Below are 53,259 nucleotides of genomic sequence, written 5' to 3'. Positions count from 1 at the left end.
ACAAAAGACTTCAGCTTTTTACAAAGTTTTTATTCATTTACAGCTCGTCTCTATTCTTGACGCCTAGAGGGCTAACAGCCTACTAAGCCCATTTCTTTCTAAAGGCTAGTAGCCTTATCAAAAGACCTTATATTTAAAGGCTACAAGTCCTTGTCAAATATTTGGCCTCAAAAAAACTTTTTCTACTCCTGTACTTTTATTTGACAACAAACTTTTATCGTTGTCTGACATTCTTAACTTTCTAGTGACTCTTTAAAAGATGTAATGGTGACTCTACGTATCATTTTGAGAAAAAGGTTTTAAATGTGATTAATTACTATACTTGTTTTTTAATATTCTGGACTACATTTTAAAAACTTTAATATTGTTTGTTTTGTAAAAGTTGTGTCATACGAGAATAAAGTTTTTTTGCATCTCATGTGCTTGAATCCCTTGCTGGTCTCAGGATTCTAACGGTTATAGAATCCTTCGCTTATTCGGGATTGAAAATCAACACTCGCAGCAAAAAACAACTTTGCTTTCTTGGTGCACAAATAACCATAAGTAGTTCCAACGTTCTAGGAAGATTGACGCCCTAGAAATGTAGTGCTAAGTACGCATACTCAGAATAAGTTGGATGCTCCTCGGAAAAACTATTTAAAGTGACTAAACTCAATAGCTAAATATCAAACAAAGACTGCGAAGACAGTCTGCACAATTGCGAATTTTCAGGAACTTTGGACACGTAAGGAACCGCAAAACTAATACTACAGAGCGATTGCTGATACAGGTCAGAGTTGAAGGCAGGATCACTAAGTCGACCACCCGATGAATACCAATCAGATCTGTCACCAAGATCCCTTTATTGGGTGGGTACCTCAAGTTTTCTAGGATGGTCCATATTATATTTTTTATCGATAGTTGACTTATAATGTAGCTCACTCTTGTAGATAGATTTTATTTGACTATCCGTTTTTTTGTAAAAATAAAAAAACAGCAAATAAAAAACAATATCTATTTACAGGAGTGAGCTACATTATAAGTCTACTATCGATAAAAATAGTAAGTATATATGGACCATCCCAGAAAACTTAAAGTATCTACCCAATTCGCTCGCGTACTGCCAATAGAGACCGGTGGAGAAAGGATAGCGCAGACAGCGGCGACCGCTGCAGTGATGGGCTCTTGACCACGACCATCTGACAAGAGTACTTAGAAGAAGTTCTTTAGTTATAAAGGCTACAGCTGCAGTATACTCGTATCCGTGAACATGTTAGCATTTCTTCTATATTATTTTAATTTTTATTTGAATCCGAATCAATATGGTAGCCAAAAATAGAAGCACAAAATCTAAAACTCCTCAATTAGGCGCGTGACTTGAGTGACGAGCGCAAACGTAAGTAATTATCTGATTCATGCATCCGGTCACATAATTACCTGTATTCATGCATAGATACATAATATTTATTTATTTATTTAGTTCAGAGTAAAGCAAAAGAGTATGATTTTATTGATCACCTAATAAATGCATTTTCGGCGACCTAATAAATAATATTTGTTCCTAAAATAGTAGATCAAAGTAACAAAATGGATAAAAACCTTAACCTGGTAATTTCAGTCTTAATATCTGATTTGGCTTTAATGATTTAATGGGTAAGTACAGATATAGTGAATAAGGAAAACACTAGCTTCAGTAAACTTAAGTAAGCTAGTTGAGAAAGCAAGCTGAATACGAACTTTTCCGACAAAATACGATGAAAAAACATAATTCAATAGAGCTGTACTAGATCTGTACCGATATTCTTTCTGAGTTATGGAAACTTCTGAGCCTAAAAAATTTTTTGGGGTATCAGGATAGCAAGCTAGTATTTCTGAATAGGTTCAGAGTTGCTCAGCGGAGTTTCTTTACGGCCTCAAATCAGAAATGAAGAGATACGTAGAAAAACAATGGTTATGATATAGCCAAGCGCAAAAGCTCTGGGGCCGTTGGGACCGAAAAGTTTCTAAATGGAGACCTCGGATTGGTAAGCGTAGGACGTTTACAACCGAAGCAACTGGAGGTCTATGGGGATTGGGGAGGCCTAATGTCCAACAAGTTAAAATAGACTTACTCGTAAACATGTAAAGCTTGCTAAGCTGTCATAGGTTTCCTTTTCAATTCATTATTATATACTACGCCATTGTGACTTTTTTAGATTTTTCAAGACGACGATTTATTTTTTATAATAATTATAATGGCCAAATTGTTGCAGGAATACAGTACCCTAAAAATAGCCTCGTGTATCCCAGGCATTTTGTCGGGATCAACTTTCATAGCATTCTTTTATTAAGAATTATTTTAAAAATCATGCAATGCTTGTCTTGAATAGTCTCTGCCTTCTTAGCTTTTAGTAGTATCGGAAAATATAATATTTTGAAGACAATATTTTAGTGCCTGTTGGTGCGAATTAATAAAAAAGTCTAAAATTATACAGTGGCATGAAAATTAAGAGGACTTTACATCTTACCATCAGTGGGTGTGTTGAATCTGTAGCAAAATAACACTCTAGTTTGTTTGTAGTTAGTCTATAAAAAAAAAATAAAGTTTAGTCTATGCCGAACACTGCTGCTGTTTCATTAGGTTATGTGCCGGGCGCAGTTTTAATTCGAGTTTTTGTTGAAAATAACAGTGATAAAAATGACTTCTGTTCTCGCGAGTATTCCTAAATTGAAAGGAAGAGAAAATTATGAAGATTGGGCGTTTGCGGTAGAAAATTTTATGATTTTGGAGGGAATGGAACAATGCATCGTCAAGGAGGGCGATAGCAATGACAGCAAAGCCAAAGCGAAAATAATATTGACCATCGATCCCAGTTTATTTGTGCACATTAAAGAAGAAAAAACCACAATGGGATTGTGGACAAAATTGAAGAAGCTATATGACAATAATGGCTTCACACGGCGCATCGGATTGCTTCGCAACCTCATATCTATCCGTCGAGATAATTGTGAATCGATGTCTCAATATGTGACCACATTATTAGAAACGAGTCAAAGATTGAATAGCACAGGATTCAAGATCAGTGACGAGTGGGTTGGCTCTTTGTTGCTGGCTGGATTGCCTGAAAAATTTGAACCGATGATCATGGCGGTCGAACATTCAGGCATTGAATTAACAGCCGACGCCATTAAATCCAAATTGTTAAATATGGAAGATGAAAGTTCCGGTTCCGGTTCTACACATAACGCATTCGCAACAAAAGGTTGGCAACAGAAAAAGAAAAATTCACAAATGTCAACGTCAAACGTCAAACCAACTGTCAGGTGTTATAAATGTAAACAGATAGGACATTTTATGAATAAATGTGAACATGCTCCGAAAAAGAAGGAATCAAACGCATTTAGTGCAGTATTTCTCAGCGGAAACTTCAAACAAACAGATTGGTATGTTGACAGCGGAGCGAGCTGCCACTTGACTTCCAAAAAGGACTGGTTGTTGAGCGAAACGAAACAACATCAAGTGGACGAGATTGTGATAGCTGATAAATCCAGAATTCCCGTCGAAGGCTGCGGAAATGTTCAAATAACTACACTTGTTGAAGATACTGAGTATGAGATTCCAGTTACGGGAGTGTTGTATGTGCCAAACTTGGCAACAAACTTACTATCTGTTAGTCAATTAATGCAAAAAGGTAACAAAGTGACATTTGAAGACAATCACTGTTATATTTACAACCGGAAAAGTGAACTCGTGGCCACTGCAGATTTAGTTGGAGGTGTCTACAAACTAAGAATCAAACAAGTTGATTGTTTGTTGACTTCAGCCTCGGGAGTGGTGTTTGGCCATATTAACAGCAAAGACCTTAATGTGATGAGGGATGGCGCTGTTAATGGTATATCATTTACAGACAAAGCTCAGGTCAGTAAACAAATTGCATTGTGTGCTGTGAGGGCAAACAGGCCAGGTTACCATTCACTCATACTGGTAACAGGGGCAAGGAGCTACTTGATATAGTTCATGCAGATATTTGTGGACCGATGGAGGCTAAATCGATTGCAGGAAAGACATACTTCTTGCTCTTCGTAGATGATTTTAGCAGGATGGCATTTGTTTATTTCTTGAAAGCCAAATCTGAAGCATTTTCCCATTTTAAATCTTTTAAAATATTAGCGGAAATCAGACAGGCAGGAAGCTAAAAGTACTTAGAACAGATAATGGAATGGAATTCTGCAGTAAGGAATTTGAGTTGTACTTACAGCATTCAGGAATTATTCATCAAAAAACTTGTGCATACACACCAGAACAGAACGGTCTTTGTGAAAGGCTTAACCGCTCATTGGTAGAAAAAGCCAGATGTTTGTTATATGATGGACAACTGCCAAAACGTTTTGGGCAGAGGCAGTAAACACTGCAGCCTATCTGAGAAACAGGTCAGTAGCATCAGGATTAGACAACAAAACACCTTTTGAGATCTGGACAGGTGTGAAACCTGACGTCAGCCATTTAAAGATATTTGGCAGCAAGGCAATGGTGCACGTCCCTAAAGAGAAAAGGCTGAAATGGGATAAAAAGGCCATACAATGTATTCTTGTTGGCTACTCGGACAATGTAAAGGGGTACCGTGTGTACAATCCCAACAATAACAGTGTAACAATTGCAAGAGATATTGTTGTGATTGAGGAGGGGATTGAACAGAAACAAGATATAATATATGTTGAAATTAAAGACAATATGAGTGACTTGAGTAATTTTTTCCCTATGAAAGAAGAGAACAAATTAAATCAAAATACCCAAGAAGTGGGGGATCTGAATAGATCAGCAAATCAGGAGCAGAATGTAGAAGTTCCATGTACAGCAGGACAAAGTACAAGCTCTGATGAAGAGGAGTTTCGGGATTCTTCGGATTTGACTGTTGCTGAGCCAGTGCTGAAGACTGAGCCAGGGACAGACATGGAGCCAGGGATAGAGATTGATCCAGGGACGGAGACTGAACCTGTGCTGGATGGCGAGTCTGCATCAGGGCCTGCAGGTGTTCCGAACCAGGTATCAAAACGTATCCGCAAGAAACCCGATAGATATGGTTTTAGCAATGTTTGTGTAACAAGTGAATCAAATGTCAGTGAAATATCTCTTGAAGAAGCGTTGAATGGACCTGAAAGTGAACAGTGGAAACAAGCCATGCAAAGTGAACTTAAATCTTTCGAGGACAATAGCGCTGGGACTTAGTTGATGCTCCATCCACTGGTACAATTGTTCAAAGTAAGTGGTTTTTAAAAAGAAATTAGATAGTGAGAACAAAGTCAGATACCGAGCCAGGTTAGTAGCTAAAGGCTTCACTCAGAGGCCTGGTATTGACTTTGATGAAACATTCTCTCCTGTTCTTAGACATTCTACACTACGATTGTTATTCGCATTGGCAGTTCAGCTCAAGTTAGATATTTGTCACTTAGATGTTAATACTGCATTCTTAAATGGATTCCTTAATGAAACTGTTTACATGACAAAACCACCAGGTTTTCAGTGTAGTAATAATGCAGTAAACAAGGTTTTGCAGTTGAAACGTGCTATTTATGGCTTGAAACAGTCATCAAGAGCATGGTATCAACGAGTCGATGAATTGTTGCAATCTTTGGGATATAAAAAATCACAACTAGAACCGTGTTTATTTACAAAGATAAACAAAGATGTAAAAATCATAATAGCACTGTATGTGGATGATTTCTTTGTTTTTTCGAATAATGAAGAGGAAACTATTAAATTAAAGAATAGTTTGTCATTAAAGTTTAAACTTAAAGACTTAGGTTGTATTAAAAATTGCTTGGGAATGAGAGTAATTGTTAATAAAAAGGAGGGTTCTATTACTATAGATCAGGAGTCTATATAAAAAACTATTGTTAAAATTCAATATTCCAGAATGTAAATTTGCTGATACACCAATTGAGTCTAAAATTAATTTGTCAAAAAGTGAGATATGTGATAGTAGATTACCCTATCAGCAACTAATCGGTTGTCTTATGTACTTAGCTGTGCTCACAAGACCTGATATAGTTTTTTCTGTAAATTATTTGAGCCAGTTTAACAACTGCTTCAATGATGAACACTGGGCCTATGCTAAGAGAGTTTTGAAGTATTTAAAGAAGACAAAATCATTTTGTTTAAAGTTTTGTGCAAATGGAAATAGTCAGCTTGAAGCATTTGTAGATGCAGACTGGGCAGTAACACCATTGACCGCAGATCTTATACTGGATATTTTTTTAAGCTGTCAAATTGTGCTATCTCATGGGAGACCAAGAAACAGACTACTGTAGCTTTATCCAGCACAGAAGCCGAGTATATGGGCATATCGGAATGTTGCAAAGAGGCTGTGTACCTAAGAAATCTAGTGTTTGAAATTACTAATCAGTTGTACTCAATACCGATCTATAATGACAACCAGTCAGCCCATAAACTCTCTGCTAATCCTTGTACTGTCAAAAGGTCTAAACACATAGACGTACGATATCATTTCTGTAGAGAGAAAGTGGCAAATGGAATTGTCAAAATTAAATATTTGCCTACTTCAGAAATGCCCGCAGACTTATTAACTAAGGGACTGTGTAAAAATAAACACAACAATTTTTAAAGATGTTTGGTTTATTTGATAGGAACTAGGTATTACAGTATTATTTTGTTAAGTGGGGGTGTTGAATCTGTAAAAAAATAACACTCTAGTTTGTTTGTAGTTAGTCTATGCGAAAAAAAAAAAAAGTTTAGTCTATGCCGTGGCATGAAAATTAAGAGGCTTTGCTTTAACCATCAGTGGGTGAATGCGAGCAGATTGGATTAATTTAATAATGTAGGTAAATACATTATATATTGATTCCAGTGTTACTTTGCCGAGATCCATAACAATAAACTTCTTTGCTCCTCCGCAACTTAGGTAAGTAACAAAAAAAGAAACAAACAAGTAATAAGTGGAAGCGGCGGAACAAAATAAAAGACTAATAGTTCTTCGAAGTCTTGCAAAAGTAGGTACCTTTTGCATGCTCTTACCTCTTTGTTTCTTACACGTACTTTATAATAAAGCTTCGACTTGCGACTAAAAGAGTAATACTTGTTACCCTAAAACCTGAGCAGGAAAATCTCGGCCCGATACCGAGGCAAGCGCACCCACAGTGACGGCATAAAAGTCACAAGACAATCCAGATTAATCTATCAATAAATTATTTACCGCTATCAATGTCAAAAATAATTTTTATCTTACCGACATTCTATTTTTGGACGCCACGGTGAAGCAAATTGAACTAAAGTGGACTCTTATCATAATAATTGCATTATTTTGTTGTGAAAGGCAATAAAATATCACAAAGGAAGTGGGTGATCAGATAGGCAGATATTATTGAGCTTAAACTGATAACGCGTTCGTATAAATACTGTCAGCGATTGTCGATTGTCACAGATTGAAAAGCAATCGCTTCAAGTAACTACCTTCAATAGTACCTGCTGCGAGCAACCCAATCGCGATTTGTAAATCCTGACGATTTATCGTTTTACGACTATTTGAACTCACCGCATCTACATCTTCTAAACATATCATGTAAGTATTCTCTATGTCCAAGTTTACTAAAGGAAATTTAAAGTTCTGTATCTAACGAACGACTCTATTTGGGATTCTAACTATAACGTGATTTCTGATCCTTAAATTTTTGACCTAGATACCATTAATGAATTGATACTCTAACCAATCTGAAACCATTTTTCTTTGCTTAAAATATTTGTTACCAGAAAACAGAAAACTTCTGCTCGTAGTATTTCAAACCCTCGAAGATTCTAAATCAATTGACTAACCATACAATTTGCTTCCAGAATGCAACGCAACGGTTTCAACCCCTGCTTCGGCGGCGTGGCGTACAACGGCGCTTACAACCCTGCTGCTCGTCCGTCCCCCCACTTTGGAGGCGGCAGGCCTGTCCAATACGGCCCGTGCTTCGGAGCCCCTGCCCCTCAGCCGACGTTCCAGCCTAACTCTTGCTTCCTACCCGCATCAGCACTCCGCCGACCAATGCCGCAGCCCAACCCATGCATCGCGGCACCCATGCCTCACCCATACGACCCTTGCTTCCATTAAAATAATATAAGAAGAAACTCTTGAATCTCGATTGTTTATGGCCAGCCTTCGATTGGTTATTCTTTATGTTTTTTAATGTTTTAAATCTAAAGCAACACTCGTAATAATTATTTTGTAAGACTAGGCTTTTCTAAAATAATATATTTAATTTAATTAATATCTAACTTATTGTTTTCTTTGAATGATATTGCCAGTACACAGCCAACACTCACAAATTAAAACAACACGTTTAAATAATTACCTACAATCATTCTATTGAACAAATTCAAATTAAATCTTTATAATATTGTTGACACTAAGATATTATGAAGTGTACTTTTTTGTAATCACATGATTTTTTCTGATACAATAATCATAAATCAAACTAAAATTAAATTTCTCGCTCCGCGTTAAAAACCGCATTGTCTATCAAAAAAGAAAGATATTTTCTACGGGATGTAGACTGCTCTGATTGCCATTTATAAGCCTCCGATATTTCGACGCAACTAAATACTTCTTGCGCATAAATGATAAATAAAGCAAAGCATACCATTGAAGGCTTTCACACTTATCACTTATCTGAATACACATCACATCACATCATTGGCATTAAGTACGTGCACTCGAAACGTCATTTTTCTCTCTTCTCCTATTTATGTTTCTTCTGTGTTTTTGTTGTGATGTAGTGTGTTTTTGTTGTCAATAAATGTTGTGAGTTTGAGTTTGGATTGGCTGGGCGTGGCGTCAGATATTTCCGTGGTAGAGCCGAAGCAAAGATCGTTTACATCTTTCATAAATTCTGTATGTCTTGTGGTTCTATTTTATTCTAATTTACAAAATAGTACAATATTTACAAAATAGGGCAAGCCGGTGGGAATAGAGTTCTACGAGTATGTAGGTACGCTTCGCCACTGATACATACGACATGACGACCGGATGGCCAAGTAGTTAGAGAAGAGAAAAAGGGTTCGATTCCCGGCCGGGGCAGATATTTGTATGAATAATATGAATGTTTGTTCTCAGGTCTTGGATGTTTAGTGTGTATTTATCTATATAAGTATGCTTATCCGTTGCCTAGTACCCATAGTACAAGCTTTGCTTAGTTTGGGACTAGGTCAATTGGTTTCAAAGTGTCCCATGATATTTATTTATTTATTTATATACACTACATCCTCATGGTCGAAATTTTTGTGTTGTTGAATTTCAGCGCACCTTAGAGCTGTGTATCTTAATACGGTGTTGTTTCCAAAGCAATACAATTTTGAGCTATGCTTATTATTAATTATATTTAGCTGCTTGATATTTATTTGAGTATAGGCGCTGTGTCGTGTTATATAATAGTTGTCGTTGATCATTTAAAAATGTTTTTAAATAAGTCAAAGCTCATCGTGTTGTTCACAACAATACTGACATCGTCTTTTACAATAAAATACAAATATTTTTTTCATCACACTTGCTCGTAAACAGTGTCGTAACATGCAGGCTACCTTGGTTGCAACCCCCCAAATAAAACCCTCGACCTTAATGTGCTTGTCATGAAACCCGTGGTCGGTAAATGAGTCATTGCCCGTACTAATTTTTTTGACATGAAGCCCAAGGTCGGTAAAGTAGTCAATGCTCGGTACTGATACTGCTGCAGGACCACACGCACACACTCGTCGGGCACATGCCAAAAAAAAAAAATACTAGTCTTTCTTTTACAAATATACAATTTTACTCGCAAATGTGATGAAAAACATTGTATGTCGCATGGGCGGTACTAGAATTCCGAACATCGACTCATTAAAGCCCTCAGTCTTCGACTTCGGGCTTCTAATAGACTCTCGTCCGTAATTCCTTATTTACCGCCTTTAAGACACAATGTACTATTACTGCACATCACAAATCAGTACAATAATTTACTCGAATCCGCGCTAATTAAAAACTTTTTAACAAAAAAAATTAAACCGCCGAAAATACTGAAAAGCATAAAATAATAAAGTTAAATACTTATGTATATGTAAGTAGAGTACCAGTTTGAAGTCGGTGCCTCAGCACTAGTCAGGAGGAGTGGACCTATAGACGTCTACCAGATGGGCTTCTATCACTCCTCCTGGCGCGTGCCGAGGCAACGACTTCAAACTGGTACCTAGGTATACTTTACTAACATAACCTAAGTATTTAACTTTATTATTTTTTTCTTTTCAAAAGTTTTTATTTTATACTTTTTTCCCACCCTTGGGGTATTTTTTTATTAATTTATATAATACCAATTTCAAGGTATACCTATCTAATAAAAAAGGAATTATGAAAATCGGGATACTCTGTAAAAAGTTATGCCTGGTCATACAGTACAATCAGTGACTGAACAATCAATCATCTCCTGTTTCCCTACTCTTAGGGTAAGAATATTTTTTCCAAATTTTAATGGGATCACCCTCGGGGTATACGCTTTCTAATAAAAAAAGAATTATCAAAATTGGGCTACTATGTTAAAAGTCATACATAAAAAAATATACGCGTCAACTTGAGAACCTCCTCCATTTTTTTTCGTCGGTTGAAAACTCATAAATTCGGCAATTTGTGAATTGGAGTCGAACACGCAGCTTTTCATTAGAGGTCTAGTGAATACTTTCACTGTTGTATAAAGAAAACACAGTACCTATGGTTAAAAAAAGCCATCAGAAAAAAACTTTATGTATGTGAAATATTAATAATTATTAAAGACTTCAAATGTGTCACATGAGTAGGTAGTTATTTAAAAATGAATGAAATGACATGACACATTGAAACTACATAACAATTTTAAGGCCGCCATCAAGGGGATTAATAATAATAACAATTTAATTTGGTTCTAATCTTGGAATGCTGTTTTGGAATAATAGCATTAATTGTTTGTACTACTTACTAATATTACTAATTCTGTGAACTGAATGGCAACGTAAGCAAAGATAAATATAAAAAAATACTAATTGGTAAATAATAACTAAAAGATCAACGATTTCATTTTATTGATAAAATTGAAGTGCCTAGAAAAAACCACCAAGCCAGCCAAGGTGATCAAACATATCAAAACATTAACTCTAATGCCTTGGCAATAGCACTTTGACTGCTCCGAAATATCTGATGGTGACTGTACGTACTGTTTCCTCACCTAAGAAAAAACTGAACCAAAAAAATAATACAATACAATATAATTACTCTTTATTGTACACCAGAAATAGTAAGCGATACAGAAAACAGGTACACAGAGAAGATTACAAGGTAAGCAATAGGCGGCCTTATCGCTAAGAGCGATCTCTTCCAGGCAACTTTTTTACAGAAAGAAGGAAGGACTAGTTCACAGCAGGTGCTGCATTAACAGTAGATCAGAAGATTTTTTAAAGATAATTTTTATCTTTAAAAAATCTATTGAAATCTATTCAGCGATTGTGCTCAGAACATTATCGTACATTCTCGTACTTACAGGTCGATTCACAAGAGCTGGCACGAATTGATTGAATGAATGAAAGAGTATCTGTGTTACCTATTTGAATACACTTCACACAAATATAAAAATGTCGTGCATCTCTCATTTTCCAACAGAAATGTCTACGAGTAAGTGACATTACTTTAGTTCATTTCATTCGTACCTCTTGTGAATCGATCTGTACCTAAGCACTGACTTTCTGAACAACACCTCGAAATAACAAGCGCCTGAAAGTCAAGCCATTCGACAAATACAAAGGAGATTAATCCGCTTTGCTCGTGAATATTTTGAGTGTTCTATTGCAATATTGTAAAAACATGTGTAAATGTACGTTCCTGATATGCGCAAAATGAACGAGACTGGCACATGTCCTTAACTCTACATTATATTAGATGTTAGGAATGGTGAAGAAAGAAAAGAGTCAAGCAAGTAACGTTATTCAAAATGTTTCCAAAATTACATAATATTCTTAACATTTCCAATATAAGTCAAAGAATACAAAAATAATAGCAAATTGTTGTTAAGAAAATTCATATAATTTATCACACAGGCGTCATACATAAGCATTTACAGTCAAAGTAGCGCCTTAATTTACTGAAGAGTATAAAATAAATCGTCCGCTTCGTTTATTTCTGCCCATTCGATATTCCTTTACAGGGCACCATTTTTTAAATCCCATTAGTGTAAATACGAGGGTCAAACTGAAAGTTCTTAGAAAATCAAAAACTGAGCAAACTAGCAAGTTTTTAGTTTTATTATATCTTTTCAAAATAGTGTCCATTCACATCAATACACCGCTGCATCCGATGGAACTACTCAGAAAAGCACTTAGCCCACTCGTCCTTAGGGGTCTCTTCGACGGCCTTTTGAAACGCACCCACTGCTTCCTCGGTGTTCATAAAAAGTTTTCCTCGAAGTTTTTCTTTTATTTTCGGGAATAAATAAAAATCGCAAAGTGCGAGGTCAGGGCTATGCGGCGGGTGACCCAGTAATTCTACGTCTGATGTCACTAAATAGTCGATCGTTCGCCTGGCGGTGTGCGACGAGGCGTTGTCGTGGTGAAGAAGGATCCTACTTCGAGGTCGTTTCTCCCGAACTTTTTTCAATACAAGTGGCAAACAATTGTTAGTGTACCACTCTGCAGTAACTGTTTTTTGATCCTCTAAAACAATTGTCGCATAGTGACCTGTCCTTCCGAAGAACGAGGCCACCATCTTTTTTCCCACGCTTCGACCTCTCTTCTCTTTAGTTGGCAACTCCTCGAAACGAAACACCCATTGAGCAGACTGTCTCTTGGTTTCTGGATCATAACAGTAAATCCAGCTTTCGTCACCCGTAAGTATGTCGAAAACAGCATTTGAGTCACCTCCGTTAAATATTTGAATCATTTCACGGCACCAATCAACCCGACGGAGTTTTTGGGCCTCGGTCAAATTATGAGGTATCCACCTCGCACAAAGCTTCCTGACCGCTAAATGTTCATGGAGGATTTTATGCACTTGACTCATACCGATGCCTAAGCTTGTCCGAATCTGCTGATACGTCACTCTTTTGTAAGTCTCTATCATACGCCGCACAACACTAATGTTATTTTCAGTCGTCGCCGTAGAAGGCCGTCCCTCACGCAGATCATCGGTGAGATTAGTGCGACCACGTTTAAACTCATTAAACCAGTTGTAAATGGTCGCACTAGATGGGGCTTCATTATGAAAGGTCAATCAAAGTCTATCATAGCTTTCTTGTTGACTTAAATGACATCGAAAAAACCACAGAGTACTACTTTACATATACTGAAAATAAAAATCATTGCACGAAAATCATCTCGCGTTAAATTCATGTTGACGTGACACAGACAATTTTCAATTTGCCGCCAAATCGTAAAACAAATGACAAATGAATGAAATACATACTCAAAAATATTGGCAAAGAGTTCCATTTTCAAAATTTAAACTTACTTTTTTATTATATTGTTTACAAGTGGCCAGTTCTAAAAACTTTCAGTGTCGCCCTCGTATTATTTTTCTCAAACATGACATGAAATATTGACGTTGTGACACAAATAATAGGCCGAGAAGTATCGCGATGCAGGCGCTGCGGCTCGCCTGCCTGCCCGCGGTCACTCTAGCGGCCTGCAAAGAGATTTCATACAACTTTGCAGGCCGCTGGCCGGCAATGCGACCGTCTTTTGGACGAAATAGATAATAAGATTAATACCAATTGAACTTCTAATCATTAGCTGTTTATAGAGACCGGACCACAAAGAAAGATAACTTTAATGAATATATCGAATATCCTTCAGATTATCTATCAAATGTCTTCTGGCCTTTATGATTGGCGTTTGCCATACAATATTTGGGCTTTTTAGGGTTCCGGAGTCAAAATGGCAAAAACGGAACCCTTATAGTTTCGCCATGTCCGTCTGTCTGTCTGTCTCTCCGTCCGGGGCTTTGAATGCTTTAAATTTTTTTAGGGTACCTCCCCCTCCCATAGACGTAGTGTGGGTGTTTTTTTTCTCATCCAACCCTATAGTGTGGGGTATCGTTGGATTGGTCTTTTGAAACCAATAGGGGTTTGTTAAGACGATTTTTCGATTAAGTGATTTGTTTGCGAAATATTCAACTTAAAAGTACAAGTTTTCATTAAAATCGAGCGCCATCCTCCCCCTCTAAAATCTAAACCGGTCGGTGGAAAAAATTGGAAATATTCAGGATGGTAGTAAGTATATCAAACTTTCAAGGAACACTATAGCGGATAAGTTTGGTTGAGAATTATTAGTAGTTTAAGTGTAAATAGCAGCCTAAAGTATAAAATATTCCTTAGACTATGGAAGATTCCGTATTATATACGAAATCCTTAGAAAAATATTACTTAATTTTTTCGTAATGGCTACGGAACCCTATTTCGGGTGTATCTGACACGCTCTTAGCCGGTTTTTTTTTAACTGATAATGTCAAATACAATAGATAGGAACTGTGTGATGACACTAAATGTAACGTTGGGAATTATTTCAGATCGATCTAATCATTTGGGAATCCCGTGTAAGGTAAGTTTGTTGCGTGACTTTTCTCGCTGTTCTTAGCTTACTATATAGACACATACATGTAAGTCGACAGTAAGTTATTATTGAAAAGGTTTATAGATTTTTTATTGGTAGCTTTAGAATGGACAGTTCAAGATCATTTTACCAGTAGATTGAACAGAATTTTTGTTTTCTCTAGTTCCATTCTCAAATAAAAGCAGGAATGCAAGCTTAGGTGCTGACTTGTCTCTCCAGTAGGTAACTCAAATGTAAAACTTAAATCTGCTTACAGAGTCGATTACAAATAAGAATAATTCCGAAAACAAAATACGTTTGTATCTGGGTAGCCCAGGTAGTAAGTAAATACGTACGAGCACACATCGAACCATTCGGTGCGGATAATCCGGATAGTCCCAAGCCCTCACCCAAGCCTAAGAACTGTCTCAGCTCTTATTTACTTTCTGTTCTACATACCTATCGTTTTTTTGGTCCTTCTTCGTGGCTAGAATAAATCAAATGTTATGATAGAGTCAAATTGCCCCAAAGTAAGCTACAAACAGACAGCTACGGCAGACAATTTTAACGTATGATTTGTCAAATACAACGTAAATATCTTCGATCGTTCAAACCACTTGAAATTTAGGAAAACCCCATACAAAAAGAAGAGCTTCATGAGATAACTTCCGTTGAAACGGAGTTATCTGTAATCTCATGTTTGTATAAATAGTGATCATGGTCAAGACGACAGCATAACATGTCCAACTACTGGAGCAACAGTATTATTAACAGTGTTGTAACAGTATTAGTAGTATTACAAGAAAAGGATTAATTATAAACTACAGGTAGGTGGATACATTCTTGTGGAATTATAAATGTATCATGTGTAATTTTAAAATAGTGACTTAAGTAAGTACACTTTTGATTAAGACTAACATCACCCAGGCGCTAACGACCTTTTGTATCATTATTTGGTTAAACAATTCCACCATAATCAGTAATTAATCAAGTCATCATGAACTCTTTTTAGTAATAACTTGTAATTATTTTACTTGTTTATTGCTATTATATATTCTGAAAGTATAACGAAATGTTAAAAAATACTAAAATTCTAACCCACATAGAAACAAGATTCAAATATGTAGATTGATTCAATGTGTAATATGACGAAGTTCTGCGTCATAAAGTACAATAAAAGATTGTTGCATAACCCATGTTTTTTTGTGAAAAAATAATATACTAGTATTACGAGTATAAAGTTTTTTTTACATATGAAATCCCGACAAGCCTTGTAAACTATGGATTGTTCAGGGATTTAATCAGTTTTTTTTGTCCTTAGATATGTCAGGATTTTCGGGATCTGGTGATAAGAAGGAGGACAAACCTTACCGCCCACCTCCTTATGAGAGGCCCCATGCACCCAGTGATGGCAGCAAGGAACGCCCCCGATGAAACAACAACCCAAAAGTCTTCCAACCTGTCTAATAAGACACGGTTTAAGACCACTTATGCTACCTACTCCAACAGTAGCTAGTCTAAAACGTGACAGTATGTAAATAACTTTTTTGATGATTAAGTACTCAATGGTTATATTTATTTTGATTGTAAGTGTTGTATAAGAATCTCTAATAAAATGTTTTAATTATAAATTATTTTTTTCTGACAGCCTTACCTAGTAAAAGTTATAGTATTTAAGTACGGCCACTTGTGGTATATAGTATTGCTTAACACCAAACCACTTACGAGTACACTATTATCTATTCTGTGACCAGACGAAACTTTAATCCGGCGATTAGGTATGTAGTTAATTATAAATTATAAAGTAGTATTTTAATTTGTACTTATAAATAACTGAACTAAAATTATGCTATACGTGATGACATTCATGACGGTTCCCAAAATCATTGCGTAGTTCACGTGGAACAAGTTACCAGCTGTAAATTGTAGACTGTTTGTGCTGACGAGTTGCTTGAATGTTTCAAGTATGTTCTTTCTTGGCAAATCTGGAATAAATATAAATTAATAATTATAATATAAATTATATGTATGTTATTATTTGTTTGTTGGGAAAGAGGCGCGATTTTATGTATGTAGTATGTATGTATGTGTCGTATTTAAGGTATTTATAGTATGGGCCGTGTTGCCTGAAATGATGGGTTTTATTATTATAAAGTTTTTGCACTAGTTATATCTTAATTGGTCTTTACTTGCAGCTCGCTTGCGTAAACCTGAGGTCTGACAGTCAAATTTAAATTCCGAGATTTTACTAAATTCTGATGTGAATTCTGAATTGGTCTGCGCGAACATAAAATGGTGAACACCCGTGCAAAATTTCAATTCTCTAGAATTACGTAGCGGCTGAGTTTTCGGAATTTTATAGGTACGCGTGTGAACCGATCCTAACGAAATTTCGGAATAAAATGTATTAATCCACCCACATTTATCGTAGGTATTAATAGTATATTATTCCAAGTAAACTAAAGTTGCTTCGCCACTTCTTATGAGAACTGAAAAATATGTTGTCTTATCGAATGTCCGAAAAGAGGGAAGACTGGCTGGCCGTCCGCGATCTGTACGAGAAAATTGGTATAATATCTTAGTATTGTCCTGTCACGCACAGCTTATTGTCACGAGATTCCACCGGTTCTGACAGCTTTTATGCGTCATCCAGGACAAAATCAAATATTCATACCGCATTTAAAGTCAATCAAATGCTTCATAATGAGTATTTCAGTCCACTCCACTTCTTTCTTTAACTTGTCGTCCACGAAGCAGCAAAGAGCGAACCAAGTAAAAGGCAACACACTTCGCGTTATTACCATCCAGGGATTTTTCGTCTGTAACAAATAAATTGGCGATAAGATAAAGTTTCCTATGCAATGCAATCAATCAATTTCAACGATGCAAACCATCTGGGTTTTTTCTTACCTCTTCAGAACTTACGAGCGTAGCACCGATTACTGCACTTGAGAACATCGTCCATATTGAAAACAGTATCTGAAATTTATCAATTTTAAGCATTTTACCCGACTGCGAAGAAGGAGGGTTATGTGTTTGACGCGTATGTATGTATTTAATAAATCGTCTTACCGTGCAGTAGGCACAATATTTATTTGAGTACATAATAAATCAGAAACAACTGCAATTTCCACGTAAGTACTATAACAAACTTGTGTCCAGAATCAAAATCAACGAAAAACACGTGAGGGACTCCCTAAACTTTGATTTACTCGTGGTTTTGGTCGTTACACTACTCGGCCGCAAAATTGATGATATTATAGTCTCGTTATTTAAATTGGGGACGCATTTATCTGCTGATCGACGAAATGTCAAAACATAATGTTATTCTCTCTATCCTCATAAATATACATATAAAAATATAACCACTAACCACTTGGCCATCTGGTCGTCAACATCACATTGTCACATCTTTATTCTATATTCTAAAATACCTAAATACTTAAACAAGCAACCTTTAGAACACTAAGGGCCTGTTTCACCACTTGTCGACTAACTTTAAGTGTCAGATAAAAGTAATGCCATCTTTTTTTATTCGGACAAAACAAACAGAGACGGCATCACTGATATCCGTCATTTAAAGTTAGTCGAAAATGGTGAAACAGACCCTAATTTACAGTTCTCCACCTTCATGAGTTTTGGGACTTGACTTTCATAAACTTTGCATAATAACGTGAGGCTAAAATTTTCACCATAGTTATCAATTTCTATAAAATTAATATCCAAATTGAGAAAGTATTTCAGTCTGCTGAATTTCCTTGAAGAATGCCCAACTCTAATTAAATCTTGGTTTAATGTCGCATGTAAACCATTTGCGTTCAATAATTTATGGTTCAAAAGTCTCAGCACGGCCAAAATAAGAAGCAAATGAACTACTAGGTGTAAAATGGACAAATAACATGGGACTTTTATGAGTAGTGCAAACTGTGGTGATTCAGGCACGTAAAGTTCCATTAAAATTGAATTAACAAGGGTAGCTGTTGGCAAGAACAACCAGGCATATGACTTCAGCGCTATCATTTTCTGGTTAAAATCACTTAATTTGACTTGTTTAAAAATATTATTCATTATTTCATATAATTTCACATATATTTTTTCTCCGTTAAGGTTCAGCAGTATTATTATAATGTTGAATATCAAATCATTTGTATCAGATATTTGCTGTAAATTTCTTTTAATATTAAAATCAGTTGTCACGTTTATTGTTATGAAGTCTAAGGCAATTAATGATGCAATAACAGCAATGGACCATAATTTATTCCAGTAGTTAATCTTATTAGTCTCACCATAAAGGAAGAGAAAGGGCTTTTTTAAACCGAATACACAACTGAACCAGTTAAATACTCGAAAGTAATGATAAAACATTATTTATGTAATATTTTACAAGCAGATGACGAAAAGCTATTATACAAGTGTCATGGAATCTAAAGTAAATTCTAGGAAAGAAACATTATTGGATTGTGTAGAAGTTAAATTATAATTTGTAGGTCTGTTATTATTTTCAAATCATAGATTAATCAGTGAAGTGTCGATGAAGTTCAGGGGTATTATTAAAAATTTAATTAGACCCTTCCAAGGGATTTTAGGTTTTAATACAGCAAGTTCATTTATGTATGCATTTTATTTTTTAGATGTTGCGTGCTAAAAATATATTTGTAAAGATCTGGTTAACCATTTTATTTTTTTACCAAAATCAGCTTCAACAATCATTGTGAAAAAAACTATACCTACTAGAAAGTACTTTGTTAGTAAGTAGGTATGTTATCTTATCATTGCCGAAGTTTCAAAAGATATAACACATGATACAGATAAATAACTGTAGATAATAACAGGAGCTCATATTGGTTCCAACTTCAGTGCTGTGCTTTGTTTTGTATTTGTTGACTCCTGTAAACAAGATGTCTCACAGTAAGTACCTACTCTTCTCACTAGTTCTCACTATTTAACTCGTGAGATAATATAAGTAAGTATTATGATAGTTGTTGGTATCTATTTCGTCACAAATTCGTTAAAAAAATTAGTTTCAACGTGCTTTAACTTAATTCCGGTTATCTGTTTTCGTTGCAATCACGTTCGTGACAAATATTTTGTCAAAAATCAAGACTATTCGGTACAACATTGCGAATTTTGGCAAAATAGGATTTTCAGGCCTTATATTTAATATTAGTAATATCAACATATTAATAAAATTTAGTGAATGATTCCGGTATTTGAGTTTTGATTCCGTTTAGTCTCAAATCTAAAAAAGCCCCGACGTGTAAGTGTGTACTATGTCTGCTTGCAATATTTTTGTTACTACTTAATTACAATATTGTGCCATTTAATTCTGGGTGCTCTGATTATTTTTTTACAAGACTTAACTTGCCATTTTAGTAAGCATGTTTATACAGTGAAGGAAACTAAATCGCGTACCACGAAGGGATCTTTGTGCTACTGAAGTCATTTACATTCCATACATCTATAAAAAAAATCATAGCTAAATTGATTATGAAAAGGTCCCTGGTACGCAATTCAGTTTCCTTGACTGTAGATCAAGATTTGCCTCACATAGACATGTATAACATTCTTCTAAGGAGTTATATTTGGCCATTTGGCTCGCTTCCAGTGGTCAGATGGACTTGAAATGTTCGGATAACAATTTAAGTAAGGTCAGCTTGCTTGTACTTAGTTTGTACTTAGATATAGATATTGAAACATTTTTACAATAACTTATTTAAGTATTTAATTAACAGGATACCTAGTAAAATCAAAGGAATGCTACATTGTTTGTGTCAACCAATCATGAACGGTAACCAATGAGTCATCAAGGATTAAACTAATAACAGATGAGTTGTCGATCACATATTTTATTTCATTGTTTGCGATAAATGAGTACTTAATGGATTAAAACTGGGATTTGCCACTATTTCCAATTCCATTTCAATAGCTTAAGTTTAAGCTTAATGCATCAGCTTAAGCTTAATGCATCAGCGAATCATAAAATGGTCTATTGATAATGTTTAACAGAATTTATAACTTAGTCATTAGCGTGACGGCGACTATGATGACGATATTAAATAATTTATCTAAGTTTAATCTTAAAATTTACATTTTTAGTTTTAATGTTCACTGACTACTGAAACTGAACCAACACCTTTTAGTTTGCTGCTTTCAAGTAGGTAAAGTGTTGTTTTTTTTAAACAGATTGTTTCAAATTCACTTAAGAATTGCAATGGCCGTATTTCGACTTTTACTCGTTAAAAACTGAATAGATTCAAGCGTTACTTTGCGGAAGTCCATTCTATTTTTTTACTTGCTGGTTCAGATCCGGCTCGAAGGACTATATAGGTACTTAAGACATTTAGTTCGTGTGTATTACATAAGATGTCACTGTCACGTCAAGTAGCATTCCTAAATCGCGGTGTCGTATGGTCGTTTCAGAAAGTATAATTAACAATTAAATAAATAGTAAATCTGGTAATAAAATCCACAACCACCACAAAGACCATAACGCACGAGCTGAGCAGAGCGAGCAAAGCGAGCGTGCCGCGGCAGCGGCCGGCTAAGTGCCAGAACCGATATGGCGGCGTTTCATGATATGCCTAGGAATTTCATGATCTGCCTAAACGTCACTAGGCAAATCATTAAACGTTGAGATTTTAACGATATGGCAGATGTCCCTTAGCCAATTCATGAAATGGCGCCATTTCACGATATGCCTAGGTATTTATGCTTAGTGCTTAGGAGTGGTTTGGCGGATTTTATGATCGGCCGCCGACATATATAGGTACTGTAACGAAGTTAGTTCTTCTGTCACAACCGAGGTCTCTCCTACAATGACCATAATAGGTATATGTACGTAGTGCTATAACTCCTAATACCAAATATAACATTATAACAGTGCCCGCACTTATTCTAATTCCAGATCCATGGGGCCCACCTCCCCCGTACCAGCCCGGGTACCCCCCGCACCCCCACCACCCCCCACCGGCGCCCGGCGCGTACACATATGTTCCAGCCCCAGTGATGCTACCGGTGTACCCTCCGGCGCCGCAGCCAAGTTACGTACCCCAGCCAAGCTATGTACCGCAGCCAGCTCCGGCACCAGTCAATTATGGTACGTACTTGGACTTTTTAATGCATAATAAAAAGTATAGTACCGTCCATAAATTAAGAAACACTAATAGGCCTTATAAATGGGCTCAGAGATGCTCAGCGAGCTATGGAGAGAGCTATGCTTGGGGTTTCTCTATCGGATCGAATCAGAGATTAGGACATACGTAAAAAATGAGGATCATCGACATAACTAAGTGAGTTAATTCGTTGAAGTGGTAATGAGCAGCAAGTGAGCAGCCCATATAGCACACGGAGAACTGTGAAGCAGACTCAGAGGGGCAAGTCAAGAAACTGCAAAAATATGAACTGCGCCGCACTCGTCGATCGTTTAGTGTGGATTCATCAACGGCGATTGATGGTTTTTACACACAATTATTTAAGTATTTTTTAAGTTAATGAATCACTCTATTGATTGATTCCTAAAATACTACGTAATTTAACTAATCACCACCATTCTTTTATACTTCAGATCCAATAGAATGGGTGCCAGCAACAGGGTTATCGGCCCAATCGCTCGCACACCGAGCATTTGTAGCCGGCAAAGAGGGCTGGGACGGCAGCCCTCTCTGCGTCATCAGGGCCCACCACAGCGGCGAGTTCATACCAGGCAAGCTGGCCATCAAACACCGCTCGGCGTACGTCCCGCATGCTGGCAAAGAAGTACCGGTGCATAACTTTGAGGTGAGTACAAATATTGGCTACTATTCTTAAGCTACTTACGAGTATACGTAATCTTGGACTGTTCAAAGTTGCGAACACGTTCAAGGTTTTTTTTTTTTTTAATGTGTACGTTATCCCGTGTTTAATTTATTTTGAAAGCTCTTGGTTTGAAAACTATTGTTTTCTCGATTTGAATTAAAGCTAATCTTGGGCCGTTTTTAACTTTAAATTAACCTAGTCCCAAACTAAGCAAAGTTTGTGTGTACAATGGGTCATATAGACAATGGATAAACATACATACTTTACTTACATATAAGTAAACTTAAAATATTTACATAGGATAAGATAAAAACTAAAACCTAAAACTAAAACAAATTCCTTAGAGTAGCCAAATAAACTTAGATCAAATAAATGTTTTGTTTTTACTTATTCTATCACAGGGTCTCATATTTTATTGAAATCTATGTTCAGTTGTTCGAAAATATTTTAAGGTTTTATATAAAGGAAAGCTTACTGTGGAAATACCATGTCACTACTTTTGCCCGCGACTTCGTACGACAGTGTACAGACATAAAATTTATGAAATAGAAAAGAAATTCCATAAATACCGCCCCCCGCGAAGTTACGACTGAATTCAATTATCTATCCTCAGCTTTTATGTGTTCCCGAACACTTGGTCCATTGGGTGTCTGCTAGCAACGGTGAAGTGCCTCCAGGCGCCATCATAGCCGGCAACTCACATAGTGCCGAGCCCCTCTACATATGCCGAGTTAGGCACTTGAAGTCCATCACTCCTGGAAAGGTAAGCCGTAACCTGACAAATAAATCCTGAAAATCATGTCAATTCCAAAGTTTGCGATGGGTAGATTATGATTTCAACGATGATACATTCGTTTCATACCATAGTGAACCAACAGCGATGAACAAGTTGGGGTACTCCCCAACTTGAGCGAAAACTACAAAAGAAGTCGGAAAAAAGTCCCTGTCTACACAATACGAGTCATTTTACTAGCTCAAGGTCAGGGGTCCTGGGTTTCCTGAATAGATATGCAATGTCCTTCTTCATCGTGCTACCATCAATAATGAGTAGACGTGTGCGACGCATTTATTACGAGAGAAAGAGGGACAACATGATACCCAGGAGTCGGTTCGCGAGAAGTAAGTATATCCGAAGTGACTCACCACAGAATCAAAAGAGTCATTAGGACGAATCGGCACTTCAGTACCTCGCTACCGAACCGAGCCGGATCGGGCATAGACAAACTATTAATCGCTCGAAAGAACCGGAGTCAATAAAAAGGAGTCGGAGTCAATAAGCGGATTCGGTACCGATACCGGAGCTGGATTTAGTGAATCAAATCCCTTGTCGGAGTCGAGATTACAAGTGTGCGTGAGCTATAAATTTCTCTAATGGTTTTAACAGTCGTTTTAGATGGACGTGCTATGTATGCTTTATGTATTTTTGTATGAAAATATTTAAACTTTGTTCCTGAATGATCCTGAACTGAACGTGTAATATAGACATCAAATCTTGAAAATGTATAGCATTAATTTATTTGATTTCAGGTCCATCCCAGCCACGGATGTGCATACATATCCTTCGGAGGCAGCGAGCATAGATATAAGCAATATGAAGTCCTTTGCAAACTCAATACCTCCACTTGGCGATAGAAAACATCAAAAATATTTAGTAAAATAATCCAGTTTCCAATATTTGAGAATATTTTTTATAACGCATAAAATAAATTATATCCGTGGGCCGATTAAAAAAAATATAATATTTGAACTTTATCCCCGATAGATAAATAAACACAATAATTTGTTTTTTAATAATTCCTTTAATATTTATGTAATCGCTCACATGAATCGTAATTTTTTTAGTTAAACTAAATTAAAATTCCAAGTTTTAAGAAATTACATAATGGGTCACCGTGGTGGTGGAGAGGAGATCGTACAAAATTTCATATCTCTCTCTACACACAGAGGTTAAGATTTTGGATAGGTACTAAAGAATAAAGTGTTGAAATCAGTAAAGGTCACCGATCATCAGATCAAACTTTTACATACATAAATCTGAACACTCCTATATATCTACTCTATAAAATCTATCTTTAAAATATAAATAAAAGCGGGAAACTTGAGAACCAACAGAGACCAATCAGACTATTTTTTTTTATCTAGCATATAGTTCGAAGAAGGTTTCATGGAGTGAAAAATTAGAAAAAAAAATCAGGAATACCCTGAGTTTTCGTTTTCTCATAACAACAAGAAGCATACAAGAATTTTTCAATATCTGCTGAGATTGCAAGGAAAAAGACATGGGATCAGGGTTAAAAGGTGGTGCGGCAACCCCAACTCATCTCGTCTCACCTTTATCATGTTATTTTCGAAATTATTTTGGGAAAACGTTTGATTAATTGATTATTTTATACTAGCTAATATCAATGATGATAATGATCCAGAGAGATTTACTTCAAATATAAAAAATATGCCTATTTGTTACTAGTACTTATTACTTACGTTCACCATTACTGCCATTTTTTTAAATTAAATGATTTCTCGAACACAGGTAAATTTTTGTGTGTTTGCGTAAAAAAATCAAATCAACTTAGGCCCCTCTTCCACACTGAGCACATTGGGCACGTGCCCAGGGCCCCGCGATGGATTGGGGCCCCCTAGTTCCCACTCCATTACCAAACGATAACCGATAGCTACTCAACTCTTGCTCAAGCTTACCGAATGCAACATGTTGTGCCCAGGGCCTCTAGTCTAATAGGTGAAAGACAGCCCTGAATCATCTATCATCATCATTACCTATCATCATCATTGGTATTAGCTAGAAAGTTAATATACCTAAAATAATCTGCTCATTCTTTACCCCACGGGAATTACGAGAAGAACCTGATAACAGTTTTTAGCAGTTATGATTAAATAATTGCATGCCAAATTTTAACTCTAACTAGTAGTACCAGGATTGCCTAAATCTTTTAAACGACAACCAGTAATGACAAGTGGGTATGGCACGGTTGTGTACTTACTCACTCGTACACTCACACCTCTTTTACTCCCCAGGTTACCAAACGAAAATAGTCACTCCATGCCAATGGTAAGTACAGTTTTTGTTATTGCACTGGGCATACCGAGGTCCACTGTTAGAGACATAGGCATAGAAGAGTCCATGGTAAGCCAATGAGCTCAATCTTCAGCTTTCGTTCTTCAGTTCCGGCCTTACAAATTATCATATGACAATATCGTCTTAATATACCTATCTCTTAATCTCGTGTTTTCGACCTTAATGTAAATTTAGGTATGTGAAAATAAATATTCTTGGCAATGGGTTCTAAATCAAAGTAGCTTTTTCGAAACAGGGTAAAAACTGCATGGAATGAATTAGTAGGGCGCGTATTAAAAATATTTTATTAACGTAAAATCTTTTTCCGACACTTTCATCAACATCGTAGGCAACAGGTTCATTCATAGGTAATCATAATATTTTGAAGGCCCTAGTACAACAGCAAAAATGGATAAATCATGCTCAAATCCCCTTCTAAGACGCTGAAGGGAGCAGACACTTAATTTCCATTATATATTTTAGTATATTAACGACATCATATTATATTCGTGCCCGTACGCAATGCTTAAACATAAACGCAGGATTAACGACGCGAGCAAAATATTTATCCAGCTCTTATGCGTAAGATTTATCTGTAAGAGAGGAGTGGTATTCCACTGGCGGTTTCTATCGTTTACTTTATGTAAGTAGACGTCTTGTCTAGTGATTTGCAGAAAGATCAAGGCCTAAAATGCGGCAACAACATCTTAACTCATTTTTATATATTTAATTAATTATCAGGTAGATGTACTAGGGCAACAGAAGTTGGTCTATAAGTAGTTCTATCTTCCCATTGGGCTGGGTTGGTTGTCTACAACCATCACGCCGCCGCCGCCGTCGTCCATCATTTGTGGTGGCCCTCCCATGTCGTGCATTGGCGGTCCATTCACAACGTTGACGCCGCCACCGTCGTCTCCACAACAACTACTGCAGCCACCCATGTTGGTCTAAGAAAGAGTTTTTGAATTAAATTCATGGCAATAAATGAAACGTAATGGTACGGTCAACGACATAAATAAGTGATCACTTTTGTACCTTGTCACTTTAACGTCTTGTTTGAAAAGCCATACAATATTTTGTGTAACGACTGAAAGCGACAAGGTACAGAAATAATCAGTTATTTATGACGTTGACTGTACCAGAGAGTTGTATTAACGTTAATTTAACCTTAATTTGACCCCCAATGGTTTTAAAAGACCTATACAACGATACCCCACACTATAGGGTTAGCCGAGAAAAAAAAACACCCCCACCCTACGTCTATGGGAGGTAACCTAAAAAAAATTTTTTACTTTTTTTTATTGTACCATTTTGTCGGCGTGACTGATAATGTATATTCATTCCAAATTACAACTTTCTAGTACTTATTAACATTCTCTGAGCTTACCCGCGGACAGACAGACAGACAGACGGACAAACATGGCGAAACTATAAGGGTTCCTATTTGAATACAGAACTCTAAAAAGCAAGCCTTAAAATATGACCAATATAGTGTGCACTGCCAAATTAAGGGTAAGTGAGGTATACACTGGGTTATAATATACCTACGTTAAGTCCTCGATCGATTTATTATATTAAACCGATACATAAAACTTATTGATTAGCTTTATGCAAATTCGGTGCCTATTTTGATTTCTTTTATCCAAATCTATAGCTTATCAGCTTATCAGTTAGTATGTTCAAAGATAAGTCATAATCGGGAATTCGGGATACATACGTGTATACGATAGTATCAATGGAATTTTGTAATAAATAATATTCTTCTTTCTAGTTTGAAATAAACACATAACTTAGTTTAAATACTAGAATACCTGTGTATGTTAAAATGTAACTACATCCTTAACGCAGATAAACTTAGTACAGTCGAGTTCATAAACTTCTGAACAAAAATTTGATCAAAAATATCTGAACACGACTCTATTGTCAACGGCGTAGAAGCGTGTTCAGATATTTTTTGATAAATTTTTCCTCACAAATTTATGAACTCGACTGTACGAGTAAACAAGCATTTTCAAGTCTAAATAGAATAGAACAGGTAAAAAATGTACTTACGTATTGGTTCCTTGAGTGACAGCAATTTACTAAAATAGCTAGCTATTGTATTTAAATTCTAGCCCAATTGATGCCAGTTATGTACCGATAAGATATACTCACACTTATGTAAACGGCCAGCGGTATCGCAATTTATCGATAAAACACTTGCAGTATCATGACACATAGTTTTGTAGACGATGATACCTTAAGTTTTCAGGGAAATAATTCGTATTGAGCCCCTATCAATGTTAATGACTATTTAGCTTGAATTGAGTCATAAAAAGAATACCTACATGACCATATTTGGCATGTGTTCCAACCAGAGATCGTAATTTTTGAGGCATGTCATAGTGACTTTACATCTCACTTATCGACTTCCGATATTCAATATCGATATATCGATACACAACATGCTCAAAAAGATTAAAAGTAGAGGTCAACAATAGACGGTTTTATCTTTACAGAACGATCCCTTCCTATTAACTTTTGAGCAGTCGAAAATGTGAAATAGTTCATATTTAAAGTCTGTTGTACTCGTAGTGCTAATAAGTGTTCCATTGGTCTCTTTATAAAAGATATTAAGATTATTATTTAACGATAATAATCGTGTGAATTCGATATCATTTAGGTAGAGTCGATAAGTGAGAAGTCACTATGACAGATCAAAAATGCCGTGAAAATTCCGATCTCTGGTTCGCCAACATTATCACGTCACAGTTTAATTCTTGTGGTCGTCCAATAACACTTTAGGAAATAATCCACCACACCTCTTAGGCGTGGCAACATGGAAATGGTCTATCTGTGATTTCATTTGAGTGTTGCGTTATTAAAGTAGAGTTAACACGTGGTAGAAAAACCAAGCACACAACAAGCAAAGGAATATCAGGTAATTTGATTGGTAACACAACTTTGCAGAAGCCAAGTGTTTTCCTAAGTCTTTTATAATATCTTATACTCGTACGTTTAAATGAGCAATTCTTGTATATCTATTTATTTATTTTAAGGATCTCCGAAATGGCTCTAAAGATTTCGATGAAATTTGTTACGTATGTAGAGGTTTTCAGGGATAAACAATCGATCTAGCCTGGTCTTATCTCTTGAAAAATGCTTGTTTTCGAGTTTTAGTCCAAGTGAAGCTCGGTCGCCCAGGTACTACTTACCTAAACAAGCCACACTCGTTTTTAAACCATATCGGGGATCTTGGAAACGGCTCTAACGAATTCAACGAAATTAATAATTAATTTATAAATAAATAATAGATAAATATATGCAGGGGCCTCATATATATTTATTCGGTACTATGCCTGTAAACTTTGGGTTAAAAACTGCTCTTTTCGACCTTCTATGTAAGCCGATTGCAGGTAGTTAGGACTGAGACAAAGGAGTAGGTACGCCTTCTTTTAGAAATTTTTAACCTACTTCAAAAAAAGGAGGAGGTTATATGTTCCAATGTTTGTATTTTTTTATTACTTACTCGATGCTTTACCCACGCTTTTAAAAGAGAACAAGCAAAGTTTACTACAATGTTTTGTTTTAAATTAAAACTAAACAGTATATTTTAGGACAACGATCGTCGTTTTTATTCGAAAACTTATAAAAGTGGCTCTAATTGTTTTACAATAAATTCATAATATAATATGTACATTAATTCAAATTCCATACATAAATAAACAAAATGTAATTTTTTCGTAACATTTAAAGTTACTTCAGTATGTTTTTTTCACAGCACAGCACAGTAAACAGTAGAATAATTATATACTCTACAAAAGAACTTATATCACACAAGTTTCTTATTCCGTAACTTATTAGCCTATTTTTGTATTTATTGTTTCTATCTCCAACCGCCAGGGCCACCCGGGCCTCCTGGGCCACCCGGGCCACCTGGGCCACCAGGCCCAGGGCCATGATGTGGGGGTCCGTGGTGCGGAGGGCCGTGGTGAGGGGGGCCACCAGGACCACCGGGACCACCTGGACCACCGGGAGGTCCACAGCAGCACGACAGACACAGTCCCATCCTGAAATGGAATGATGACTTATTAGATGGAGAATGCTTTGGAGAATGTTAAACTGATTTAATGTTATATTCTACTATATAATATATATTTTTTATATACTGGACTTGGGCTTTTAGTGTTGCATATATAATCCTACTAATATTATAAATGCGAAAGTTTGTGAGTGAGTGAGTATGTTTGTTACTCCTTCACGCTAAAACGGCTGGACGGATTTGGATGAAAATTGGTATGAAGATAGTTGGACATCTGGAATAAAATATAAGCTACTTTTTTCCCGATATTCCCACGGGATAGGTATAAAATCTCGAAATAAGAACCACTGAGCTTAGAGTAATGAAATTTGGGATGGTTGTTTTTAATGCAACGTCAATGAAAACCACGATAACTTTCAGGAATTCCCACGGGAATTTTGTAAAATTCCACAAAACAATTAAACCGCGCTGTATCTAATTATTAACACGAGCGAAGTGATCAATATTCAAACTAAATAACTTGCATGCTTGCTTGCATGATTGCTTGCATACTTGAATACAGCCCTAAATGTATGCTTGAATGCATGCTTGCTTGCACTATTTTTTTCACATTTGAGACCATGCTTGCCTGATTTTTGGTTTGCATGCTTGCTTATATGCTTGCTTGCATGTTTGCTTACATGCCTGCTTGCATGCATGCTTGCTTAAATGCTCACTTGCATGCTTGCGTGCATGCTTGAATAGAGCCTTGAATGCAGCTTGAATACAGCCTTGAATGCATGCTTGCTTGCATGCTTGCTTGCAAGTTTGCTTAGATGCTTACTTGCATGCTTGCTTTCATTCTGGCTTGCATGTTTGCCTATATGCTTGCTTGCATGCTTGCTTACATGCTCACTTGCGTGCTTGCTTGAATGCTTGCTTGCAAGATTGCTTAGATGCTTGATTGCTTGCTTGCATGCTTGCTTACATGCTCACTTGCATGCTTGCTTACATGCTCACTTGCATGCTTGCTTGATTGCTTGCTTCTTTGAAATGTTTATGGTTCACGCGAGCGAAGCATGCTCACTTGCAAGCTTGCTTAGATGTTTGCTTGCATGCTTGCTTACGTGCTTGCCTACGTGCTTGCTTGCGTGCTTGATTGCGTGCTTGCTTGCGTGCTTGCTTAATTTCTTGCTTCTTTGAACTGGATTCAGGATAATCATCCGGCAGAAAAGAGGCTCATGCGCTGGATAGATCAGATCCGTGACAACATGAATATAAACGTCCTCATAGCCATACACGATGCCAAAGATCATGTCAAAATGGAGAGCCACTGTCCGGAGCATGGTTCGAGGAGGTCACGACCGTCAGCAGTGAGGAATACGACACCAGCGGACGATGGAGTTCGTTAGTTAAGAAAAGGTTAAGAACCTAACTCTAAACATGTTATACTTGATAGTGTAGTCTTCAGAGACTTTATAATTAATGTTAATAATAATGGACCTGTGATTGAGAATTGAGAACCGACGAAAGTCCTTGATTATATCAATCAAGTACCGCGATTAGATAATTATGTAATTTTCTAAAGAGCTTTGATATTCAAACTATGCGGTAACATCATAAGTACGTAATGATATTTAACTATGAAATTTATTGAAAAAGTACCTAGATGCATATTTTTTTTTAACTTTACTGGTTATTTGGTGAAGTAGCTAAGCTTAATGACTTGGTAGAGTAAGTCATAACATAGTAAAATATTCTTATTAATTATCATCATATCATCATCTATACTCCGTTTAATTTAAGGTTTGAATTAACGGTCAAACTTTAATGCACGTTTCTCGATATTTCGAACACAAATGGACTAAAAATACCTACATGTGCATTTATTAGCGTTATTTAATATGGTTTTTTTTTTTTTTTATTCTACTGGATGGCAAACGAGCAAGTGAGTCTCCAGGTGGTAAGAGATCACCACCGCCCATAAACATCTGCAACACCAGGGGTATTGTAGATGCGTTGCCAACCTAGAGGCCTAAGATGGGATACCTCAAGTGCCAGTAATTTCACCGGCTATCTTACTCTCCACGCCGAAACACAACAGTGCAAGCACTGCTGCTTCACGGCAGGATTAGCGAGCAAGATGGTGGTAGCAATCCGGGCGGACCTTGCACAAGGTCCTTCCACCTGCAAAGGTGGACCTGGCACCTGGTTTTATTATAGAAGTTCACACAATTTTAAACAGTTTCGTTGTTTCATTTAAAGAAGTGTGCAAATTAAATGTTAAAATAAATTGAGTATAAGTCTAAATACATACATCCCATCGAACATGGGATAGCAAATTGCCCATCCCATATCCGATTCAATTGCCGCTGGGAAATAAAACAAGTGAATAAACATTTAAATACATTCGTGTTCTAAGGATGATGGGAATGAGGGATGTCCGTATGTCCGTTAAATATAAAATATTTGAAGCAAACAAATATACAAAGTGAAGGAAGAAGATTTTTTAGAAAAATGTAGTCTAAATTGTAATTAAACTTGACTTACTTTTGGGCTATGTTATTCCAGTAGTACAGCAAAATAAGGACACGTTACAGCAGATGCCTGTGCGGGTGCGAAGTGATAAAAGTCGGGTGTAAGTAGTTCACAGCTCGATAACGTATCGTGATATGGTTTTTACACCGATGATTTATCCGAATTTCATGCTGTAAAGCAGGGGTCGCCAAACTACGGCCCGCGGGCCAAGTCCGGCCCGCGAGCCCCTCTAATCCGGCCCGCGGAAAAAAAAGCGTTATGCGTTACTCGTATCTAGCTACCCTCTAAAGACTAAGGGGCTGTTTCACCATCCATTGATTAGTCTTAACTGACGGTTTCATGTGATGCTGTCTCCGTCTATTCCATCAAAACAAATAGAGACGGCATCACATTTAACCGTCGGTTAAGACTAATCAATGGATGGTGAAACATCCCCTAAGTCTACTTAACTAATGTATTACCCCCATGACCAGCCAAAGTCTTGGCCCGCACGAATTTACATTAAGTGCAGTTTGGCCCTTGAGTCAAAAAGTTTGAAGACCCCTGCTCTAAAGGATATGTTTTTATTGCTCAGCTCAGGCTTAGGACTCCGAATGAGTCATGATATCGAGACACAAAATTATCAGTAAAGACGCTTTATGTATGTACCTACGTAGCTTCTACGTCATTATTTATCTAAACTGATGTAATCATTATTATATTACTAAGTAGTGTAAGGAATTAATTATTTGTTAATTCATATATTTCGAGATTTTCACGACAACTGTAATAATAATAAATGATTATTTATTTAATTCGAGTAACTTAATAACTCATGCGCAATTGTATTAGTAAGAACTTATTAGCCGAGTGTTAGTTACAAATAATGAATTTTCTTTCTTAATTTCTACACCAGGGCCGGATTTTCGGAGAGCTCTGGAGGCCTTGGGGCATTAGGCTATCGGTTCTGCAATCTTTTATCTCTATTTTCGTCTAACGGATTTTGAAAAAAATAATAATTTGAATAAAAGTTATGGCCAGAAAACCAGTTTTATGGCCTAAAATTGTTCAACTTTGATGCCAAATATCTCGAAGACAATGAACTTTGACGTAAATATGGGATACTATATTGCTTAAAGCCGTTGTTGTTAATATAATAAGCTACAAAAAACATTAGAAAACTAAGGAATTCAGATCGAAGGTCATTGGGGCATGGGATCCCTTTAAATGGGCTGCAACACTATAAAAAAAGTTTTGGCGGAAAATTGACAAGTGTCATTGTCTTTTTTTTTAATTGACTGGACTTGGGCTTTAGCCATTTTGCAAGTACCTAAGTGCCATTGTCATTTCAAAAGATTCGTTTAGAAACGTGATACGTGATTTTTTATTTTTGCAGTCCGTTATATCTAGGTACATGTTTTATAGCATATCGAAAATACAAACTGAGACATTATACACAGAAAAACCAGAAAAAGAGACCAGCACTGGGAATCGAACCAAGGTCCTCAGCAATCCGTGCTGCGTGCTATAAGCCCTACACCACTGCTGGACAGAAATCTACATATCTCAGGTTGCTTATTTCTACTATGCTACTTAAGCAGCAGCACTAGCGACATCTATGTATCGTTGACAGACGTCACACTCTTTCGGAACTAACCGCTCACCCAGACAAGAGATGTCGCTACTAAGCAATCAAATTATGATTGGTTTTTTGGAGTCTTTTTGTATTTTTTATTTCAACTCCAAATTTGTTACTTCTACGGGTACCTATCCTGTGAAACCATATCGAAAATACAAACTGAGACATGGGTACACAGAAAACCAAACCAGAAAGAGAGACCAGCACTGGGAATCGAACCCAGGTCCTCAGCAATCCGTGCTGCGTGCTATAACCCCTACACCACTGCTGGACAGGAATCCAGACACGAATTTTTCCTATGCATACATATCTCAGATTGCTTATTTCTACTATGCTACTTAGGCAGCAGCACTAGCGACATCTATGTTTCGTCGACAGACGTCACACTCTTTCGGAACTAACCGCTCACCCAGACAAGAAATGTCGCTACTAAGCAATCAAATTATGATTGGTTTTTTATTTATTTTAAAGCAATTTTTTTTTTATTATTTTAACGTTTTAAAAATTCATGTTTGAATGAAATAAACACTTTTATACTTAGATGGTAGTTATAATTTGCGTCTGGTACAATTTTAGTTGTCTTACGAATAAAACATTGATTTCTAGGAGTTTTTATTTATTTTAGTGCATGTTTGAGAAAAGCACTATACAAGCCTCGGCGTGAAAGAACATGCCAGCCTCGTATACCTATCCATTACTATCTCTATACATTATTTATCGTCTATACATTATTTGACCTGCAAGCCTTTCTTTCCCGGCCTCTGCAGTAATTAACTATTATTGGTTTGTTTACAAACAATCAAAGTAAACAAAATTAGTCACTGAGTAAACTTTCAATAATAAGAACTAAGTTATAAATTTCGCATTGTATATATGTATGTATGTTTTGAATGCAATACTCTAGCGGTGGTAATAGAGAACTTATGAATAGAACTTAGATCAATAGTCAATAGTCAAGTCAATAGTCAAGCAGATGCGGCCAGAGAGAAATATAGATGGATAGGGATGCGAGGCCGGCAACCCCATGTTCCGGCCGAGGCTTGTATAGTGCTTTTCTCGAATATGACATGAAAAAAAAAACAAGCTGGCGGGACGCTAGTCTGGTTGCTCTGTTGCGTGCGTGCGTGTCGCGCTGGCTGCTGGCGGGCGGCGGGCGGTGGTGCTGGGTGTGGGCGTGCACCGTGTCGCAGAGCGCGCGTTGAAACAAAAGACGGTCGCATTACCGGCCAGCGGCCTGCAAAGTTGTATGAAATCTCTTTGCAGGCCGCTAGTGTGACCGCGCGCACGCAGCTGAGCCGCAGCGCCTGCAGCGCGATACTTCTCGGCCTATTATTTGTAACACAACGTCAATATTTCATGTCATGTTTGAGAAAAATATAGCTACGTACCTACTTTTGTTCCTTACCTTGTCGGTTAAACATCGTATACGATTGACCAATAATTTTATGTGATAACGAAAAAAAATGATGATGATGTGATGAAACTAACGCGATACATTTTAAACTTCACATTTAGCTACAAGAGATCTCGAATTCAACAAAATGCATATTTTAAACCTATTTCAAGTAAAAATATACTGGTGTTTTTTTATTATTATTGTCGCTTATGCCTACCAATAACATTTAAAATTTCACTTCGATGAAAGAGGAAGGGCAAAAATTATTACAAGAAATTGTTTATTCTTATAATTTAATAAGTATTCCTTAAATTTAAGATAAACGACCCTGATATTACGATATACAGAATTTATACATAGGCGATTACTTTAGTTTAGTTACAGGTACCAAACATTTAAGTAAAATAAAAACTCTACATTTCCCTTTCTCAAAACACATATCATAATTATAACGTCCATATACTTATAAGGTAGAATCGAGCTGTTTCCCACAACTCTACGACTTATTGCGCCTATTTTGCGTGATTATGCAGTGAAACCATTTCAAAATAAATAGGTAGGTATCGTGATTTGAATAATTAAAATAAAGAAAATTTTCTCCAATATGCTTGGAAATGTCCGCCAAACTGTCGCAAACATGAAGTTCTTCCTTATAGCTTATAGACTGCCACAAACTAAAAAAAAAATTGTATAAAATTCCATTACCATGCAGGTTTTTTACTTTTTAAATGCACGTTTTGACTACGGTAAGTCAAACAGCCTGACAATCAAATTCCTTCTACCTTTTTTCGTTTTAAGTCCTAGTCTAAGATTCAATTAAGAAAGAAACAGCGTCTTTAAAATTGTCTCGAACAGTGCCATTGTTTTTTTTTATTTGGAGTTCAAGCCCAATTTAAGATACCGAATAAATGGTAACAAAAGAAAATAGATGAAGTAACTAAAAAGCGCTCAGTAGCGCTTTAAACTGTAATTTAGTTATACTGCAATGAGCTTCATTGCATTTTTTTTTTTTATTAAATTATTATTTCTACTGAAATGGCATTATGAGTCGTGTCGTGTACATTAAAAAAAAAACAAGTATGGCGGGAAAGTATAAGGGCAACTTTTTAAAACCGTGGTTTAATATTTTAACGATTTTGCTTTATATCCTCGCATGAAATATTGGAGAAAAGCACTATACATGCCTCAGCGGAAATGGCAATTCGTGGATTCGTATTTATTGACTACGCTGTTTCTCGGCCTCGGCAGTAATGTACTACTAAATGAGCGCATGAAATTGAAATTGAATAATATTTTGCACTCTTTATTTTATATTATTGTTGTAATAAATTAATTACCTACTTAATACAATTTGTTTAGCAGAACAGTAACATTATCAACTTTATCAACAAATTTAATCGAGTAGATATGATGTAAAGTTTTATGTAAAAAAACTTAGTTCTAATAACATATTATCTATCAGGTGGAAAACCCCGATAGTAATTAATCCACTTCATTTGATAAATAAACGATAGAGCCCGATTTCACACATAAATTAAAACTCTACCTATGATGAAAATTCAGCCTACATACTTACATATTTACATTTTAAAATATATCCTGGTACTAAAAAACTGCATGAAATTTTATACTCAAAGTGTGCAAATTCATGCAGTTTCTTTGTGTCCAAGTGTGGAATTGTACAATACTTACTTACTAATTCTAAAAAGCATGTGCCTTTAGTAAATTTTTATTTAGTAGTACCTAGTACGTGCAACTTTGACTAATACCTAGTTTGAGTAATAGTCAAAAATGCCCGTATACATATATCAGGAACTAAAGTAAACTGCATGTCAGGACGAAAATACAATAGTTGATCCTTGTAAATCATTTTTGTGCAAATTACAAATATCACCTATTCGTATACTATAAGTAAGTACCTACCAACTAGGTACTCTCAATACCACATAACGACGCTCGGAAACACTATTTAATTTACTAGACTGGAGTCTCAAATTCAGACCTACACCACTGATTCAGTCGAAAATATCTTACAGTGGATTCCGCTATTGCACCTGTACAAGCTTAATTTGATGTCACTGTTTCTTACTGTCAAATGTTTTTAGGTGGTGGTAGAACTCAGGGTTGATAAACGAGCGTGTAAGTGTCCAAGATCGATATTGGAGGATGATTAGTTAGTAGTGATGAGAAGTTAGTAGAAAGTTACAGGTCTAATTAATTTTGTCAACTAGTCGAAATTTAAAAGTTGTAATTTGTAGCGATTAGACATTTTTACCACTTTCGAAAGATGTTTTCACGGATGCGATTTTAAAAACACGTTGGTATAATATATGCTGGTATTTTACGTCCTGCGTGCAGGTGACTTATCATTTTCTGTACGGAGGTGGCGGCTGCTCGACTACCACAGTAGTTGGGTTTGGCGGGTGGTGATGGTGGACCACGACGGTTTGGTTAGGCGGGTCCGCGCAACAGTCGCAACATAAGCACGGAATGCAGCAACAGCAGCAAGGCCGGCACGAGATGTTGCAACCCATTCTGGAAAAAATATTAAGAAGGCTTTGTAGTAAAATTATAGAAATTTTGTACTACGTCACGGGTTAATACAGCATAGAGACTGTAAGATCGATTCGAACCAAACTCCAGCATTGTGCATTACTTCTTTTTGCGCGAAAGAGTTAGTCGAAAACCTAGCTAGCTAGATTTGTGGCGCGCTAGAGCACTTGACTGGATATTTTAGGTAAAATGTCTGTTCTATGTTGATGTTTCTATACTTGGCAATGTGGAATAGTTTAGGGTAGATTTTACGGAAGTGTACTGTCGGCTCCTGGATGGGTGGAGTGATGCCAGGGAATTGGAAATGCGAGAGGTCCAATTTCTTCGGTGTGTATTTGGAAAGTAATTATAATAAAAATTGTTCCCTAAAAGTTGGTTTACATAAGCGCCCTCCGTTAGCTCCCTAAAGAACTACTTGGTTTATTGATTTGCTACAAACAATCGATGACAGTTCTTTAATTCATCAATAAGCCACGTAATTTGCGTATCATTGTGTAGATGGCGCTGTCAGGCACATTGCAATTGACAATATTGACATGTACTATATTGTAGGTTCGCGTATAGATCGTATTAGGTATATAGGTAGTAGGTAGGTATGTAGAGCGAGTAATCTTCAAGTTCGGATTATATACAGATTTAAATATTCGTATATATCTGTGAGATGAACATGAAAAAAGTTCGGTGACAAAGGATCTACATAAAGACAGCGGATTTTTTTTTAGTAGTCTTTATCTGCACGTACGGTGCCTAATAAAGTTTTAATACTTAATTTAGATAAAACAAAATATAATGACTACCTCCTACACGAAGTCGTTAAAATTTGTCTTCGGGATAAATAACTTTTGTTTCCCATTTTGTTTCTGATATATTCTGCCCTGACATTTTAATTATTTTATTGTTTGTTTAATTGATTGTTCATATAAGTATTTCATAAATTTGACATAGGTTTATATTCCTGTTTTTACCTTTATATGATTTTACTATAATTTGACATTGTGAATTCCATTTTTATTTTTTTGTATACATTTGACGATCCTTTTGTGAATTTCTTATAATTATAAGTACCTGACATGTGTTTATAATGTATTTTTTCAAAGGGTAATAAATAAATCTATCTATCTATTTACCGGTATAATATTCTGATAACTATCCATAAGACCTTTTTTACGACCGATTTTATTTACTTGTCCGCAGTGACGTTTTCACGTTAAAAAAATATGTCACGGCAAAAACGGAGTGCCAAGGTGAAAAGAAAAAATCAAGGTGCAATTTATCACAATGGTTAACGCTTTGGTACCTACAATACCGTAACCGCTCTACTTTAATTAGTACTTAATACCTTGCGAATACAGAAGTCCTATGCTCCTTTTATGTATCTAACTACTCCGTCTAAGCTTCGGAATCACAGAGAACATTTTGCAGATAATATAAATAAAGACATAGTTTGTTTTTATGACAGCAGGTTTCAATAGAAAGCAATAAGTAGGTACCTATATTATTATTTAACCCAACACACCCAGCTGTGTAATTTCCAAAATGTGCTACAGTCGTCCACTACCCAAATGTGCAATGCAATTAGGCTTCACTCACCTTAATTAGTTTTGGAGACTTTTCACCTATACATAGGCCCGGGTGGTTGAGGATAGCCTGGTTGTGGGGGGTAGCCGGGGTAACCGTGGTCCGGTGGCGGTGGGTAACCAGGGTATGCGCCAGGCGGCGGCGGGTACGGATAGCCCGGTGGCGGCGGCGGTTGCTCGACCACAACTGGCGGGTGGTGGACGTGGATAGTCTGGCCGGGCTGCTGTTGCTGCCCGCAAGCGTTCGGGCACAGACAAGGCACCAGGCAGCAGGCACTCAGCGCCAAGCAGCAAGGGTTACAACACACGTCACAATCCCCGCAGTCGAACGACAGACACAATCCCATCACGTCCGCTACTTCTTTAAGCTAAAACGAAACAAACCCGCGTTTTAAATCAGCACCTTATCTACCCCCTTAACTTTATAAGTACTTTTACTAGTATCGTCCATATAACATTTAGCTTTTGATAGCAACTTTTATTTCAAAATGGCGGTTATCATTCAGTTTATTTATTTTATCACGTTTTATCTTTGTGATAAAGAGATAGTGCACTGAGTCACGCATAGGTACCTAGTTCTCGGAAAGGAGGAAATTTATTGTCAAAATATATTCATAGTCAAGCACAATGTAGGTATAGGTGTATATAGGTAAGTACACGAGAACAATTAAACCGGAAAACCCAAGGAAAATTGAGCATTGAATTCCAGTTTACGGTCTTTGTCAGTGAAAGGTACTATTGTTCTATAGAAAACCGGCCAAGAGCGTGTCGGACACGCCCGAAATAGGGTTCCGTAGCTGTTACGAAAAAATTTAGTAATATTTTTCTAAGGATTTCGTATTTTGTACGGAATATTCCAAGTTTAGGTATATTTTATACCTTAGGCTGCTATTTATTCTTAAACTACTAATAATTCTCAAGAAAACTTAACCGTTATAGTTTTCCTTGTAAGTTTGATATAAGGTAACGGCGCCTATTACCGTGGTACTTAAGGAAGTTTTCAAATGAGTCCCAAAAATTAAGGGTATCAAAGCTCCTTAACAAACGAGAATATTTTTTTTATTTAAGAGCGTTTATTGAACTTTCAGTGTCTTAACTTTTTGGGCTCGTTTTAGTTATAAGTATTTGATAAAATAATTATTGAAATCAAAATACCCAAATCTTCTATTACCGTGGTAATGGACAGGCTGTGATTCCATTACCGCGAATTGAGCTTCTATTACCGAGGGTATAAAAAAACGGCAATTTTCTACCATCGGTAAAAGGAACGCGACACATGTTTTGGAACTTAATACCGAGGGATTAAAAAAAGGTAATGGCTTTGGTTCTGTATAATATATTGTACACCAAATATTTTTTGAGAAAATTTAAAAAACTAAAGTATGATTCGAATAGTGTATCCAGCCCATTGTATTTTATTATGCTTATGCCACCAGTTATAGTTTGATGTATGCATGCTGAGTAAAAGTCACAACTTTATCAAAATAATCTGCACTTACGGTACCTTAATGTGAATTATTTTAACAGAAAAATAAAATGTCACTCGGTAATAGGGACTTCTTTAAGAACCTATTACCGACCCAAAGACAATTGAATGGGTCGGTAATAGATCCCAAACATTCTATTACCGAGGGTTATGCGATCATACCATCGTTAATTGGCTTAATTTGGAGTATTGTAAAATCTAATTCCGACCTATAAAAACTATAGGATAGAGTTGTGTTTGCATTACAAATCAAATATACTTATTACATCCTTGGCATATAATAAAATTACATAACTGGTAAGTAAATATAAAAATTTCATCGCAATATTTAAACAACTTGGCAAAATAACGGTTTCTATAGAAACTACAAATTCAGTATTGAAGTTTTTGCTAAAAATTAAGAGTTTGTTAATACTTTTCATACCACGGAAATAGTTTTTAAAAGCGTGAATGGATTAAGATTGGAATAACTGTTACAAATTATATAAACGATAATTTATACCAAAAATAAAGCTTGAAGAACCAAACTACCACTTTAACTATTACCGTGATATACCACGGTATTACAATCAACAGTTAAAAATGGCGCCTATCGCCGCTGTATTTTATTTTTCATTTTAATCGTATTTCCGGGCCAAAAAATATACAAAAAGTATTCAGAACTCGTACAAAAAACTATAAAAAGCCATTTAAAAACCATAACAATAGTTCAATTGCCATAAATATTTGTAAAACACTAAATAAGATTCGAGTCTGCTTGTATGTGGTGTGCGCGTTAGTATGGCAAATCCTCTTCCGTCGGTGCCATTTAGGAAAATCACGAATTGCGAGATCTTTGATTCATTCACACATAATAAACAGCTGCTAATAAATCAGTGAGTCGACTAAATAAGCTTTTATCTTGTAAAATATATTTTTCAAGAAATCTATCGTTTGATTTAAAATGCGTATTTAAAATTGCCGCGGTGATGGCCGTCGATTTCGATACCCCGGTAATAGATATACTTACTACCATCCTGAATTTTTTCAAATTTTTTCGTGCAAAATTACAGCTTTCTAGCATTGATAGTCCCTGAGCAAAGCCGCGGACGGACAAACAGACAGACAGACAGACATGGCGAAACTATAAGGGTTCCATTTTTGCCATTTTGGCTACGGAACCCTAAAAACACGAGGCGATTCTAGGTGACTCAAATTGCATGACTGTACCTATTTTTATTTGTTATTTAATAAATATATACAGTCAAACATGCAAGTCAAGTCACCATCACAAGATTAATCATTTAGTCAGTCGCATTAAAAATATCGTGGAAAGAAATATTTGCAAATAATCTCAATGCACATACATAACAATTACAGTCCCTTTAACGATAATGTTTTTAGCAAAGTTGAGTGTTTATTACAGCTATGTGTACATTATTGTGCTACAATTTTAAATATACCTACCTATAGTACGAGAAGATATTATGTTAATTATAATACCTACTAATTTATCCACGAATCAATTTAAAACTAAAACAATAAAAACTACCCAATTATAAGTACCTACAAAACACCTGAAAAACACCCACAAAGCACCTGAAAGGTGCTACAAAACAAGCATCACATGACATTACAAGATTCAAGTGCATTTGTTTATTTAAATAAGCGGACGACCGAAACCAATATTAGTACGAGTAGAAGCTTAATTTCCTTGTTAGTTTTAATTATTCGCAAAAAATACCTTGTTCGCAAAATGTCACCTTCACGCTTCGGGTAAGCGAAGTTAAACTAAAAATCCGTGTTAGTTTTAGTTCCACTATATCGTTGTAATACTACACTGTCGTGGCCGGCGAGGAAAACTGCACGATGGCGCGACGCCTGCGCACACTGAGCACTGTTCTTATCTGCTATCACTGTCAGTCTTGTAAGAAAATCGTTATAAAAGAACGAGACGGAAAATATTAACGCAACTACTCCTACGTCAGTTCGGAAAAGGGAACGTCCTAACCTTGCTATTGCTATTACTCATCTAGTTCCATGAGTAGCATTAAGTCTACAGAGAATTAGCTTAGCAGTTAAGCTAGGTGTGTGAGTGTGTGCCCCACATATTTAATTAGTTAAATGCAGCAAACGTTGTCACGCCAACAAAGTTTTTATGGTTTTCAAACATGCTAGGTCTCGAGTGCCTACATTCGTCAGTAGCAATGTTTTGCTGAGCTAACATTATGCTCTAGTATCTAAGTAAGGAAAATATAACAATTCGAATTCTTCAATGTTCCTCGCAGCCCTGACTAAGTATTGTTATTTAATAGGACATTACTGCAGAGCCCGGGAAAGAAAGGCTTGCAGGCTTATTATGTATAGACAAGCAATTAGGTACCTACCTCATTCATTATGAAAAGGTTCCATGGACGGTCAGCAATCAAACGCCTTCATGGTCTAATGGTAGGTATGTACCTACGTATACGTTATCGAAGGCAGGTTACAGTTTATAAAAAAATAAGTTTAAACAAGTGAAACTCGACTACGGAAAAAACGCGCTTTTAAATGTATGAAATAAGAAAATGTTTAAGAACTATACGTAATTAATTTGCTCCTCCGTGACCACAATAAATATGAACCTCCGCAAAGTAACGCCTGATTCAATCAAGCAAGAAAATATTCTTACCTATCTGAAATTCTTATACACATACTTCAGGAGGAGAGCCCTGGTCGCATGCCACCTTGCCTTAAGGCTTGCTTGCGAAAAGGCTCAAATGCAAAAGTTTGTAAGTCTGTTTGCTTGTTACCTTATCAGGGCTAAACCGCTGAACCGATTTAGATGAAATTCGGTATATAGAATAGTTTGAGTTCCGAGAGAGGACATAGGATAGTTTTTATCCCGGAAAATTGCATAGTCCCCTCGCGATAGTGATAAACGAATTCTATGTGGACAGAGTCGCGGGTCAACAACTAGTAATTGCATAATAGGTATCATACATTCTTCAAACTTCATTCCTTTCTATCTTGTTTATATTTATATTCGATAGTGAAAAGTCCACCTAGCTTAGACACCTAAAACGTTAGATTGCTTACTTCAGTCTCGTAAATTAGATATTGTAGAGTCGTAAAAACAAACTAATCGATCGTAAAAAATAAACATCATAAACCCTTAAAATAAATTGCAGCACTAACACGAATTGAAATGCCATTCGTTTTTATTTTTAACATCTTGCGAGAAAGCTTAGTATTCTTAGGGAATGCATTTGTTTTGTCTTCGACTTTCAATGTGTTTTGTTCGGCCAGATGTTTGCAATATCCACTTTGTTCTGCGAAGTCGTAAAAATAAATATAATTCTAAAGCCCGGTTTTACCCAAAAATTTCTCAATCGTTCTTTATGGTTATTGTTTGTCTTTAAACGAACTCAGTTATCACTTTGAAATTTCTTTAGGTATGTTACCTACAACGAAACACAGTGAAACGGTGGCTTCGGCGGTTCGATGGCGAGGGGCATGGGAGAAAATGAAAATGGTTATTGTTTGCAATTAGATCTGAGAAGTGAACTACTATGTGAGAATATCTATTATTGGGCTATTATAAAAAAATACCTAACATTCTGAACCTAACATAACCGATAGTCGGTTTTGCCCGACTCGCTTGATAAAATTATGCCTAATTCATTTTATAACAGTTTAAGTTATAGTTAATAATGTTATGCATATTTCAATTATGCGGATTCATCATTATGCTAAATAAGCTAAGCTTTATGCAAGTTCGCTGTTATGCACAATTATTTTATGCCAAATCAGTTATGCGAATTCATATTAGGACAATGAATGTTATGCGAAATAAGGGGCACCCGTTGACGAGGTATGGGATTCGTTGCGCGGCTCAGACCTCTGCGAGAACTTGGTAGGTAGGTAGGTATGTACGGTCGATGCGGAGCAGGTGTGACGCCGCTATAGATGCTGGCGGTGCTTTAACTATATATAAGTATTAGAATGTCGTTAGGTTTTATTTAAGTTAAGGTTTTAAGTTTTATTTTTATTTTATGTAATTTTAAGTTTTCGTTAGTTTTATTTTTAATGCTGATAAATAGGCATAGTTAACCATGTAATATACGCCTTGAACTAGGTAAATCTAATGTGATTTTCACTCATAGTTAAAATACCACAAACGGGACTTTATAACGCTTATAAATAGCTATATTTTTAATGAATTTGGATAGTTGGTCTATAATTTTTTAGTTTAGGTAGTAATAAATAAGCATCAAACTCGCGCTGCGAACTAATTTTGTGCCGTTTTCATGTAAGAAACATGCAATCTAGACAAAGAAGTCAATGTAAATAAGATAAACTATTAATAAGATGTGAAGTAAATGTGTTTAGTGTCATTTATGTAAATGTCTATTGTTATGTAATACCACAGAGTACATGTAATACTGTAAATATTTGGATTTATGAAGTGTTCTTTTATTTGATGTGAAGCATATTTGTAATCATAACAGTTCGTTAACGAACCATGTTTTTTTTTATTCAGTAATATATTAAGACAAAATATGAATAAGGTTGTTTTTTGTATGTGTGAAAAATATGTATTTGTATTATGATGATGATCCGTCAACAAAAGGTGTAAACCTATTTGGCATTTTTTAATGTGCATGTTGAAATTAAAATTGATTATATAATCAGCAACTGAATTATCACTCTCGTCCTTACATTTTATTAGTGTGTCGACCAACGTTCAATATAATGTATTGAGTTCAAGTGAAAAACAAACTTCATGTGCTATTAAAAAAAAAAACAATATATTTTTTAAACGAAATAAATAAAATTTTGTACTAAATGCCTTACTTAACCATGCCTTACTCATAATAATCGAATACTTAAACCTAAGACTTATACCTAAAACCTATACACTAATCCTGAATCCACTGAAATACTCTCATAACAGGAAGGAAAATGGGGACCGGACGGCTTCGGCGTGGAAGATGGCTGCCTGTAAAAACAAAGCAAATTTGACAAAAATTCTAGTGGTGTAAGGGTTCGGTTACAATAAATGAATATGATTGGTTTAAAGTTTAATATGTGGTTCTGATTTGTTGTTTTAATAATGGGACTAGTGAATAATAAAACTTTCACAAAAGTTACCTACTATTCGCATAGTGCTCAGAAGTGCATAGGGAATGTCAAATCCATACTTAATTTTAAATTTCGAACAAGAATTCTGCTACACTCTACATAGCTACACTACGCGTTAGTGAATACGGCTGTTAGATTCAAAGATAATTTTTACCTAACCATTTCGTCTAAGTGTTTTCATCTAAGACAAAGTGCCGCCGATAGGCCATTTGTTATTAATAGAACGGCGAGTTGTTATACAAAGGGCAGTGCTTAAATTGTCGTATAGTATAGTGTTACAGTAGATAAAGCTCTACAATATTGCAATGTTACGGGAACAGAGTGACTTGATGGACATGAATGAACTTGGGTCAGAATAACACAAAACAAACCGTAATAAAAACTTACAGAAGAAACTCGGCCTAAACATCTGAGCTGCAGCTTTTGTTCTAAATAGGTACTTAATACTTAAACAGTGCTGAATACAGTGCCGAATCGAAGAACAACTGCACAGATCAATAACATACCTACCAAAAAAGGTTTATTTAATTTTTTTTCCGCACAGTTGTGTAATGGCCAATGGCCACGCAGTAGCTATTAATATCGCCGCAAAAAACGACTATATATTTATAATATAATACTCACATTTTAAAATTACTCCGGAAGTGGGCGCTTTGGAGGCCGGGGTGGCGTCGGAGGTCCTGGCTGGCCTGGCCGAGGCCTAGGATCCCTCGGTGGAAGCGGAGGCTTCGGTTCGATATCTTCTTGCTCCGGTCCGGACGCGGGCGCTTTGGAGGCCGGGGTGGCGTCGGAGGCCCTGGCTGGCCTGGCCGAGGCCTAGGATCCTTCGGCGGAAGCGGAGACGTCGGTTTGGTATCTTCTTGCTCCGGACGCGGGCGCTTTGGAGGCCGGGGTGGCGTCGGAGGCCCTGGCTGGCCTGGCCAAGGCCTAGGAACCCTCGGCGGAAGCGGAGGCGTCGGTTCGATGTCTCTTCGAGCTCGGCCTCTACGTGGACCTCGACCTCTACTACGACCTTGAGCTCGGGCGTTGAAGGCGGAGTCACAGGTAGTGCAGGCGGCGGTGTCGGCGGGGGAGAAACCTCCGGGGAGCCCGCTGATGATGTTGACGCATCCGGTGTTACAGGTGGCGTTGGTTCTGGCGACGAAGAAGGCGTCACCAGTGGTGTATTTATCCCACTGCAGACAGAATACTTACACAGTTAAATAAACCTTTTTGGCGCAAAACTTCTCCAGACACCTGATCGCTTTATTGAAAACACATTGAAAGTCGAAGACAAAACAAATGCATTCCCTATAAGAATGCTTTCTCGCAAGATGTAAAACGAATGGCCCTTCAATTCGTGTTAGTGCTGCAATTTATTTTAAGGGTTTATGATGTTTATTTTTTATGGTCGATTAGTTTGTTTTTAAACACTACAATATCTAATTTACGCGACTGAAGAAAGCAATCTAACGTTTTAGGTGACTAAGCTAGGTGGAAGTTTTCCCTATCAAATCAAATATAAATATAAACAAGATACAAATGAATTAAGTTTAAAGAATGTATGATATTATGCAATTACTAGTTGTTGACCCGCGACTCTGTCCACATAGAGTTCGTTTATCACTATCGCGCGGGGACTATGCAATTTTCCGGGATAAAAACTATCCTATGTCCTTTCTCGGAACTCAAACTATTCTATATACCGAATATCATCTAAATCGGTTCAGCGGTTTAGACCTGATAAGGTAACGAACAGACAGACTTACAAACTTTCGCATTTATAATATTAGTGGGACACAACAGGACCCCACGATAGGTATCAGAAATATATTTTTTTTGTGGAATCGGCTTAAATTTAGTGTAGTTTACTGACTAATAGAAACTCGGAAAACATAGATATACATCGGAAAATATGATTAAATACCCAATTAAAAAAGGGTATCAGAAAATAGTTATTTGTGCAACAAGAGAGCAGTCGTTTTTTGGTGCGAGTGTTGATTTTGAATCTCGAGTAAGCGAAGATTGAATTACGAGCGATAGCGAGTGATTCTAAGTTAGAATCCTGAGATCAGCGAGGGATTCCAACACACGAGATGCAAAAAAACTTTGGTCTCGTGTGACACATACAACTTTTCACCTGAGCAGCGAGAACATGTAAATTAAAGGTTATTAAACCACATATATTTAGAAGACAAAAAATATCAAAAACTTTAAAATGTAATCCGATTGTTAAGAAATAAATATAGTACTTAATCATAATACTTAATTAAACTTTTTCTCAAAAATGATTCATACAGTCGCCATTACACCTTTAAAGTTACTTAAGAATGCCAGACAACGATCAAAAGTCTCCGGTAAGTAGACAGGTTTTGAATAAAACTAAAATATAAAATTACATAAATATATTATATATTTATTTTAAAAAAAGGTGGAAAATCTGATGACCCCAGCCAATACAGACCTATTGCACTTCTCCCCGTACCATCTAAAATATTTGAAAAATGTATGACAAACCGCATCTACAGTTTTCTGGAAAAATATCAACTACTAGACAAAAACCAATTCGGTTTTCGTAAAAAGCACTCTACCACTCTCGCAGCTTATACATATGTGCAGGAAATACTAAATTCTTTGAGAGATAAGGAAAGTGCAGTGGGACTACTGTTAGACATGTCAAAAGCATACGACCGAGTGTCTCATTCTATCTTAATACAGAAACTAAATGCGATTGGAGTTCGTGGCAACTCACTAAACTGGATGAAATCATATTTAGCAAACCGTAAACAGTATGTTGAAATTGAACATCTTGACAGTCAGTCTAAACAAATAAAAACCGTCAAATCAGAAATTAAACATATAGATAGTTCCATCCCTCAGGGTAGTGTGCTGGGATGTGTACTCTTTCTTGTCTATATAAACGACCTTCCAAAAATTACAAATCAAAAGTGTGTAATGTTTGCGGATGATGTTTCCCTGCTGTTTAAATTCCCTAACAAACACGACCATGACTTAACAATAGAAGAAACTTATAACACAGTTACACATTGGCTAAGAGACCATAACCTACTAATAAACAAAAATAAAACAAAAATTATTCAATTCAGACCGCGGCAAAAACCACCTATTGATCTAAACAATATCCTAAATAAACTGAACATCGAAGAAGTAACCCACTGCACCCTGTTAGGACTCACACTAGACTCACATTTAAACTGGAAAAACCATATAGAAAGAACGAAATCTAAACTGTCCCAGTTCGTTTACGCGTTGGGTGTCCTCAAGACTAACACCAGCCTTACGTGTGCGCTGTCGGTGTACCACGCGCGCGCTGTCTCGTGGCTGCGCTACGGGCTGCTGCTATGGGGGTGCAGCACAGATGCACATAAACTGTTTGTTATGCAAAAGAAATGTCTCCGAATCTTAGCAAATATCTGCCAACCAAATAGCTGTAGACCATACTTTAAAAAGTTTAAATTATTGACACTCCCCTCTTTGTATATTTTGGAAGTAGCGTTGTTCGTCAGAAATAATATCCACCTTTTTAAATTTTCAAATAACATGCGACGTAAACATGACCTAGTTCTCCCTGAACCAAAATTAAGTATTTTTAAAAACGGTCCATATTACAAAGCAATACAATTATACAATAGAATTCCCATAGATTTAAGAAGTGAACAAAATAGCACATCCTTTAATAAAAAATTTAAAAAATTCCTAATAGATAAATGTTACTACTCGATCTCGGAATTTATGGAGGATGGTTTGTAATAAGTGACCTCTCACGTCACGCACGCGCACAACGCATTATTTGCTACAAGTGGGAAAAATGTTTCTGATCTCAAGTGATATTTGATGTTCCTTTATTGTTAAGTTATTGTAACAGAAATTAGTTATTGTAAAAGAAAAGATTTTAAAATAGTAAATACATAGATAATAACAATTATAACAACAAATGCTATACCCTACCAGGGTTCATGTTAACTTTAAGAGCTTATGTTACATGTATGCACTATATAAATAAATAAATAAAAATAAAAATAAATACAATTAAAATAACATAACCCCACGATAGGAACCAGAAAAAAAGTTTTTCGTGGAATCGGCTGAAATTTAGTGTATAAATAAACTAATACTAACTTGGAATGGAAAATATGGATTAACATCGGAAAATACGATTAATAAATACCTACCCAATTAATATTATAAAGTTACTTACCGTCAGATTTAATTCATCAGCGATTTGGCTAATATTTCTGCCCTCGTCCCGCAGAAACACCATACGGTTCCTCTCTGTTACTGTCAAATTTCTGCCTGGAACCATTTCTAACTAATTAACCTTACGCTACGGCCTGGATGGTGTGCAAACTGCAACTGGCCGCGGAAACTGACCCAGCCCTCATTGTCCCCTACAAGTTATAAAAACATTGTTTTTTATACTTAACTTTAAGGTAGGTACGGTTTTTACAAATTCGAAGACCCTAATTGGTTAACAAAACAAGTGGGCGGGCCAAGAAGAATAATCACATGCAATGCAAGCGATTTTGTTTTTGAAATGGTTCTCCGTAGGTATCTTTGTGTCTTCAGCCGTTTTGGTACTTAAAACCATTATTTTTAAGGAAACCATTATTTTTAAGGAAACAAAAAGTGCGTATGACGTAAAAAAGACGTAATATTGCACACAAGATGATGTTTTTATTTAAACTTCCGTGTGGCATGTAGTAACAAAGTAGCATTAATGAAGTAACAAAATAATCGTAAATAAATCAATGGAATTCAGTGAATAAAATAAATTTCATATCGTTTAATAAAGAGGTTGATAAATGATAAGTGATAATTGTTTATGAAAATCAAAAATACTAAGTATCTGTAATCACCTATAAGTGGTTTGACATCATCGGCACTTCTTGTCCGACCCCTGGAAGTACCAATAGATACGAATAACATCCTCCAAACGAAAACTACTATTCGCTGTAGTTCATTCGTTCGTTCGTTGATTTTGGACATCGGAAGTCAACTGTTATCTTGCAAGACTTGCACGCCGTCACGGTCCAAGGCTTAAGGTTAAATGCATTTAGTCACACAGGAAGGAAGTATACCTTAGAAATAAAAGTAGGTAAGACATTGTTTGCATTGAGCAAGTAATTGACCAGCCTGCTTATTTTCGGGTTAGGAAACATACGAAAATTAGCAAGTACAGGGGGGATACTACGAAATTCGAAAATCGAAGTTCGTATCGTACCTATAGTCCCCTCACTCGTATTAAATAATATTAGCGTCAGCAGGACGGCAATATACGAAGTTCGAATTTTGCACTTCGTAGTGGCAATGGCACAGAATAAGTAATAGTACAAGTAGTAGTGATCTGGTCATTCGCCATCAGATATTTCGGAGCGGCCGAAGTTTTCAAAAATATAGGAACATGCACTCTATTTTCAAGGCTTTAGAATTTCATGCTCCGATATTTCTGCTCAAATTTCTGCACTGAAATTTCTGATGGTGACTGTACAGCCCGCGGCACGTGATACAAAAAACCGGCCAAGAGCGTGTCAGACACGCCCGAAATAGGGTTCCGTAGCCATTACGAAAAAATTAAGTAATATTTTTCTAAGGACTTACGATTTTGTACGGATTATTCCAAGTTTAGGTATATTTTATACCTTAGGTTGCTATTGCTATTTACTTTTAAACTACTAATAATTCTCAAGAAAACTTAATCGTTACAGTTTTCCTTGTAAGTTTGATAGGTACACTTACAAAACTATCCTGAATTTTATCAAATTTCTCCACCCACCGGTTTAGATTTTAGAGGGGGGGGACGCTCGATTTTTATGACAATTTGCACTTTTAAGATGAATATTTTGCAAACAAATCACTGAATCGAAAAATCGTTTTAGCAACCCGTCTAATGGTTTTAAAAGACTTATCCAACGATACCCCTCACTACAAGGTTGGATTACTTGACTGTACGTCTATGAGGTACTCTAAAAAAAATTGTTTTTAATTGTTTATAGTACCATTTTGTCGGCATAGGTTACATATATATTCGTGCAAAATTACAGCTTTTGAGCAAAGCTGCGGACGGACAGACAGACAGACAGACATGGCGAAACTATAAGGGTTCCGTTTTTGCCATTTTGGCTACGGAACCCTAAAAATGAGTTATCGTGGGGATGAACGAAGAGCGGGGCGGGCGGGGCTGGCAAGCGCAAGCGCTGGTTGGCATGCGTGACTGTCACATGGGCAGAAATTAATGGTCACCACTAGACTCACGTGTCACAGGTTGCATCTAATCTAAGGATACTACAATGGCGAATAAAAACTAAAGAGTCCCACTCTATTACGACTTCAAGGCCAAGGTGATCCAAAATATCGAAACATGAACTCTATACTACTCTCGTCTTGGCCGCTCCGAAATATCTGATGGCGACTGTACCAGTAATATCTACTTCCTAAAGTTCATACACCTTACTTGCAACAAATCTTTCCTGTTATTAAATGAGCTAGTGGTTTGACCTGTGGCCGTGGTGGCCTAGTGGTTTGACCTGTGGCCTCTCAAGCAGAGGGTCGTGGGTTCAAACCTCGGCTCGCACCTCTGAGTTTTTCGAAATTCATGTGCGGAATTACATTTGAAATTTACCACGAACTTTGCGGTGAAGGAAAACATCGTGAGGAAACCTGCACAAACCTGCGAAGCGATTCAATGGTGCGTGTGAAGTTCCCAATCCGCACTGGGCCCGCGTGGGAAATATGGCCCAAGCCCTCTTGTTCTGAGAGGAGGCCTGTGCCCAGCAGTGGGACGTATATAGGCTAACATGTTGTTGTTGTTGTTGTATTAAATGAACCGTTGTTGCTTCATTCAGATACATTGCAATTGTTTTTTTTAAGGCGTCAATATCTAGTGATATAATCATCTCTACCTAACTCTTTCTAACACCGCGTTATATATATAGTAGATTGATATAAACTATACAACTCTACCTATACCTTTACATTGTATTTATGAGCTAAAAAAAGCAGGTAAAGCATGTGAAATATCCACGGAAAGCATCAACCATACTTGGTTTGGATAGGTATTTACTTAACTAAATGTATCTAAACAAAACAACGTCAATTGGTGTCTTAAATATTGAAATTCCAATTTCAATTCCGTTAAAACTATCGAAACATTTACATTTCTGTATTGAAATCAATTGAAATACACTAGTCTAGTTTGTATTATGTACATACATTGATAGACAAGTAAAATGTTTAAATCCTTGAATGTACCAAATCTGGCAGCAATTACCTAAAAGTTAGTATGCTTCGTACGTCTTTCAGATCCTATGCAGATGACGTATCTTGTTTTAGGCACAGACGATTTGAGACGATACAGTTAAACGTGTGCTAACGCGCTTCAAAATACATTTAGGGGCTGTTTTACCATTCACTGATTAGTGTTAACTGACGGTTTAATGTGATGCCGTCACTATTTGTTTTGTTCGAATAGACGGAGACGGCATCACATTTAACCGTCAGTTAACACTAATCAATGGATGGTGAAACAGCCCCTTAGTCATTTTTGTACTACCTACCTAGTTTCTTGCGGCGCATTCTTCTTGGCAATGATGGTCTT

The 53,259-nt window shown here is 36.5% G+C and overlaps 6 protein-coding genes and 3 long non-coding RNA genes across 10 annotated transcripts; 2 read left to right on the top strand and 7 right to left on the bottom strand.

Moving 5' to 3' along the window:
• Positions 1–12,305: 12,305 nt before the first annotated feature.
• Positions 12,306–12,881, bottom strand: LOC141434487 (histone-lysine N-methyltransferase SETMAR-like). Its single transcript, XM_074096906.1, has one exon. It carries the CDS (start codon positions 12,879–12,881, stop codon positions 12,306–12,308), a length of 576 nt encoding a protein of 191 aa, XP_073953007.1.
• Positions 12,882–16,288: 3,407 nt separating this feature from the next.
• Positions 16,289–17,485, bottom strand: LOC141434486 (uncharacterized). The gene is made up of 3 exons (XM_074096904.1): positions 17,438–17,485; positions 17,202–17,346; positions 16,289–16,512 (listed from the first exon to the last, which is right to left on the bottom strand). Exons 1-3 carry the CDS (start codon positions 17,483–17,485, stop codon positions 16,340–16,342), a joined length of 366 nt encoding a protein of 121 aa, XP_073953005.1. The 3' UTR covers positions 16,289–16,339.
• Positions 17,486–18,267: 782 nt separating this feature from the next.
• LOC141434485 (uncharacterized) lies at positions 18,268–18,892 on the bottom strand. The gene is made up of 2 exons (XM_074096903.1): positions 18,337–18,892; positions 18,268–18,284 (listed from the first exon to the last, which is right to left on the bottom strand). Exons 1-2 carry the CDS (start codon positions 18,890–18,892, stop codon positions 18,268–18,270), a joined length of 573 nt encoding a protein of 190 aa, XP_073953004.1.
• Positions 18,893–19,356: 464 nt separating this feature from the next.
• On the top strand, positions 19,357–24,650 carry LOC141434033 (uncharacterized). Its single transcript, XM_074096266.1, has 5 exons — positions 19,357–19,435; positions 21,432–21,623; positions 22,092–22,303; positions 22,935–23,084; positions 23,849–24,650. The coding sequence occupies exons 1-5, from the start codon at positions 19,426–19,428 to the stop codon at positions 23,951–23,953; spliced, it is 669 nt and encodes a 222-aa protein (XP_073952367.1). The 5' UTR covers positions 19,357–19,425; the 3' UTR covers positions 23,954–24,650.
• Positions 24,651–25,685: 1,035 nt separating this feature from the next.
• Positions 25,686–27,551, bottom strand: LOC141434034 (uncharacterized). The gene is made up of 2 exons (XR_012451997.1): positions 27,447–27,551; positions 25,686–26,341 (listed from the first exon to the last, which is right to left on the bottom strand). It is a non-coding gene; the product is annotated as an uncharacterized lncRNA (long non-coding RNA).
• A 560-nt stretch (positions 27,552–28,111) lies between these two features.
• Positions 28,112–29,546, top strand: LOC141434036 (uncharacterized). The gene is made up of 2 exons (XR_012451999.1): positions 28,112–28,314; positions 29,277–29,546. It is a non-coding gene; the product is annotated as an uncharacterized lncRNA (long non-coding RNA).
• LOC141434035 (uncharacterized) lies at positions 28,981–32,191 on the bottom strand. The gene is made up of 2 exons (XR_012451998.1): positions 31,945–32,191; positions 28,981–29,443 (listed from the first exon to the last, which is right to left on the bottom strand). It is a non-coding gene; the product is annotated as an uncharacterized lncRNA (long non-coding RNA).
• A 3,031-nt stretch (positions 32,192–35,222) lies between these two features.
• Positions 35,223–42,419, bottom strand: LOC141434032 (uncharacterized). Of its 2 annotated transcripts, XM_074096264.1 has the most exons (3): positions 42,286–42,419; positions 39,090–39,444; positions 35,223–37,481 (listed from the first exon to the last, which is right to left on the bottom strand). In XM_074096264.1, the coding sequence occupies exon 2, from the start codon at positions 39,421–39,423 to the stop codon at positions 39,112–39,114; it is 312 nt and encodes a 103-aa protein (XP_073952365.1). In that variant the 5' UTR covers positions 39,424–39,444; positions 42,286–42,419; the 3' UTR covers positions 35,223–37,481; positions 39,090–39,111. The 2 variants fall into 2 exon arrangements, with proteins under 2 accessions (XP_073952365.1, XP_073952366.1); XM_074096265.1 differs by lacking the exon at positions 42,286–42,419 and having other exon boundaries at positions 39,090–39,520.
• A 1,553-nt stretch (positions 42,420–43,972) lies between these two features.
• LOC141434375 (uncharacterized) lies at positions 43,973–50,956 on the bottom strand. Its single transcript, XM_074096792.1, has 4 exons — positions 50,522–50,956; positions 49,864–49,958; positions 46,290–46,840; positions 43,973–45,522 (listed from the first exon to the last, which is right to left on the bottom strand). Exons 1-4 carry the CDS (start codon positions 50,649–50,651, stop codon positions 45,429–45,431), a joined length of 870 nt encoding a protein of 289 aa, XP_073952893.1. The 5' UTR covers positions 50,652–50,956; the 3' UTR covers positions 43,973–45,428.
• Positions 50,957–53,259: the final 2,303 nt, after the last annotated feature.

Source organism: Choristoneura fumiferana, chromosome 13 (genome assembly GCF_025370935.1).
Source record: "Choristoneura fumiferana chromosome 13, NRCan_CFum_1, whole genome shotgun sequence".
In the NCBI taxonomy this organism is placed as follows: Eukaryota; Metazoa; Arthropoda; class Insecta; order Lepidoptera; family Tortricidae; genus Choristoneura; species Choristoneura fumiferana.
This window is presented reverse-complemented; position numbering and strand designations above follow the sequence as displayed.

What these genes read in the sequence shown, in the direction of transcription:
- LOC141434487 (XM_074096906.1), bottom strand. Translation starts at nt 12,881, where the DNA reads ATGATTCAAATATTTAACGGAGGTGACTCAAATGCTGTTTTCGACATA.
- LOC141434486 (XM_074096904.1), bottom strand. Translation starts at nt 17,485, where the DNA reads ATGTTCTCAAGTGCAGTAATCGGTGCTACGCTCGTAAGTTCTGAAGAG. An exon ending in CGCTCGTAAGTTCTGAAGAG is followed by an intron (nt 17,347 to 17,437) that starts GTAAGAAAAAAC and finishes TATTTGTTACAG; the next exon opens with ACGAAAAATCCCTGGATGGT. An exon ending in TTTGATTGACTTTAAATGCG is followed by an intron (nt 16,513 to 17,201) that starts GTATGAATATTT and finishes TATTTATTCCAG; the next exon opens with ATTTGCCAAGAAAGAACATA.
- LOC141434375 (XM_074096792.1), bottom strand. Translation starts at nt 50,651, where the DNA reads ATGTCCAAAATCAACGAACGAACGAATGAACTACAGCGAATAGTAGTT. An exon ending in TGATGTCAAACCACTTATAG is followed by an intron (nt 49,959 to 50,521) that starts GTGATTACAGAT and finishes AAATGGTTCCAG; the next exon opens with GCAGAAATTTGACAGTAACA. An exon ending in CTGATGAATTAAATCTGACG is followed by an intron (nt 46,841 to 49,863) that starts GTAAGTAACTTT and finishes TTCTGTCTGCAG; the next exon opens with TGGGATAAATACACCACTGG.
- LOC141434032 (XM_074096264.1), bottom strand. Translation starts at nt 39,423, where the DNA reads ATGGGATTGTGTCTGTCGTTCGACTGCGGGGATTGTGACGTGTGTTGT.
- LOC141434033 (XM_074096266.1), top strand. An exon ending in TCCGGCACCAGTCAATTATG is followed by an intron (nt 21,624 to 22,091) that starts GTACGTACTTGG and finishes TTTATACTTCAG; the next exon opens with ATCCAATAGAATGGGTGCCA. An exon ending in AGTCCATCACTCCTGGAAAG is followed by an intron (nt 23,085 to 23,848) that starts GTAAGCCGTAAC and finishes ATTTGATTTCAG; the next exon opens with GTCCATCCCAGCCACGGATG.
- LOC141434485 (XM_074096903.1), bottom strand. Translation starts at nt 18,892, where the DNA reads ATGTTTTATCATTACTTTCGAGTATTTAACTGGTTCAGTTGTGTATTC.